This window comes from Ostrea edulis, chromosome 6 (assembly GCF_947568905.1).
Source record: "Ostrea edulis chromosome 6, xbOstEdul1.1, whole genome shotgun sequence".
In the NCBI taxonomy this organism is placed as follows: domain Eukaryota; kingdom Metazoa; phylum Mollusca; class Bivalvia; order Ostreida; family Ostreidae; genus Ostrea; species Ostrea edulis.
In genome coordinates this window covers 34,899,177-34,971,265 of record NC_079169.1, presented here as the reverse complement: position 1 = coordinate 34,971,265, position 72,089 = coordinate 34,899,177, and the positions used below count along the sequence as shown (strand labels likewise).

Genomic DNA, 72,089 nt, shown 5'->3' with positions numbered 1-72,089 from the left:
TGGTGTCATCCCCTTAAGTATGACAGGTACAATTAATCAGTTATGGACTGTTGCAAACATGTTGACTTTATTTAGAGGTCCTCTTGTTAAAGATTGGTGCAAATGAAAAACACTGAAATTGTAAGTGACATGTGTACATATGACAGTGCATGTATAAGAATACTTCAGATACACGTTACAACATGCATTTTCCCTTTTCTAATTCAGAGGAATGGTATTATGTACATCTATTTATACTTAATCATTACAAGAATTATGATGTATTACTTATACAAAATGTATATTAATTTTAACTTTTGACATTTTCCTTTCAATAAATTCATGACAAGTGAGGGTTCTTGCACTTCATTTCCCTTTTATGCCCCTGTACTAGAAGATTAGGGGGCTCATAGTGTTTGGTCTGTCTGTCTGTTTATCTGCAAAAACTTTAACCCTGGCCATAACTTGTAAACTTTCATATTTCACATGTTTATACCTTGTGACCAGACCTTTGTTTGGTACCAATTTTTTTTATGTCATGACCTTGACATGTAGTTTGTCCTACCTTTGAAAAACTTCAACCTTGGCCAAAACTTTTGAATGCTTAGTAAAAGGGCTTTCATATTTCACATGTGTATTCCTTGTGACATGACTTTTTTGGCACTAGAATTATTTTGCTGCCATATGGGGACATCAGTGTTTCACAAAGATATCTAATTTTTATTTTATTTTTAGTGAAGATTATCATTATTATGAAAATATTCAAAGGTTAGTGAGGTTTAAAAGACAAAGCTTTTATTCAAGAAAGTGATCAAAATAGAATGAATCTATCTTGTTTTTCATGTCTTGCCACTCCTCCTCATCAAACTCGATAACCTCCAAGTAAGACAAAGCTTTTATTCAAGAAAGTGATCAAAATAGAATGAATCTATCTTGTTTTTCATGTCTTGCCACTCCTCCTCATCAAACTCGATAACCTCCAAGTGATTTTCATCACAGAGCCACACAAAGAAGTAACACCAGTTTAGACCAGTCACTGCAAGTTGCATCATGACTTGGTAGAAGTAATTATGATTTTTTTTCAGTCTCCACACATCTCCAACTTTAGTCAAGTAGTTGCATTCTGACAAGGGTTTTACAGGGCACTTGATCTCAAGCAAGCCGTAAGGTTGATTCATGGTGGGGTTGTATACCTTCCGATCAGGTGTAGCAGCAAGCCATGGAGCATAAGGGCTAACTACAACTCCACATGGGTATATGTTGACATTGTTATCTAGTAGCTGCAATTTAAATATAAAATTAAATAAGATTTTGAAATATAGCAATTATCTAAAAGGTGCATTGAACTAAATAGAATGTAAAATGCCTTTGATCTTTTGTATACAATAGTGATGGTATGGGGTCTGATATCAAACTTAAACTTACTCTAACAAAGGCGTCAGCAGCAACTGCCTCAAATGACAACCCATGACGCATGCTCTCTGTAACAACTTTTCTTGTTGTCTTCAGTCTTCCAGTTAGAGGTTCATAGGCTGTGAAAAAGATTGAATGGAAAATGTTGGGATGTTTGAATTTATATACATGAAAGGTGAAGATAACGATCAATGACAATGATCATAACTCCTATAACGAATACCAAATAAAGAGTGGTGGGCAAACACAGACCCATGGATATACCAGAGGTGGGATCAGGTGCTTTAAAAGGAGTAAGCATGAAATTGTAAATATTACTTCATAACGTTGCATGATTTATTGTAAATGCCTAACCTGCTCTCCGCTTTACAATATCACCAGCCACTGAAGCAGTAATTCTCTCCCTACGGATTGCGTGCCACTTCGGACTCTCTCCTTGTAGTCGTGTCATCTCCTCAATTTGATGACATTCCTCCTCTGACACAAAAATTGAAGAAAAGCTACCAGTTCTTTTCTCATCCAGAATGATATGAAGTTGTTGTTCCATTAGATTTTCAGCGGGGAGAAGAGGAAATTCACTGGCATCTAAAATATTCAGTACATAATGTGGTGACAATTTCTGTTGCACTGCTAATGGGGATCCTTTTGGAAATTTACCAAATTTTGTCTCTGTATATTCACAGTCACCTTTACCACTCAAATTCACAACTGTAAGCAACAAACAGGTTTTGTCAGCTTCAGAGACTCTAGAACACAGTTCTGAAATTTTTGGAACAACAGAGTTGATGGGATTGTACAGAGTAGATCTCAATCCACGAGGTTGTTGAGGAGATGACTTGGCATTGTATCCATGCACAATCACGTTTTCAGCTGAACTTCCACAAATCTTCTCTCCTCGGGGCACATGCCAAGTCTGGGGAAGGGAATTCTTCAGAACATCAGATGGAATGCATTTCAGGTTTGCAGATTTCATATGTGCCAGAGTGAATAGGAGACCAGTAACATGACCACAGTGTCCCGACTGTCCAATCGTGCAAGAACAACGGCTACTCTCCACACATGGTCCATCTAACAGAACAATCTACAAATGGGACAATGACAACATAAACAAAACACTTCTCTGAAAATAATTTACTAATTCAGTCAATCAAATAATATTATTATAATATGTACACAAGTAAATATTGTAATATGTTTGATATATTTATCAATAATGGAGTGTGTTATATCTGGCAGGTATAATCAGTTTTGACATTTATTTCCCCGAATTTTCATAAGCAAATAAATTTATATTGTGTGTCTACCCCCCCCCCCCCCTTTTGTGGTATCAGTATCAGAATGTTGGCTTGAATTTATTTATAATGGATTACAATTTTGAGATAGTGATACATGCCTGTATAGTACAAAGTGCAATAGGCTATCATATCACAAACAAGTAATTTTCACTTTCATATTTACCTCGATATCATGAGGCGATTCATTCTTGCGCTGGGATCTATGGCATTTCCCCTTCACTACACATCCATTCACAGCATTGTGAGCTAAATTGTTTGAAAATACAAATTTGATGAGTTATTTGATTGATGGTGATTATTCATTAAACATCAGATTTAATGTAAGAATCTGTTTCTTTACGTTCGTCGTGTATTTTTTAAAACCAGCTGATTATCAATTCATAGGAAAAGGCAAACGAAGGGTTTCCACTTACTTGTAATGTTAGTCACATATCTCTCGCAGAAATATTTATATCCTTTGGATATTTCCTTTTCTCCAAGGCTTTGGCTATCTCTTTTGACAAATTTCTCAACGAAGCCGAACGTGAGGTCTGGAACGATACTTAAATCGTGCGTAGCAGACGCTTTTTTCGCCTCCATTTTCTGTTTTTGTTTTCACTCGATACGACCTTAGCCTCGTTTTGAGTTTGATATACATATTCATTAGATCTCATTAAGAAAGGAGTATTGTCCCACGATCGCGTCAATACTAAGATGTATTGTATTGTATTGTTTATTGGCTTTAAGCCTTACGGCTCATCAGCATAATACATATTCAATTACAAAGTATAAACAAAAAAGATGTATACAGTATGAAAAGTGAAAAGATGTAAACATAGGCAGTAATTTCTTCTTCACCAAATATTCGGCTTCTGACGAAAATCACAGGTCTTTCAGATATAACTTAAAAAGCAGGGGTCCCGTATGTCGACAGGCGTTTATTGGTTAAAGAACCCTCACTGCTAGGACAGTCAGCGCTAAGCTTAGGTCTAAATTTGTGATACTTTACTGACAGCTGTACTCAATATCAGTGAAAAATTCTGTACGGGATGTAAAACAAAGAAAACATTAATCTGATCAATAACAATACTGGGCCACTAATCAATCAATTCAATACATGAATGAATATTGTAAACAAGGGTCATTTAACCTACATGTAGTTAATCGTAGGATGTTACAAACATCATTTAACCTACATTTAAGCTACATGTTGTTAGCCGTGGAATGTTACAGGGATCATTTAACCTATATGTAGTTAGTCGTAGGATGTTACAAGCATCATTTAACCTATATGTAGTTAGTCGAAGGATGTTACAAGCATCATTTAACCTATATGTAGTTAGTCGTAGGATGTTACAAGCATCATTTAACCTACATGTAGTTAATCGTAGGATGTTACAAGCATCATTTAACCTATATTTACAGCTGTAGTTAGTCGTAGAATGTTACAACAAGGAGAACTGGACCTCCTTAGACTTCAGATGCTGTCTTAAAATACGGGATTAATTGTGGACCATATTAACATTTAGTTAGTCGTAGAATTACCACTACCACAGTTGCAATAAAATGATAATTTTAGAAAAGTGAGTGGAAAAAAATCACAATGAATTGATACAGTTCTATTTCCCCCTGTTAGTCAGAATGTATAAGGCGTAAAATTTAACCAAAAATTTAGTATAGAGTTTTAACATTAATCACTAATCTGTACCACTAACCACCTTAAAAAAAACTTTAATAGAAGACTTACCTCCTAATTCTATCACCGTTACTGATATATTGTCTCGTGAAGATAGTCGGAAGTTTATCGTCCACCAAGAAAGGATTTTGTAGGTAACTTATTGATTTTGCATTCATTTCAAAATATCATCAATTATGAAAATGATCGTCCACATTTGATGGAGAAATTAAATACATTGTTTACATATTAATTCTGTAGATTTTTGAATTATTTCAAATTTATGTGCTAGGATATTACTGAAATTAAACGAAGAAAATATGTGGTTCCATATTGATACAGAAATAATTTTGATAAATCTCATACCTTCTTTTCAAATTCTGTTCGCTCGTATTCTCATGACATTTTCCAAAATAAGTTACCTGTAAATTCGATACATTATATCTAAGATTGTTTATTATGGGGTAACTTCAATATAGGACAAAGAATTCCCTCCGTGATATTAAAACGGTGTTTGACTAAACTATTAAGGGCCATGTTTCCATTGTATGTCAGATTTATTAAGCTTCTGGTTCGATTTAAATACCCTACATAAATTAATTCAGCAATAAAGTCTCTGGGTCGACCTTAAATCGGCATATACCTGTGTAAATCCTAGTCTGACGATTTCCTTACCTCCTGGTAAGTAAAACAGGTGTATTGATGCATGTTTCGTTAAATATTTTAGGCGTGGGATTTCTTTAGTTACATGTATATATATGTATTTTCAGATAATCATTATAAATTTTATAAATATATATAAATATAATAGAAAATTTCGATTTATAGATATATCAAAACATTTTTCAAAAATAACTTCCGTAATCAGCCATTACAACGAATTGCAGAGCTCTATAATTAGAAATATAACTCGTTAATATGATCAGCAATCAATCAGTGACTTTAAGCCTTGTATCCCATTTGTCCTACTATCTCAGCAAGCGATCTACCAACGCTGTCAACGAGAAGAAAAAAAACCAACAGTGTCTTTTACGTACTGGGATTTAAAAATGTGTGTAAGACGCGGTATTAATGTCACTATATAGCTAACAGAGAATTAAACGACGTTGTGTCGATATTTCATCATAGGCATTCAATAAGACAAACAGCACAAAGATGATCACCCTGGGGTTACCATGGCAATTTACATAGTGTAGATCTAAGTAAGTACACATCATTGTTAGGTTGTTTATCTGTTTATCTATTTATTTGTTTATTTTACACTCATGTGAAAAAATGACTGTATAAATATAAAGCACTGTGTAAAGCCGTTGACAATGTTTATGTCGAGGGCCATTGTTAACCGATCGTTGTAAGATGTATTTAATGTTGACAATATATATGTAGGGTTCATTGTTTACAGGTCGCTGTTATTTGCTTTTGATGTTGACAATATTTCCGTGGACTCAGTGCTGACTGGTCGCCGTTGCATGTACATAAGGTTGGCAATGTAGAGGTTCATTATTTACAGGTCGCTGTTACATTGATTATGCTGTTAAAGTACGAGAAGGATACATATTTTTGATTTTTCTATAAGACTGTGTGCTTTACATATATAGGTATGGAGGGTTGAATTCTAGTTTGACATGATTAATTCAACTTGTTCACAAAACTCATAGATAATGTTACTGAAACCATTTCCTCCTTGTATTAACATGTTTTCATTTGACATCCAAGTAAAGTTTCCGCAATTGTACATTAGAAATTCTGATTTTGAGGCAGAATGTGCACACAGGGAGCAACATTATACATGTAGCAAGTTTTCATTGTTATTTAACAATAATCTGTATATGAATTATGAGTTAAAAAGATATCCTTATATTAAGATACGGCGGACGTATTCATTGCATCCAAGGGTTAAGATTTATCTTCGGTCATTTGGGTCTTGCACAGGCATGTTTCGTTTATATATATATATATATACACACACACACATATACCACCTTACTATGTTGAACTTCTGGATGTTACGAAGTAAAACGAGGATTATGTTGTTTAGTATTGTTTCTTTAATGGAAACCTACAATTATGTCAGGTTTTCACAATACATCAAAGACACATATCTCCTGAGGCATGGATAGACGGAATTGAATACCAACCTCGCTAATCATTTAAGATACATTTTGATTCAAACAAAGATAAAGAGTATTAAAATTTCCGGAGTGAAATAATCTCATCATACGTTTGTTTTTTTGTCTGCTGCTATTAAAAAAATGTTTCTTTTGAAATAAGCGTCAGCTCAGTATCGTATTAACATAGGAAGCGGCTGCTTCTTCTTAAGACACCTTCATTAGAAAGGAAAGTGACAGATCATTTGGATGAAACCATGGCATGGTAGGCGTTGGCACAGTTAAGAAACCTGACTGCAATATGCGATTTTCTAACTAATAGGACCGAAAACAACAAACGAAAGAGATTTATGCCATTAGACACGCCCATCACAATACATACAATATATCATATACCGGTTGACACGCCCATCACAATACACACAATATTTCATATACCGGTAGACACGACAATCACAATACATATAATATATCATATACCGGTAGACACGCCCATCACAATACACACAATATATCATATACCGGTAGACACGACAATCACAATACATATAATATATCATATACCGATAGAGAGGTTCATCTAACTACATACACCACATACAATATATCGGTATTTCAATCAAGACCTAAAAGGGAGAATGACATTCCTTTCAGAATGTTTGTAATCATATGAAATCAAACAAGAAATTAAACAAACGCGAGAAACATCAATCGATCTACACCAGTGGAGTTTAAGGAGAGAACTACAACAGATTCCAAGGAGCACAAGTCTCGTGGATCAAGCACACATTAAATTACCATCACACAAAAAGTAAACAAGAAATGTACAAGTAATTATCAGAGCTGTGTCTCATCTAGTTGTGGAATTCTAGGAGGTCACAGACTGAAAGTCAGGAGTGACAGATGCAGTAATCGCTATGTGACGTCATGTCGTTAGCAACAAAAATGAAGATGAATGGATTATACTGTAAATTGTTCGAAAAAAAAAATTAAGATTGTATTATCACTTGCAAAGAAATTGTGGGGGATCTTGAGTCATGCACAGCAGAATGATGTTGACGATTTTCAGTTTTTACAGATATTGTTCTAATAGTTGACCATGGCCCGAGTACCTCACATTCTGGTGGAGGAAGAAGACCTACTTACATCGAAAGAACATCAAGAAGAACGTCAGTGGAGCCAATTTTTCCAAAAACAGAAATCAGAAACACAGAAGAGGGAATTATCCTCAAGGGAGCGAAGGTGAGTCTAGAAGTATATCCCAAGAAATCAGTTTTATGTGAGACTAGTGAGTTTAGAAGTTTACCCCAGCAAATCAGTTTTATGTGTTAGTGAGTCTAGTCGTATAGTCTAACACAATGATTTAGTGGCATCTGTTACCAGCTCGTGCGTTTTGAAAGCGCATGCGATGAAAAAAGAATGTATGAATAAGATTGGTAAGAAATGTTTAATATACAGTGTATCTCTCGTATTCTTTTGATATAAAGAATAACTGATATCATGGTAAACTTTGCGTCAAAGTATAATCTTGTTGCTTCTTCCAATGTTAACGAAATTTTGGCATACTCATTGGATGAATATCGGGAAATATGTTACTCTTCAGTATTTATGTGACGAAGCTGACCGAGCTTTCCCGCATAGAACAAGAGCTGATATATTTTTCTATATCCATTCAAAATCCATATATTAGAGATTTTTCACATTATATACATGTAAGTTTCTAGAAGTGTACACCTCTTTACATTTCTGATAGTAAGTGAAGTTTGTGTGTCTATCATCACCTATAATTTATAAACGGGTGCGATGTCATGTTTAAGTTCAGGTTGTCCAAGGCTTTTACAGTATGGACTAGTATAGGTCAGCGAACGACAACAGCGAACTTTCTGTAAAAATTTTTTTTTTGATTTGTGAGATTTATTACTGTTCATTATTTTTATTTTTCATGGGAAAAAATATATGAAATACTCAAGAAGTATACATGTCGACAAACAATACATGTATGTATGTCGACAAACACAATATGTTCACCAACAAAACAAGAGAAATAGGTAGAAGGGAAACTGTTCTGGACCCATTTGCATGAATGCTAGCTAAATTGACCTGACAGTTATAGTTGAGAAGATGTTATGGTGTACATGTACACGAGAGTTAATGGTAAATTACATTTGTATCTACACTGTATCAGTTAGAATTAACTTTTGTTCCTCTCGGTAATTCTAGAAATTAAAGCTCAGATGTAGAGGACGTGGGTTATCATATTCATTGCATAATTTAAATGAATGATATTTCTATTTTCCATTTCTCAGAGCAAGATCGGCCAGAAAAATGAAGGAACTTAATCAAAGATGGCGGAATCTGGAATCGAGAAGAATAGAGAGAGCGAACTCCGAGTTAGAGCGACTGTCATCCACGTTATCTGACACTCAGCTGTCAAATGAAAGACAATATCCCGATGGTGATCATTAGGACCAGTTCCTAATGTGCTGTATGATATTTATTTACTTTTTTCGTTTCCCTTGGAACGAAACAACATTTGAGAATATCAATGTGACTGGCTTTGATGTCGAATTCGACTGACTACGTACTGCAACATAATCCAATTCACAGAGAACAAATCCCAGGTTTTCTTTAAAGAACAAATTCCAGGATTTCTTTAAGGGGTGGATGGGGCGATGCTGATTTTTCCAAAAGTTGTGAGCAGTTTTACGCTTTTCATTGGGAAAGAACCTATTATCTAGTTTTCATTACGTTTGTACTATTGGAAGTTCACTGTCCCTACAAGTTATATGATATTGTAATTATCACCGAATAACTAACGTTCAACAAATCACGTATGAGACAAAGGACCATGTAGATCGCATTAGCGTCTTGTACATCAATATACTTCAATTTTATTGAACACAAATGTTTACAACATGATATTAGTTGTTTAACACAATACTGTGAAAAATTTAAAGAGGAAACCATCTTATCCCTTGAAACAGTATCACGTGGTTCCTATTAGACAGAACTTTGTGGTTCCATTACATCGTATCAAATGATTCCAACCTGGGTGGGTTCCTTGATATCATTCAACGTGAACACTCCCTGTGGGTTTATTGTTGAACGTTGGAAACTATACCGCATGGCTTCTTTCTGCTGGAACCTCATGGTAAACTATACCGCATGACTCTTCTGTGCCGGAACCTCATGGATCCCCGGAAAGCGTTTCACGTGACTAATTCTGTCGGATTCTCTTGAAGCAACTAAAACCATATTATACTATGCGTCCCTTTAGTGTCAGAACCCCGTGAAAGATTCCATTACTAACAATTCAATAATCAGGCACTTCCAGTGAAACATGCGTGTGCATGTCATATTGGGTGCTGCTGTCGTTCATATTTCAATGAACAGTGCATCTTATATCTTACCATTTTCAATTTTAAGGCATTAGCTCGTCAAAGATTGCTGTGATGTCTAATTCTATGCCTTACTCCTCCTAGGCACCTGGTCCTAGCTGCAATAATGTAGCCCTCTCCAATTTTTTTGGGAGAGGATTACAACTCCATAGGATCTCCGTAATGGTGCAAATGCGTAAATGATTCACTCCCGCAACATTTTCGATCATTCTAAACATTTGCTGACTTTCTTTACGTAAATAAAATGATCATGATATTCTATGTTTCTTAGTCATTATATAAATTTACAACCTGCAACTTACGATTTGTGAGGCTCTATTCTACCGTTTTCAACAATTTCGATATATTCCAATTTCTCAATTCATATTTGTGTGCCATGTTTGATGTATTGAAGTTTCAACTTCCGATTGTCAAGTTATTTACATATGCCATATAAGGTAGTATTTACATCAATGGACACGTACGGAAGAGAAAGCTATTTCGCCGGTATTAAAAAGTTTTTGATTTGATATCACGTTAAAAAACGAACAGCAGAGTGTAAATTCTTTCTGCAACCATATGATTTTCCTTTCTTTGTCGGAGTGGCTCGAGTAAGTACATTTTTGCGCAGATTGTCAATGTTTAGGTTTTTCAGTAGATCCACCTACGAGATCTCGCGATAACAAGCATGGCGGAGCAGACGAAGAATTGTGCATGCTGTACATGATGTGTAATGAAAAACATCTGTATTAGACATGCCCAAGCACAAAGTTGGTACTCCTTTTGATGTAAACAACATTTGGGACTATTACACGGAGCTTATTATCGGTTATTTATAAAATTAATTTGCACCATTACGGACATCCTATGGAATTGGAGCCCTATCCCAAAAACGTCAGAATAAAAAAATCGGATAGGACTACATTATTGCAGCTACCTGATCCCACCTCTGGTGTGTCCAGGGGTCCGTATTTGTCTAACTATCTATTTTGTATTGCTTATAGGAGTTATGACATTGATCACTGTTCGTCATCTTCACCTTTCATTCATGTAAAATGCGCGTCATTGTTATTAAATTCATGATATTAATTTGCCAAGTGTGAGTTTTGGTTTTTAAAAACAAACATATTCACGCGATATCTATACGTACATGTACATGTAGGCAAAACGGCTGAACTATAGAGAAGAAAAATCAATATATGCTTCCAGGGGTGCATGAGTAGAGTTGCATGGGATACATTGTAAAGTCAGGAATTGTGTGGCATATTTATAATTGTGAATATTCGGATTTAAACGTTTAGATTTATCATGCAGATCCAGATATTTCTAAAATGTTCAATCTTTTTTTAGGACTGTGACCTTGACCTTTTTTCTCCAAAATCAATAGGGGGTCTTCCTAACCTGCTATTTAACAATATAACCAAGTTTCATTTGATTCAGTTTTAAACTTTTCGAGTTACTGTCCAGAAACCATATTTGTCTGAAGTTTTCAATCTATTTTCGGTCACTGTGACCTTGACCTTTTTTCTCCAAAATCAATAGGGGCCTTGCTGTGCTGGTATCCAACAATATATCCAAGTTTAATTTAATTCAAATTAAAAAATTTCGAGTTATCCTCCTGAAACCAAAATTTTTTGGAATTTTAAATCTATTTTCGGTCACTGTGACCTTGACCTTTGACCCATTTTCTCCAAAATCAATAGGGGTCTTCCTTACCTGGTAAATAATAATATTTTTAAGTATCATTTGATTTGGATTTAAACTTTTTGAGTTATCATCCGGAAACCAAATTTTTCTGAAATTTTCATTCTTTTTTCGGTCACTGTGACCTTGACCTTTGACCATTTTTCTCCAAAATTAATAGAGGTCTTTCTTACCTAATACCCAACAATATATCAAAGTTTTATTTGATTAGATTGTACACTTTTCGAGTTATCATCCGGAAACCAATTGTTGACGCCCAACCACCCGCATCACCAAACCAATAGCCGAGTTCAACTTCGTTGCAACTCGGCTAACAATCGAAGGTCGTAAAGATTTGAAATGTATGATCAAAAGGAATATCCTTTATTTTGGCTTAGCAAAATGCACTCATCTGTTCATTAACCGAACAGAGGCAAATTAGATGATCGATGAAATTGTAATTAGGGATGTTAAAAGTTGTAAGAATGCAGAAAGAGCAATCATTTAGATATAGAACTTTCGCGGTACAAAGTTCTTGACTCCGTAATATATATTGATTACAAAAATATCAGAGTCAAGGATTTTGTTGAACTATATGAAAACCTGCACTAAATTTTGTACCAATTGTCCCCAATGTCATCCAGTTGGACAGCAGTCTGTGGGAAATTCCGCAGTACATCCACCACTTTATAGACACAAATAAACCCCCGCTTCAATAATGCAGATAAATCATCTCGCTGAAATTTTTGTAACTTGTCCAACTTAAACGTAGTCAAAATCTTGGCTTCGAAAACATGTTTTTCTCTGCTCCCGAGGACTGGAAATAAGGGGCCTTTTCATTGGTTGAATATCGCAATAAGGAATGGTAAAGCGACCAATCGCATATCGCAGAAGCCGAGACAAACCTTCCAGCGAAAATACTGGCCTTGTGACCCACGGTAGGTAATCGTCTAGAGCGACGATGCCCTGGACTCTGTCATTATGATCCCTTCAAAGTAAAGTCTTTGCAGAGTGTGCCCTCAGTCCACTGCTTCAATGCATCTGGTGCAATGTTATTTAGCTTTGTAATCACAATTGAACAACAAATATGACCACCATAGTATTCATTTAGAGTTTTACCAGGTACATCATCAGGAAATTTCTCGTTTGCTACGTCGGAAAAATTCCGGAGTGTGTGGAAAGGTGAAGATAACGAACAGTGATCAATCTTATAACTCCTATAAGCAATACAAAATAGATAGTTCGGCAAACACGGACCCATGGACACACCAGAGGTGGGATCAGGTGTCTAGTAAGTGCAAGAATCCCCTATCGACCGGTCACACCCGTCGTGAGCCCTATATCCTGCAGTAAACGGAGTTATCCGTAGTACGCAGAACAAGCTCTTGCGTACCGAATCAGTTGAGATAAATAAACACCATATGCAGGTGATAATGGAATATTGCTACATAAATATGGGAAGTTGACGATGGAGAAGCTGAGATAATCCCGTTTGTCATACAGTTCAGTTGTAAGTTTGCCGTTAATGTCTACTTTCAATAAAATATCTAAGTACGAAGCAGAAGTGGACGACTCTGTGGTGTCTTTTATTTCGAGTTCACAGGGATATATCGAATCGATATATGAATGAAAGTTATCATTGTTAATAAACAAAACGTCGTCGATATATTTAGATGTCGAATTGAAAGCCACAGATTTCTTCTTCTTTTTGAATAAATTCTGCTTCATATGAATATAGAAAGAGGTCAGCTAACAAAGGATCACAATTCGTGCCCATGGGAATTCCAACAGACTGTTGGAAGACCTAATTACCAAAGACAACGAAGATATTGTCAATGAGGAACTCTAGCATATTTTTTATTTCAACGTCAGAGTACTTGTGCGTGGAATCAGAGTGGTGTATAATAAAGTAATTTTTTGGGTGAATGATCACTAGATATGAATATTTCCTTTTTGTTGAAGAAGCGTAGTTAAAATTCTTAAAACAGTCCCGCCAAAGATATCATGTCGTTGATCTAACAATAGCATAAAACAAAAACGCTGTCACGCTAACGGAACTACATACAACGCGATATGTGGCTATCAAAACAAAGTACGTCGGACACAACTTTACAGAGCATGTAGTAGCTTATGTAATTAAAAAATAAAGTTTAACCTAACACAACACGTTTTAAACTAGGCTCAAACCGACACAGCGATGCATTCTTAACACATTGTTCCGCTGGCACAAAATGCAAAGTACAAATGCCATATTGTGAATTCACAATTCACGTTGTTAGACCATCCCGCTGTGAGACTCTGTTATGGGAGCTAGCTGTCGCCCGTCAAAGCGTCATTGTACACATGTGCCAGTACAGAATCATTGAATTGCTAAATAAAGCTCAGTGGGCATGACACAGAACATTTCATTAATCGTATCTTTTATGTAATGCACAACTTGCAGTTGAGTACAACAGTTTACACACCACACCGCTGCGCAAATCAACAAAATACAACATTGCGGTAGTACACCTGAACATAACTCGCCGTTGTGGTACAACAAACTTACAAAATGACAAGTTTGGCTGATGATAATTCTTGAATACCTTGCAAGGCGGGCTGGAATCTATCATGAAATTCAAGGCCCAAATTTACCCTCCACTATAAGTTTTCCCACACGTAACCTGACAGGGCACGGCTGCCGCTCTTACCCCCACCCAATCGGTGGCGGAGACCCAACTGAAACGGCTTTGGTGCAAAGCTCTTGCAGTTGAGTCTTTTGGCCCAACGAGCGGCTTATTATGTACATGTGAAATATATGACATTTGATTTGAAAATTCGGCCTTGATTTCTGCGCCTCCCAGGCTTAAGGCCATTTTTGTTTGATGTGTTTGAATCTCGACCTTGACCTCTGCATATCCCAGGGTCAAGGTCATATGTTGAAGTTGTTTTTGAATTTGACCCCTGCATCTCCCAGGGTCAAGGTAATCCCTAATTGATGTTGACATTGATATGATGCTTTTGGGGCTTGCCATTTGTGTGAGGCAGCCCACAATTTGAACTTGATTTGTTTGCTTTTGATACTTTAATCAGCCGTGCCTTTTATCGCCAAATAAAATTTATAAACACGTATTGCTTGCTTCTGTTTGCACTTTCTGAGATAATTTGGCATCTATGTGATACGCATGTTCACATAAGATGCTGTTATCGAAGGCTGCAAACCATTTGAGTTGTCTTTCATTGCTCTACAATTACTTCCCTTGGGCATATATAAATTAAGTGCCCCGGATTAAATCAACCTTTTCCATTTATAACTGCTACACACAGGTTGGTGTTCCCCTATTTCATCAGAATTTGTATTTTATATCTGAATTTTCAAAACCCAAACCCACCCACCCGGAACTGTTCTGTTGTCTTTGCTTTTTCTTCTGAAACCAGGATACTTCTTGTTCTTGCTTTATCTTTCAGGTTACACTCCCAAATAAATGTCGGTGCGGCTGATACAGAAACAATGACTGGTGTGACTTATGAGCTCATTGCCCAACGAGCGGCTTATTATGTACATGTGAAATATATGACATTTGATTTGAAAATTCGGCCTTGATTTCTGCTCCTCCCAGGCTTAAGGCCATGTTTGTTTGATGTGTTTGAATCTCGACCTTGACCTCTGCATATCCCAGGGTCAAGGTCATATGTTGAAGTTGTTTTTGAATTTGACCTTGACCCTGCATCTCCCAGGGTCAAGGTCATCCCTAATTGATGTTGACATTGATATGATGCTTTTGGGGCTTGCCATTTGTGTGAGGCAGCCCACAATTTGAACTTGATTTGTTTGCTTTTGATACTTTAATCAGCTGTGCCCTTTATCGCCAAATAAAATTTATAAACACTTATTGCTTGCTTCTGTTTGCACTTTCTGAGATAACTCGCCGTTGTGGTACAACAAACTTACAAAATGACAAGTTTGGCTGATGATAACTATACACAACACATCACTACCATATATAATGCGATAATCGTCTTCAACTCTAGGGGCCTCCGTGGCCGAGTGGCTAGAGCATCGCGCTCAAAATCACACGGCTCTCACTTCTGTCGGCATGGGTTCGGCTCGCGCCGATAAGTGAGAAAGTTTCCCAGTTTACTTTCGGAAGGTCTGTGGTCTCTTCCCAGGTACACCAGGCGCCACCAGATAACTGAGAAATAGTTGAGTATCAATCAATCAATCTTCACCTCTTGTTCTACTAGCAACCTCTTTCAAGAAAGAGGGGCTATTTCTTAGTAGCAAACCGTCGACCTCTCCTTTTAATAACGAAACGCTGTCCCGCTGATACAAATTTACACAACACAATGTTGCGTATTCACACGACACTTTTTTAAATTGGCATAGTTCAAATCACATGTCGACGGTAAAAACAACAAACTTCATTTAAATCGCTCCTGGACTGACAACATTTAAAGCACACAACATACCGTTGCACGGATAAATATTCGTTATGCGCAGGTGCCGCTGGGCTTGTACAACTTACACCCGGCGAAGGACACAGCTATTAATAACGCTATAAAATATATTTTGCTTCTGAAAATACATTTGGATATGAACTGAGAGGCTTGGTGCCTGCATACATCGTAATTTGCATTATATATGCCGATGTGAAGCGTTGCTGTTCAAACTCTCATGTATTTTTAAATATGAAATTCATTTCTTATAATTCCTTTATGTTTTAATTCTGTCGGGTATTCCCAGCCGTTAAAATATACGTACTATATTTATCAAGATTCATACGCGCATTTCTTTCACAACTACAAATCATTGATGAGGTAATGGCTATTACAGTAGGTAACGATTGATTGATTGTATCTTGCTTAACGTCTCTCTCGAGAATTTTTCACTCATATGGAGACGTCACCAAGACCGGTGGGACTTCAAATTTAGGCCTTTGCTCGGCGCTTACGGCCTTTGAGCAGTGAGGGTTCTTTAGCGTGTCACACCTACTCCGACACGGGGCATCCGTTTTTAAGGTCATCTCCGAGGACCCGTGACATTCACACCTGATGCCGAGCGTTTGGCGATGAAACTGTCACTACCTGTTTTAACGACTTAGGTTTGTCGCGGCCGGGATTTGAACCCCGGCCTTCCGCACGCGGGGCGAACGCTCTAACCTAGATCACCGCGGCGGTCTAGCAGGTAAAGATATCAAAGGCAAAACCATCGGAAATGTAAAAAATAAAGACATACTAACACGGAACCCAAGAATACTACATCGCAAAATCTTTGTTTCCACTTCCCAAAATTATCCGTTTCGGACATTTTAAATCTACATGTAGCTAGCATATCTATACGTGACAATAAACATTTTCCTTCCAATATGGTATGACCTTTTGATATCGATATACGAAAATACCTCATCATAAAATCCATGCAATGCACAATCACTCCTGCGCAAACATAAGCTAAATGATTAAAAGTGATTTATGTAGATGCATGTTACTATATTACGGACGCCTGTTGAGGCCAGTACATAGAAAGAACTTTCTTTTATTAAGGAATGACTTTAATTATGGGGCAAGCTATACGAGTATAACCTGGTTTGGGTCAGTTTACGCTTTATAATCCGCGAAGCGGATTATAAAAAAGCGTAAACTGACCCAAACCAGGTTATACTCGTATAACTTGCCCCAGAATTAAAGTAATTCCTTACAATTTAATGCAAGAGACAAAGATGCTAACCTTCGTTTATCAAAATGTACATAAACTCGGAAAAATACAAGTCAACCAAGCCGCGCAATGATTTACTTAGCAACAGCGACACGAAGCGTCTAGCTGCGAAGCCAAAGGTCGCCATATTTAATCTTAGTTCTACAGAGCCTAGCCATTTATCAAAATATTGCATCGAAAGTGAAGTTTATCATGATAGAAAATATATGTAGACTATCCATGTAATGCGTATTTCGCTGCTCTTTAGAGATAGAGATCGACTTTGAAGTCGCTCATCTCCGACAGATTGAGAAAATACGGGAAATTGCATTGTTTAGGTCTACCCAAAATAAATCTTCAGATATCAGAAAATGCAATAATTTACGGCTTTCAACTCTGTGAAAACTTCTACTAAACGAAAACTTACCCTTGTATGCATTGTTGTCGCTAATAGTAAATCCGACACAAGAAAATATGTGAGCAAGTAACAAATAGCGATCCACATGTCAATGTGCCTGACGTCATGTAATAAAATGTGACGTATGAATTTTTGTTTGCTTTGTTGAAAGACGGATCAAGGAATGAAACAACGCACCCCCTCCTTTTCCCCCAGTGAGAAATGTATTTCAAAATGAACAGGGTAATGCTTACATGGCAAATCATTAATTCGAATATAATATCTTTGTTTTAATCTATTAATATTATTATTCGACCATACATAGATCTACATAGAAAGATGTTTTGCAAAAGTGATTTGCGTACAAGTAGGCCTAGATGCTAATATTGACAACGAGAAAACAACATGTGTATCACACCGAAGTATCTTATTGTTCACGTTGACTTTCTATTCCATAGAAGGCTGAAAACAGTGCTGCGATGTACATTTAGAGAGGGAGGAAAAAAATAGTTCCGACATCTGGTTGTCAAGGGGGTGTGTCCCCATACCAAACCAGGTTATACAAAAATAACTTGCGTTCCTCAATTGGAATTTGACCAATCAGAGACAAGGATACAATAAGAATTAAATTATTTGCGTTTAAACGCAATAATTATCATTCATTGCGTTTAATTGCAAAATATTGCATTTAAACGCAAACAACTTTGCGCTCAAACGCAAAAGCTTGCGATCAAACGCAATGATTATTGTGTCTAAACGCAAAAGATTGCGGGGTTTTTTTTTTTCAAAGTGTAATTTTGGGAATAATCATTGCGCTTAATCGCAAACTTTTGCGTTTTGCAATTAAACACAATAAAATAAGGTTCTTTCTATGTAATAGCCCCAGCAGGCTTCTCTACTATATAAATGTCGAGTTATGTCTTATGTACAGATAGAATTCGAAATATTATGTCTTTTTCAACGACGTTATATAGTAATCAAATTCTTATATAGGTACATTTAATAGTACGTTCAAAAAGTAGGCGGACATATTGTGACACTTTGAAAAAAAAATGGGCGGACATATAGTGCAGGCAGACATATAGGACTCTTTGTAAACAAATTGGTCGAACATATTGTGCAGGCGAACATTGTCATATAAGGACAGTTTGATCCAAAATTGGGCGGATATATTGTGCAGGTGGACATATGACTCAACACGGAAAATTTAATTTACTGTGCCATTTGCCCGACTTGCAAAGAATTTTACATTGGACAGACGAGTAAATTAAATGCTCGGGTTCGTGACCACAAGCAACAAATCAAAGTGTCCGTAATACGCCATGCTGTGAACATTTTTCCGAATGTGGAAATGGAAAATTCGTTTTATTCCCTTTTTATAAACTTCCGAATAACAATGGAAATCTTCCTTTAGCAAAGGAAGATTATTTCATCAAACGTTTTAAACGTAATCGTAAATAGCTTTAAATGCATTTATTCTATGGACATCAATAGTATACACCTATTTACTGGCTATGGGGACAATAGCAAGTTTATTGTCCCTCAAGACAGCAACTATTTCCCGAGGCGCAGCCGAGGGACATAGTTGCTGTCGAGGGGGACAATAAACTTGCTATTGTCCGAATAGTCAGTAAATAGGTGTTTTATTATACCGAAGTAGACTTTACTTGTGCCAGACATACCAAAGTGAAGTAAACTAACATTCGGCATTAGCCTAGATGGAATAGACCGAGGTGATCCGAGTGGTAAACTAATTAGAGTTATCAGACTTTGACGTCACAGAAAAGAAAACGCGGGAAAATATGGCATCCGGTAAATTGTTTCGAGACTATTTCCCTAGGGTGAAATAGTTCAGAAACTATTTCACGGCTAGCGTTATGTAGAAGAAATAGCAAATTTATTAATCCTAACATTTATATAGCAAAAACATTCTGAGGTATAATATCATATATTATAGGGTTATTGAACTTCTATTGGTGAATATTGGCACTCGTTGGCTGTCAAAATGCACGAGCCTGTGAGTGCATTTTGACAGCCAACGAGTGCCAATATTCACCAATATAAGTTCAATAACTCTTTTATTATATAGCTAAAGTATTTAGTTGTTAAATTATAATAGTATCGCATATGAATACTCGACGAAAAACATCCCGCATGCCGGAAGAACTACGTACCTAAAAAAACTCATCGAAAGGACAGAAACCTTCGTCAAAAACCTAAGATGGAGAGCGTTATTCTACTTGAACCCGGAACTGAAGAATTCTACTGACAAGAAAGAAACATTTGGCTTCAAATCACGCAAATCTCCCCCGCAAATCAAAGAGCTGAAAACATTTGAGGAGAAGTTGACCAACCTTATAAAGAACGTCGAATTTGAAAACAAGACAAACGAGTTCCAGCGTAAATTGAATGAAGACAAGCGCAGGATCAAAGAGAACCCCAAACTAATTATTAAAGCCGACAAAACATCTAATTACTACGAGCTCACGAATGAAGAATACTCAACCCTCCGTGACAAAAACGTACATAAAACGTACAAGAAATCTACCGGTGGGAAAATAAACGAGATCAACTCTGAAGGGAAGCACATAGCTGAGCAGCTAGGTATCAGCGACAGAACCGAACGTATAGCCGAAAGAGAATGCTTTATAACACTGAAAGATCACAAAGAGAACTTTGAAAACGACCCGAAATGCCGTCTCATCAACCCGACGAAGTCCGAACTCGGAAAAATCAGTAAATCAAATCTACAACGTATTATACAAACAGTAGCGGCAGCCACTAGACACAAATTATGGCGAAAAACTTTATCCGTAGTGGAATGGTTCGACAGTATACCTGACAAGAGTTCATCTTCATTCATCTGTTTTGATATCGTGGACTTTTATCCCAGCATATCTGAGCAATTACTCCACAATGCTCTCAGTTACGCATCGAAGTTCCATCATATTTCCGATGCGGATAGTCACATCATTATGCACACAAAGAAGTCGTTATTACTATGTCAAAACGAACCGTGGGTCAAGAAAGAAGCCAAAGAAAATCTATTCGATATTACCATGGGCTCATACGATGGCGCTGAGTGTTGTGAATTAGTCGGCATCTACCTGCTGTCAGTGATCAAAGCCGAGTTCGGTAGTCTATTAAACGTAGGACAATACAGAGACGACGGACTAGGCGTTACGAAATGCAGCGCACGAGTCACAGAGAAGATAAAACAACGTCTGTGCAAGATATTTGAGGATCATGGTCTCCGTATCACTATAGATGCCAACAAGAAGGTGGTCAACTATTTGGACGTAACGTTGAACTTACATACAAGTAAACATTCCCCGTATTTGAAACCCGGCAACATTCCGCGTTACGTACACTCCGGCAGTAACCACCCGCCTTCCATACTTAAAGCTATACCATCAGGCATCAATCACCGATTGTCATCAATTTCATCGGACAAAGAGGAATTCGTCAAAGCCGCCGGCATATACCAAAAAGCACTTGATGAAAGCGGCTATAAATACAAGCTAACATACGACGAATCAGCCAAAACTAAACAGAACAGCAGAAGAAATCGTTCCCGTAACATCACATGGTTTAACCCCCCATATGATAGTAACGTAAAAACAAACTTGGGTAAACAGTTTCTCAAAATTATAGATGAGTGTTTCCCGATAGGCCATGTTCTACGCCCGATTATCAACAGAAACACTATTAAAATATCATACAGTTGTATGCCATCCATGCAAAATGTAATTGACTCGCATAACGCTTCAATTAAACAAGTGCGCCAGACCGGAGATACATGTAACAGGTGTAATTGCCGAAACAAAGACCAATGCCCGCTCAACGGTGAATGTCGCGCCCACGGAATTGTGTATTTAGCTAGAGTCAGAGCCGATAATGGACAAGAAGAGAGCTACGTGGGACTAGCAGACACCGAGTTCAAATTAAGATACGCCAACCACACTCATTCATTCCGTAATTCCACGAAAAAGAATACCACCGAGCTCAGCAAATTCATATGGACATTGAAAGACAAAAATATTGACTACAAAATCAAGTGGGAAATTTTAGGAAAAACATCATCATACTCAAACATTTCAAAAAAGTGCAACCTCTGTATTCTAGAGAAATTCTTTATAATATGTCATCCCGAAAAATCTTCATTGAATAAGCGTTCAGAACTTGTCAGCACTTGCCGTCATTCCCATAAATTTCTATTTACTCAATCCTGTGTGTAATCATGCTTAGCAACTATCCAGTATGTTTCTGTGTAACATATTCTCAGCCACGCGGATGTTTTTCGTTAGATGTCATTTTTCTCCCGACGAGTGAGGGGAAACCATCCCCTCACGAAACAGCCTGTAGAGAAATAAATGTTATGTGATTGAACTCCATCTGATCGTCAATTTATGTAGCTCCGTGAGGCCACGTCGAGCACTCTAGAAGATTATATCGGAGATTTATCCCAATATATATATATATATATATATATATATATATATATATTGTATAGGGTATTGTATAGGGTATGTTAAATAGTAACTATCAGGGGCGTAACAAATGATAAATGGAAGTGTAGGTACTAAGATCTTAAGGTTCCCAGCGGGTCCAGGGATTTAAGCATTCTGAAATGCCATAAGATTACTTTTTTCTTCATATTGACTTGGGGGAACGTTTTTTGAATAATCCCGTAGTCAAAAATTCCAAATAAAAATTAAGATTAAAATGAGGATCCAGAATTTTTTAATACGCATGAACAATAATGAAACTTTATTTTTGCCGGGGCTCTGTACCCTGACCTAGATGTTATGGTAAACTCACTTTCATTGAAGAACCAGGGGTTGCGTTGTCCTATTCTGACATCAATATCACTTCTTTATATGGTATCGTGTTTTGTGTGTGTCATTCTTGGGGAATGATTTTTTGAATATTCAGTAGTTTTTTTTTCCAAATCAAAACTGAGTTCATTTTTTGAAATCCTCCTTACTGAATGTTTGTGTACATACACCCCTGCCGCCCCCCCCCCCCCCCCCCCCCCAAGAACCAAAAACAAAACAAGATAAAAAACACACTAAATGTAATTCCGACATCGAAAATTCATATCTAGAAATAAGCGAATTGTAACCTGTGTAATGTAGTAGTCTGTCCGGTTTGAGAATTGTGTAGGTTTTTATGAACTGTAAGAAATACATGTACGTTTGACAATCTCGACCTGCCATAACTTATCATGACCTACTGTCTCTAAACCCACACTTTATCAATGTTGACTAATCAGCAATAAATCACATGATCTCACGTCAAAATACCCATATATTGTTATTGAAATCAAAGTTGCATAGTTCTGTTTTAAATTGTAAAATGAATAAGGATATAAGATTGAAATGGTTACTTCTTGAGGCACGTCATTAGCCTATATAGCAAACTCATCAAATCTCCATATAGATAACCAACTCATGGCACCTTTTATCAAATTTCAGAGATCAGCCTGCTAATATGTAAACAATATTATTATCTATAAAGATACATAAAATGCATCAAAGATGCTTACCCCTGGTGTTTGCGTAACAAATTGCGCAGATCTTATACATTTTGACAAGTTGACTTGCCTAAACTAAAACAAGTGGTTCATGGGCCACATCGCTCACCTGTGTCACCATGATCCTACCGTTGAGCAGATACCGTGATTTTTAAAAGATCAATCGCAATTATCTTTATTCCTAGAAAACTTTTGGCCTCATATTGTGGCCCCAACCTATCCCCATAGGCTCACAATATAGCATGTTTCAAATGTCACAAGATAAAAAACATGGTATGGAATGCAAGTTATCTATATATATATAATATGAAAGCCCTATTTTAAACAATTCAGAATTCGCGAAAGCTATGTCTCATGAATGAATATATAATTGTATCCACGCGAAAATGAGGTATCGCGAAATAAAAGTAATTTACAGTATTTGAGAACGCAGCTCGATATAGCACATAATCAACGTGAAAAACGCAATCATTTGGTGATAGCATTTAGACAATAAAAAGGATATATAACTTTTAAAAATGTTGTATTACGACGAAAATTTTATATGTACAATTTGTAAAGTGCTAATGTATAATAAAACATACGACATACTTATCTCATGTTATTTTGTTTTTTGTTCGGTGTGTTGATTTTACCAAAGGCGGATCCAGGAATTGCGGTTAGGGGGCGCAATTCTTTGAGGCAGGGAGTCTGGGGGCCGCCTTAAGGCCCCAAGTGGGCCCAGGGGGCAAAGCGCCTGGAAGCTCCTGGATTTTACTGATTTTATAGGGCTTGAATTATATCTCCTATGTAGTCATTTTTACTATTTTCTGTCATTTTTGATAGAGGGAAATCAAAGAAATGATGCAAATTTTAAGGGTTTTTTTTTGTTGTTGAAAAAATGAAAGTTCTCCCAATAATCGTAATTCAATTAATCAAAAGATTTTGTCATTTATTGCTCTTAGAGGGGAAGCAATTATTGCTTCTTATATCGTTTACATTTTTCTAAACAAGAGACCACGCTTACCTTAAATTTGACAATTTTAGGGGACGCGCACCGGCTACGCCCACGCCCCCTTAAATCCGCCACTGTTTACGTCCCTTCAAGATTACATCTCTTAACATTGGTATTGTTTGAATATATGATATCTTTTATGAATATTTTATGGTAAATGATTTTTTCAATAGTTTATATATATATATATATATATATATATATATATATATATATATATATATCCTACTCTTTATATCTTCAAACTACAACCGCTGTCGTATTTTGATCATTCTTCTTAAATATTCATGTACCTCCCTCCTCAGATAAAAAACCAAACATCGGATGTATCTCTGACACAGAAATTCACATGCTGGTTTATCAAAGTAGTCTAATTGTGTAACGTTTTACATCACAAATACGCGTGACACAATCGGCGTGCCATAACGTAGTGTGGCCTGTGTATCAATAACTTTAGACTTTATCAGTGTTTACTAAGCAGCGAAAACCCACAAGATTGCTGCACGTCTACCTGTTCGGAAATTATAGTAAGTACTTTGTTTAATCGATCTAATTATGTTGCCGTATAATCGACAAGTATTGGAACCTAAAATAGTTTTACGAAGCGTGTAAGCATTATACTGTATGTACTTAAAGCGATATCGGAGAAACAAGACCCCCACTTAAGTGACGCACGTGCACAACCTGCAACACCAGCAGTGGTCCTGAATAACTTGTGACCTATCAGTCGACAGCTGTACAAACCACTGTCTCATGTGCGTGCACATTAGGGCTGTGTAGTGCACCGAAAATTTCGGTACAACGCGATTCATGCCATTCGATTCGGCACACTTATTACAAATCCTGGAATTCGGTTCGGTTGGGTTTAGATTTTACATACACAAAAAAAAAATAAAAATATATGGCTTCCGAATGATGTGCAGAACCAATGGGATCACGCGGTCGTCCTTATCTGTAACCGGTAAGAAGACTCGGACGTGGATCTGCGCAAGAATTGCATCAAATCGATGCATTTCTTCGCCGGAAGCTCGCCTGTGGATGAGGTAAAAAAGTCAGAACCGAATCCCTGTATAATGTGTTATGTAGATTTTCACCGCAGATTCAGTTTTGGTATCATTAACGTCTTATTCACTCTAACACATAAATATGTGGAAATTGATAGTATCAGAATACCTTAGATATGTATGATATACACATGTATTAGATGCATTTGAAAGCTCGCGTTTCTACAGGGGTTTCAACACTCGCGTTTAAGATCAGCATTTCGCAAATTCTATGGTCGTTTTAACGATCTAGTTTGCCAATACTATTAGTTCAACTGCTGTATGACGTGTTTCATGCCAATTGTTAGGCCGTTCTTGGCACATTGATTTTGACAACGGATTACTGTGTTTATCTGATCAAGATGCATGACTCACGGCGGGTGTGACCTGTCGACCGGTGATGCTTACTCCTCCGAAACACTTGATCCCATCACAAGTAAATCCAGGGGTCCGTGTTTGCCCAACACTCAATTCTAAATATTTCTTTTAGGAGTTTTGAGATTGATCATCATTCGATATCTTCACCTTTTCATTCAAGACATTCTCTAGTGTGCTTTTCCTGGACAATATGAAGTTGAAAAAATTCTCTATTTTTCGTTTTCTTACAAATCATGCTGTTTATAAGAAAGGGAATTCTATTGAAATTTAATTGGCATATGCTTGATAGAGTAAACTTCGTTGATGTACCTGAATACAAGGTACTTCTACATATGGAAACGTTTGATAAATACCGCTTCATGAAATCTCAAAAATACGATTGCTAATAGAAAGATACGTTAGGAGATTCTGTTCGTTATCTTCACCTTTCACTTTATTGTTTAGGGGTCGAATGCGTCTATTTGCGCACATACCTGTATATTTTTGTACATCTTTATACGTGTGCATGTGTATGGGTTGTGTGGTTATGCCTACATATATGCCAGCGTTTCAACTAACGCTGTGTAAAATTAAAAGAAAGCATCGAGTGTCACAAAAAATTAAAACAAGACACATTGATGGTTCATCCAGTTGTTTTGACGAGTCTTGTTTCAAATATTTGGGGCATTCGATTTTATTCAACGATATTTCAAAGAGGAAACATACCGAAATGAACATTCTATCAAATTATCATCACCTTTGCACGTACTTACAGTTTTTTAATCATTGATACTGTGTATGTACAGGTTTGCAATCGCTACTGTTCATTAAAACACGAACATAAACAATACATTTCCTTCCAGACAGAATACATAGCCTAATACAAGATGCCACTGAAGAGGGACAAACTTTTGATAGGCCTTGGGAGCGTTGCTGGACTGTCTCTTGCAGCATGGCAGACGATGTGTCCCTGGTTGAAGTATGACCTACAGTATCTGAAAATTGCTATGAAAGTTGGAAAACAAATTGGAAAGAATATAGCAAACCAGCGATATGTAATTGAGATGTTTGAGGAAAATGTTGCAAAATTTCCTAAACAGACTATGATAATTTTTGAAGACAAGGAGTACACTTTTGAATTTATGAATGAACAAGCCAAAAAGGTCGCCAACATTGCCTATGAATGGAGGTTTAAGGTTGGAGAGAAAGTGGCCTTGTTAATGCAGAATCACCCAGCTTTCATTTGGACATTTTTAGGTAAACTCAGTTTTGTGTCTATAATCAAGCAAATGTTCTACAAAACACAGAAATAGGCAAAGAGAAATATCGTGAGTGAACTGATTAAAGAGAATGTTCTTGCTATTTAGACGTAATTAGAGTCTTCGTTTTGTCTGTTTGTTTGTTTGTGTGCTTTACGTCCCATCGAGAATTAATTTGTTACTCGTATTGAGACGCCGTCAGCTGTAGGCCAAGTACCACAAATATCTATACTCAGTGCTCAGTCTCGTAGCAATGAAGTTTCTTTAACGTGCCAACGCTTGTCTCGATGCGAGACCTCCGTTTTTTACCTCATGTCTGAAAGACACATGATTTTCACTTCTGAATGCCAAACATTTGCAATTGGCAAAGGATCAATCACTGCATATATTTGTGGCTTGGGTTTGCCGCGGCCAGGGCACAAGTGGTGCTAAAACTTACGACCTCCCCTTTACGAAGTGAAAATGTGAAACTTTTTACAATGATGATAGGATAGAAGTGAAAGTTTTAGTAAGAAATAGTTTATGTCCTACAATTCATCGTAATATGACAATGATCAACAACTATAGTGTTTGGTTATTCCAGGTCTTCAGAAAGTCGGACTAAGTGTGGCTTTCTTAAACCATCATAACAGAGGCACATCTCTTCTGCATACTATCAATGTAAGCCGTACTCGAGCTCTGATCATCGGATCAGGTAAGTTATCCACCATGCGAACTGTGCACGCTGCATGCTATCAATGTAAGCCGTGCTCGAGCTCTGATAATCGGATCGGGTAAGTTATCCCACCTTGCGAACTGTACACGCTGTATTCATCATTATGTATTCATCTCCACACCAAATCATTTAATATCTATCATTTTATCAAGTATTTGAATATGGTTACATGTAAATGTTAAAATGTTTTCTTATAATGATAATAAAATTTATAAAGCGCCTTATATAAAACAAATCACTCCAAGGCGCTTTACAAGGGTAAGAAGAGGACTGCAACAATAAAACAATTAAATGACAGTATGAATAATACCTTGTATCTGTAAAATTATCAATAAAACACAATAATCAAGATTGATAGCTCGTTTGTTTTTAATTTCAAGTCGTTGTGGTTGGTTGATAAAGCTGCAATAACTTGTAAATTTGTTTCAGTGGTAGAGCTGTACAATGCAATTGACGAGATACGTACAGAACTAAACATACCGTTATATATCTGTGGGTACTCCAGCACCAGTGTACCGGATGGTTTCATTTCTTGGGATGATCTCATGCTGACGTCACCAGCGGCTGATATCTGTAAATCCCACAGAAGAGACATCACTCTACGCACACCATGCATCACCATCTTTACATCCGGAACTACAGGTAGCGCTGTTCAATATTCTGTATGTACAACAATAGAGGTTACCCTGTCCAATAGTCAACAAATCACTGTTCTTAGTCCAAATCAGCATGTAAAAAACGATCCAACAATTAGTATGAAACCATAGAATATACATGTACCGTCTAAAGACATAATGTATTTGCAAATAAGATCATTATAACGTCCATGAAAAGTGAAGGTAAGGAATAGTGATCAATCTCACAACTCCTATACGGAATACCAAATAGAGAGTTAGGCACCCCTGGATATACCAGAGGTGGAATCAGGTGTCTAGGAGGAGTAAGCACCGCATTCGACCGATCACATCTTCCGTGAGCCATGTATCTTGATCAAGTAAACAGAGTAATCCGTAGTCAAAATCAGTGTGTTAAAACGTCTTAACTATTGGTATGAAACAAAACAGACACCATTTGACCAAACAACACGTTGTATTGGCAAAGTAGATCGTTATAACGACCATATAATATGCGAAATGCTGACTTCAGACGAGACTGATGAAACCCCTGTAACACGCACTTGTTTGTCAGTAACCTGTTTCAATTTAAAAACTAATCACACTCACAACAAGCTCTTTTGTGTCTAATCAGTGGACAGACATAACACCAGATGCAGGTGATAATTGAATATTGCTCCATGAATATGGGAAGATGACGATGGAGAAGCTGAAGCCATCTCGGTTGTCATAATGTTGAGTTGTTAATATGCCGTTCAGTAACACGTATATCTATGTTCAATAAAATATCTTAATACGAAGCAGATGTGTAAGACTGTTGTGTCTTTTATTTCGAGTTCATTGGGATATGTCGAAACGAACAGTGACGAGGAATGTAGAGGAATCAACTGCTCCAATTAAAGTAATACTCCAGAATCTGATGATAAGAGTGAAACGAAACCTAAATTTGAAAACCTATAATATTCCTAGTCCTTTACAATAAAACAAATTGTTAATTCCATATCAAAGGTAAAGATAACGAACAGTGATCAATCTCATAACTCCTATAAGCAATGCAAAATAGAGAGTTGGGCAAACACGGACCCCTGAATATACCAGAGGTGGGATCGGGTGCCCAGGAGGAGTAAGCATCCCCTGTCGACTGGTCACACCCGCCGTGAGCCCTATATCTTGATCAGGTAAATGGAGTTATCCGTAGTCAAAATCAGTGTGCCAAGAACGGTCTAAAAATCGGCATCTGTTTAAAATCAACTTCAGAGTACTTGTGTATAGAATGAGAATGGTGTTTAAGAATATATGTTTTGGAATGAATTAAATATGAATATTTCCTTTTGTCCATTTTTGTTAAAGAAGCAACTGTCTATGATGTCAAAATGTCTAATCTCTGATTTATCTTGAGGAATGGCCGTTTAAAGTGTTGAAAAGTTGTACCTTTTGACGTATATAGGTCACAGATAACACGTGATTGACTCCTCCATCAATCTCTCCAATCATGTTCTGTGGTTTGTGCAAGGTGATAGAGACAATATATTGGTGACATCAAATGTTACTATAAACAGTAAACAATTTGTGTTTTATAACCAATGAAACTGGCTTCCAATACATGTATACAAAAATCCGCTTACACATAGCTGTAACAATGTTATCATTTTTATGTGTTTTTGGTATCGATATCTTACGTAAGCATACCAAATATAGGCGGGTGTTGTAGAAATACTAAAAAGTTTCACTTTATCACCCTAACTTTATCTTCATTAACTATCGCTGATTTTAAAATCTGCCTTTGTCTTGCACATCTTATACGGATATTGCGCTGATGTGACTAAACCCAATCGATTCGCCCATGAGTTAGTTAAAACCAATCAAACATATCACTCAAATTAACAATATCATGTGAATTCGCAGTTTTTATCAAAACAACATCCAGACAAATTCGTCAGAATGTGGTGGGTATGCTTTACATTCTGAATGGTTTACCCTGTTAAGGTATTACTCTACATCGTCAAAATGGCTGATTTCCTTTTAAAAACATGGATAAAAAATCAATATCAGCAATATCTTACTTTTCCTTTTCCATTTAATTACCTAGCCGAGTAGCTCAGTAGGTTAGAATACCGACTGCTGAACTGTATGTCACAGGTTCGAGTCCAGCAGGGGTTTTAAATTTTTATCCAGATTAGCTTATACTAAAACTGTAGTTTTTGACAAAATAAAATAAATTTGAAAATTTTCAACTTCAAAATATTGTTGTACATATCCACCACTTTTCATCTACATCAAATTTCTCTGGTGTAGCATACCTCCTTAACTGTTAAAGCTACAACAGATGAATAATGACACATAACTTTAATAAGGGAGAAGGCATTCATTTTGGGAAACTTATAAAAACTTCACTTCTCCAGAACCACAATGATACATTTTGACTACGTTCAAACTATCAATTGTGTGTTATTGATAAGTTCTTAATGATAGCTTATACATTGAGGTGGCTTATGGGATGTCTGTTATTTTACGACGCTTCAAGAATTTGTCACTAAATTATTGTGACGGGAACTATTCGGGATTTAAATTAAGTAAGTGACTGGAAGGAGTACTTTGGAAACATGCGTAACAATTTCTAAAATTTTGATATACATGTAGAGGAATGACTTAAGATTTTTTCTCAACTGAATGTATTTGTTTTCAGGCTTACCAAAACCAGTTAACTTCAATCACGAAAAAGCTATTACGATTTCTGGGATGTTGCTTGCTACTGAAGGTACATCGAATGATAGATTGTACACTACAACTCCTCTTTATCACGTGCTGGCCTGTATAGCTTTATTTAGCGTCCTAGAATCAGGTGAGTACACTTTAGTTCATTCATTGAGCATATGAACACTCTCCTTTGTCATACAGTGCTTCTCCTTTTGCGTTCTAACTTGTGATCAATGTTATTTCTGCAGGTGCTACACTGGTTCTCAAAGTTCAGTTTTCTGCTTCCCAGTTTTTTGATGACTGTAGAAAACACAAAGTCACAGTAGCCCAATATGTTGGAGAGCTACCCAGATATTTACTGCATCTTCCTGAGGTACATTTGTTTTAGAATAAAGTGCATACTTTAGAAACACCTTTTACAACATATTCTTAGCAAACATTATTAATTTCACACCCTCAATTAGCTGGGAGCTGAGAATATCACGATAATGATAGGGGAAGACAACGAACATTGATCAATCTCATAACTCCTATAAGCAATACAAAATAAAGAGTTTTGCAAACACGAACTTCTGGATACACCAGAGGTGGGATCAGGTGCATAATTTGAGTAAGCATCCCCTGTCGACTGGTCACATCCGCCTTGATCCCTATATCTTGATCTGGTAGATGGAGAGAACCGTAGTCAAGAATGACCATGATTGGCGTCATAACAGAAACACGTCAGAAGGATTTGACCCAATGATAGGTTGTATTGGCAAATGAAATCGCCACAACGACCATAAAATTTGCGAAATGTCGACCCTATACGAAACTGTTGAAACCCCTGCAACATCAACTATAATGGAATATTGCTACATAGATATGGGAAGATGACGATGGAGAAGCTGAGGTCACCCTTATTAGTTTGCTGTTGACATATATGTTCAATAAAATAACTAAGCATGAAGCAAACGTGGAAGACTTTGCGGTGTTTTTTATTTCAGGTTCACTGTGATTCGGAATGTAAATGAGTATTGTTAATAGATAAAACGTCCTCATTATATCTAAATGTTGTCACAGCAAGATATTATGTCTTCTCATGTACGTGCCCTTGATAAAACTCTACTTCGCGAGAGTATTAAAACAGGCCAGCCAATAAAGGAGCACAATTCGTGTCCATGGGAATTCCAAGAGATCGCTGGAAGACCTGATCATCAATGACTACGAAGATATTGTCAATGAGGAACTCCAGCATCCTTTAATATCAAATATCGAGTATCTACTTATGACTATTTATGATGCTTTTTTCTGCATTATTTATCGCGTTATTCAGAACACAAAAAATACGTGATACTTAACCAAAAATGTAATCAATTTCTAGACTAGTATGGGGAATATATATACACAATGGTATTTGTTGATTATTCAGATGGCATTATGCGTTCATTATCTACGTACCCCTTTACGCAAACAACATACAGATATTCACTACACGGCTTTCACCTAAATGCATGCTATTTGTCATGTGTCAGATATACTGTTTAAAGAGATGTTGTCTCATAGAATCAGAGTGAAAATAAAACGAAGCCAAACATGCCTGTCGTAGAGTTATTCTCACTGAAAGTAGACGTGTTTGATTTTATAATACTTTTAATTATAGTCTGAGGTGTAGTTACAGGGTGTTGATATTTCTTGTTTGTTTTCTTTAAATTAATTTTGTATTTTATTCTGTACACTAAAGCCTAGATGATTATAATCAAAATAATCATGTGATTATTGGAAGTGCATGGTTTTGTACTTTATTCTTTACTTTATATAGCCCATTTTATGGTAATGACAATAATCAAGTGCCATCATCTAGCATATCGTATAGGGTTTTATGTGTTTATTTGTTCTGGAATTTTTTTGCCTCTTGTATTTTAAATTTTGTATTTCGTTTTTGTAATTAGAGCCCTGGTGACGGTAATCATAATATTCGAGTGATGATTGGAAGTGGTTTAAGAGCCGACATATGGGAGAAATTTCAAAAGAGGTTCAGAATTCCCAAGATTGTGGAGGCGTTTTCTGCTACGGAGGGGACGAGTAATTTTTTTAATCCCATTGGAAGAATTGGGTCGTGTGGCAGACTGTCTCCATTCCTGGTATGATCCATACCTATGCGATCAAGTCATATGTAGATTAAAACGTTTTACAAATCTAGGTCTGATTGCTAAGATATTTACGGTCTTTATGGCTAACCGATCGTCTATAAGTTGTTGAATGTAAAAGTCTAGTCCCCAAAGACACAGAATCATACATGTATGTCTGATGGATGTCATCAATATTTATGATGGAAGTTTACTTTTGGCAGAATAGAATAAGTCCAGTCAAGTCCTTCATAGTGCGATATGATCCAAAAACATATTCTCCATTGAGGAATCGGGAAGGGCGATGCATTCCTTGTAATATAGGTATTTTGTGACATTTTATTAGTCGTAAAATAAGATTTTAGTAATGATTATTTTAATGGTATATGTAAAATATGTAACAATATTTACACGAAACTGAAAAAATACAACAATGAGAACATACTTCATGAAATCATAATTCAAGCAACCCATGAAATTTTCAAAACTTAAAAGACAGAAAAATTAAATGGTACTGATGTGAATATCATGAATGATTCAATAGGTGAGCCTGGTCTCCTGATTGGAGGGATTCCGAACAAAACAGTGATTGATGACGGATTTTACGCCGGCGACAAGACCGCAAGCGAGAGGAAATGTGTCAGGAATGCGTTTGAAGAGGGAGATGTGTTCTTTAATTTTGGGGATTTGCTGTATCTAGACAAAGATTATTTCATGTATTTCAAGGATCGAGTGGGAGACACCTTCAGGTTAGTGTAGGTTTAAAGATCAAACACTTGGAATATATTCTTCGAAAGGGTTTGATATTTTCTCTAATTTTTTATCTAAATGTTTCTCTGTATTTTGAATAAAATTGTGTTCATTTCACTCGATATTTTCATCTGGTGTCTGTGTTGATATTGCACTCAATCTTTAAATCAGTTTTGTTTGTTTACACTTCACTTGCTATCTTACTTTGCTGTGTTTGTTTACACTTCATTAGATATCTTTCTTTGTTTTGTTTGTTTACACTTCACTTGATATCTTACTTTGTTTGTTCACACTTCATTTGATATCTTACTTTGTTTGTTTACACTTCACTTCATATCTTACTTTGCTCAGTTTGTTTACGTTTCACTCCATTTTGTGATTAGGTGGAAAGGTGAAAATGTGTCAACAAATGAAGTAGCCAATGTTTTAACAGAACTACCATTCATACAAGACGCTAATGTGTACGGAGTAGAAATCCCAGGCAAGTAAATCCGAAAATAATTAGATCCTATCCTTGTAATAAATATCCTTCCAAATAGTAAATAGTAGTTTTTGAAGGTGAACGTGATCTTTTCTGAAAATGAACTGGTTATCAGGCAAACGGGGGAATCCGTAGTCAAAATCAGCATATAAGAAAAGAGCGACGTAATAATTGGTATGATAAAAGCCAGAAAACATTTGACACAATGACATGCTGTTTTGGCAAACTCGATCGTTATAATGACGATGTAATTTTCAAACTGCTGACTTTAAAACTTTTAAAATCCCTGTAACATTATCTTATTTTTCAATAGGTTGTATCGATTTAAAAACTGGTCATACACAGAACATGCTCCTGTGTATCAAATCATTTGAGAGACATAAACACTATAAAATCATGTAGGTATAACGGATTGATTGATTGAATATTGTTTAAAGTCCCTCTCGAGAATATATCACACATATGAAGACGTCACCACTGCCGGTGAAGGGCTGCAAAATTTAGGCCTATGCTCGGCGCTTACGGCCTTTGAGCAGGAAGGGATCTTTATCGTGCCACACCTGCTGTGTCACGGGACCTCGGTTTTTGCGGTCTTATCCGAAGGACCGTCCCATTTAGTCACCTTCTACGACAAGCAAGGGGTACTGAGAACCTATTCTAACCCGGTTCACCACGGGGTAGGTATAATTGAAATTTGCTACATAAGTATATGAAGCTACATGGAAATTTGCGACATAAGTATATGATGCTGTATGTAACAATGGGGAACATGATGTTATCTTGTTTACAAAAAATCACATTATTAGTTTGCTTTTCATCACTTGATATAAGATGAATTCCAAACAAAAATCCAAGCTGTTTTTGAAAAATAAAGTATCTTGCTCAGATGATAAAATGTGTTCCAAACAAAATTGAATGATTCCAAGTTTGTATGATGTAGATGCTGATGGCCGGGCTGGGATGGCAGGCATATTACTGAAGGAAGGGAGAAAATTCAAAGCCGATATGTTATCTGAAATATATCAACACTGTAAGAAAAACCTACCAAATTACGCCCAGCCACTTTTTCTCCGACTTATCAAGGAAATGCCGCTGACCACAACCCACAAACAGAAGAAGGGGGAGTATGTAAAAGAAGGATTTAATCCTTCCATCATACGAGATCCATTGTTTCGCATTTCACCGGAAACTAAAACATATGTTCCCCTCACCATGGATAACATTGGTACGTTTTTGTCCAAATCGCGATTATGATGTAACGGATAGTCTTGGAATCTGGTAGGCAATATACATTGTGTTGGTGGTTTCCTATGCTGTTCAATTTGACCAGCGTTATTCTACAAAAAACATTAGTACTTTTAACATTATTCAAGAAGGTGAAATGATACTTATATAAGCATAGAACTAGATCAACCTGTTAAGTGTTGCTATATGTAAATAATATTACCTAAATCGTCGAGCGGTCTAGCGTGCTGGACGCTCGCTGCTAGGATATTTAGTTCCGCAGATCGTGAGTTCAACCCTGGGCAGGAGCGGAAGTGGGAATCCATATAATTATGAATTTCTCTATGCTTTATGATAAAATATTTCTTTACTTAGGACAGTTATTATTTATTAAAGAGTTCATTGATATATATATATATATATATATATATATATATATATATATACTTATTCAGGCAAACGGTTATAAAGACCATGCTGACTTTAAACGGGAGTGTTGAAAATTATGTAACATGAACTTCTTTGTTAGTAACCTGTCTCGAACGGAAAACTGATCATATGCAGAAGAAGCTCTTGCGTATCGAATCAGTTGAGAGACATAAACACCATATAATAACTATAATGAAAATTATATAATATCTTATATCAAAAAAATTACTCTAAGGCGCTTTGCAAGGGTAAGAAGAGGAATGCAAAAATAAAACACAATGAAATGAAATTAAATGACAGTATGACATAAGATCTTATATATCTGTACGATTATCAAAATAAGACTATAATTAAGATAGCTAAAGGTTGTGTTGGTGTTTGACAGTTAAAATCAGTCATAAATTATACATATTAGAATCTAAAAAGCTAATCGATGAAAACGAGTTTTAAGACTCTTTTTGAAACTTTCAAGAGACGTTGAGTTCTTGATGTCATCTGGATGGTCATTCTAGAGATGTGCTGCTCCCCAACTGAGTTGACGTTGTCTGTACATGTATTTTGGTCTGATCTTTGGCACCACAAGTAGCGACGTCGATTCTGACCGTAATGGTCGACTTGGCTTGTATACATTTAAAAGACTTGCGATGTATGGCGGAACAGATCCATGGAAGGGACGATATGTACACGTCAAATTCTTGAATTAGGGTCAATAGAGGAGAAGCCAATGGAGTTCCACCAGAATCGGAAATGTGTGTTCCCGTTTCGGCGACCTCGTATTTAAACGAGCAGCAGTTGTCTGCACCAGCCAGTCAAATGTTTTTCCCAACTGCAAAATATATACAGTTTCCATAATCAAATTTAGATGTTACAGAAGCCTTTACCGGAGTTTTATAAGCTTCATTTGTTAAGTATCGTCTTATCCGCCCGATATCAAAACTCTGATGGTGACAATTTGACGACTGACAACAATTGTTTTTCCATTGTAAGATGGTAATCGAAAAATATGCCTACATTTTTAACGCATGTTGTACTCTTGATAATATGGTCCCCCAACTTGAGATGTAGCGTAGGGGCGCAGTCTAAAATAACATCGTGATGCAATTTTATCTACAAGCCGTTAACCTTATAATTGGCTTTTTAGTTGTTAAATCTAATCTGTTTATGAAATGGTTAAGAAACTGTTTTGAAACCTTCTCGCTTGAGGTCTCATATGACGTCACAGATAATGGTGCATTCAATATCGAAAAAAAGTATGCATATCGTAAGATTTGACTTTCATCACTTTCAAACTCGAAAACTACGTAAAATATTTCAATTAAAACACATTTAGAGTAGATTTAGGCATGAAAAGAATTAAATTTGCTGCATAAAGAACAAGAGGCCCATTGTCCACATCGTTCACCTAAATCACCTTGGCCCGTATTTAAAGATTTTCCATATATATTCGCATGTAAAACTCTGATCTCTATTATGGCCCCAATCTACCACAGGGACCATGGTTTTTACAAACTTGAATCTGCATTATGATAAGAAGCTGTCAGGTAAATGTAATCATCTCTGGCCCAATGGTTCTGGGGAAGAAATTTTTAAAAATGTTTCCCAGTATATTTGTATGTAAAACTTTGACCCCCTATTGTGGCCCCACCTTACCCCTATGACCATGATTAAAAACACTTATTTCTGCATTATGTCAGAAAGCTTTCATGTAAATGTTAAAGGGGAAGGCAACCCAATTTTTTTCTACATGATAAATGATAGGATTAATTATATAATAAATATTTGTCATACTATTCTGTTGATAGACGGCCTAGAAAAGCTTCAGTACTAATTTTAAAACGTTAAGAATTGAAATTCCCGCCATCTATAGAGGCTGTCATGATATGGAACTCTTTTGTATTCAAAACCACAAAAATCAATAATTTTGACGTCACACTGTTTGTTCCAGTTTTGATGAGATTCTAAGATCATCAAAGATGTGCATGTGGTAGATTTTACGAATAAATAGGTTGATGCCTTCCTGTAAAGCAGATAAATACACTAATGCGAAGGGGGAATGTAAAAAAAAAAAAGGGTTTTTTTTCTCAAAATTCCTGACCCAACCAAATATCTGAAAATAAAAAGACTAGTATGTGAACTGTGGATCCATTATTTGCGTAATGACAAGTCAAGGATCGAGACATTTGCATGAAGAAACGTGTACCGTCTGCCTGTTCTGCGACTCCAATGAACGTCTTCTTTTCTTAATTTCCTCTTGCGGAAGAATGGGCTCAAATTTATACGGCTCCAAACTTAACGGTTCGTGACTTGTCATGTTTACAGTGCCGGTATTATAGAGCCAGACTTTCCCCCAGAGCCAGCCTTCCCCCCTGCGGAATCTGGCTCTAGAGTGAGCCTTCTCCCGGTAGGTCTCGCTCTAGAGTGAGCCTCCCCCCAGCATACTTACTCTAGAATAAACCTTACTCCCAGGGGAAAGACTCACCCTAGAGCCATAAAACCCTCTTGAAGTCTCGCTCTAGAGGGACGCCCCCGCTTTCATCCCCTCCTGCGCAAACTATGAAATAAATTTTAGTTTATCTGACAGGGATTACTTACCTACCTATACCTACCTACCTTTACCTACCTACCAACCAACCAACCTACCTACCTACCTACCTACATCTCTACTTACCTACCAACCTACCTGAAGTTGTACAAGTTTAATAGCATAACCGATATTTGTAAGCAGATGAGAAGAAACATAAATTTGAAATTTCCTCATTTCATTTTTCAATCTTCTAAAACTAACCAAGGCATAGGTATTGTGTGGGATAAAGTTCAAGGTATATGGGTCAAACAAAATGACTTACCGTATTGATTCCAATGTGTCTTATCCACCGTTTTCTTCTCTTGAGTTTAATGAACGACTTAAGCTAAATCATTTAATGCCCTTCTGAAAAAGGTCTTGGTATCTAAACAATTTCCATAAAGTGATAGTAGTTTACCAGGAATAAATGAAGGGGGAAGTCCTGCTATGGGGGGAAGTCTGACTCTATAACTAGTGATAGAGTAGGTCTTCCCATGGGGAATTCTGGCTCTAGAGTGAGACTTCCCCGGGGGTTCTCCTGCTCTAGAGGAAGCCTTCCCCCAGGGGGAATTCACTGGGACATATGGAATCGACATAAGAGTACATATTTGCATTACCGTTGAATGAAAGATGAATATGACGAACAGTGATCAATTTCAAAACTCGTATTAGTAATACAAAATAGAGAGTTGGGCAAACACGGACCCCTGGAAATACCAAAGGTGGTATCAAGTGCTAGGAGTAAGCCTTCCCTGTCGACCGGTCACACCCGCCGTGAGTCCTATATCTTGATCAGGTAAATGGCGTTATCTGTAGTAAAAATCAGTTGGAAACACATCAGACAGTATTTGACCCAATAAAAGGTCGTATTGGAAACCAAAAAAAAAATTGCGAAATGCGTGCTGACTTTAAAAGAGGCTGTTGAAATCCCTGCAACATCAACTTGTTTAACAAATAGCCTGCCTCGATTTAAAAACCGATTATATGCAGGATAAGCTTTTGTGTATTGAATCAGCTGAGAGATATAAAGGCCATGTGCAGTTAATAATGGAATATTGCTGCATAAATATGGAAAGTTGACGATGGAGAAACTGAAATCCCGTTTGACATATCTTTCATACACCATGAATTAAAACTTTATTCATGCAACAAATCAGAGATTTAATTCATGTGGTGTAGTACAATGTATGTAGAAATTTCCGTATTCGCAGATCTGTGTAGAGAGCTCTATCATAGTCTCTGATATTAATAGAAGCAAGCATCAACTGTAACCTATATTGTTATATATATATATAAATTTATATATAATTATATATACGTACGTACACACACACACACACACACACACACACACACACACACACACACACACACACACACATATATATATATATATATATATATATATATATATATGCATATGTTATTTTGTGAATCTATTAAACGAATCGAATTGTTACACATTGAGTTGCTGTGACTTTTTATTATCAATAACAGTATCATAATATCCAATATATTTCTTACCGACTTGGGAATCACAAATTGTCATATGTGGAGCACCAACTCCTCCAACATTTCCAAATCTCATTGTCTCAAACATGCACACCTCTGTGAAATGTAGGTTGTCACGATTCTTCATGGAAGGATGCGTCATGCCTAAAACGGACATGAAAGGTGAAGACAACGAACAGTGATCAATCTCATAACTCCTATAAGCAATACAAAATAGATAGTTGCGCAAACACGGACCCCTGGACACACCAGAGGTGGGATCAGTTGCCTACGAGGAGTAAGCATCTCCTGTTGACCGGTCACACCCACTGTGAGCCCTATATCTTGATCAGGTAAACGGAGTTATCCGCAATCAAAATCAGTGTACATGTGCCAAGAACGGTCTAACAATCAGTATGAAACATGTCAGACAGTATTTGACCCAATGATAGGTTGTATTGACGAACTAGATCGTTATAACGACCATAGAATTTGCGAAATGCTGACTTCGATCGAGACTGCTGAAACACCTGTACCATCAACTTGTTAGTCAGTAGCTTGCCTGGATTTAAAAACTGACTATACGCAGAACAAGCTCTTGCGTATCGAATCAGTTGAGAGATCACACCATATGCAGGTGATAATGGAATATTGCTACATAAATATGGGAAGTTGACGATGGAGAAACTGAAATCACCCCGTTTGTCATACAGTTGAGTTGTTTGTTTGCCGTTAATGTCTACTTTCAATAAAATATCTAACTATGAAGCAGAAGTGGACGACTCTGTGGTGTCTTTTATTTCGAGCTCACATGGATGTATCGAATCGACATATGAATGAAAGTTATTATTGTTAATAGACAAAACGTCGTCGATATATCTAAATGTCGAAGTGAAGGCCACAGCAAGGTATTTTTTTTTTCACGCGTATAAGTTTTTGAATAAATTCTGCTTCATATGAATATAGAAACAGGTCAGCTAAGAAAGGAACACAATTCGTGCCCATGGTAATTCCAAAAGACTGTTGGAAGACCTGATCACGACTTGCAAAGATAACTCGATTACATCTGCAAGATGAATACTTCTGATACAATGTAAAACTTATACGGTACCAATTTTGATGCACCAGATGCGCATTTCGACAAATAATGTCTCTTCAGTGATGCTCAACCGAAATGTTTGAAATCCGAAATAACTATGAAGTTTTAGAGCTAAATATAGCCAAAAACAGCGTGCCAAAAAAAGTGGAGCCAAAGTCGTCCAAGGATAAGAACTATGCATGAGGGAGATCATCCTTAATTTGGAAATGAATTTCTAAATTTTATAACAGCAATTAAATATACATCCATATTTTCAAGCTAGTAACGAAGTACTTGGCTACTGGGCTGTAGAGACCTTCGGGGACTAACATTCCACCAGCAGGGGCCTCGACCCAGGGGTCATAATGTAAAACTTATACGGTACCAATTTTGATGCACCAGATGCGCATTTCGACAAATAATGTCTCTTCAGTGATGCTCAACCGAAATGTTTGAAATCCGAAATAACTATGAAGTTTTAGAGCTAAATATAGTCAAAAACAGCGTGCCAAAAAAGTGGAGCAAAACAATCTAATGCCTCGTTCACACGAAGAATTTGATTCGCATTAAACGTAAGTTAATGCGAATTAAATCTGAACCGCGTTCACACGGAGATTTTAAAATGCGCATTACTTTACTTCAAATTAAAATTTACGTCGCGATTTAATACGAATTAACAAATTTGGGTCACATGCATCATACCCGTGGTCAGCTATATATATTAATGTTAGATTTGTGCGAAAAACTAATCAAAATGATAATAATAACTAAAACCATGTACAAACAGCATGTCATTAGATAATGTCAGACGTAAATCTGTGCTAAATTTACATAGACATAATGAGCAATACATATGGAAGGAATTGTTTTTAAATAAGACAAAAAATGTTTTACATTAGTGATAATATGATTTTCTTTTTTATATTTTTTAAAACAAATATGCTGCTCATTGTTAAAGGCTTTTTATACCATACGACGTCATAGTAGACTTATAATACGTATTAGTAATTAAAATTTACGTCACATCAATATTCAGTGGAATGGTGAAAGAGACGTTCCGATGTTTTTTAAACTGGGCTCATGAAGAAGCAATATATTGTCTAGAATGAATGTTGGTCGTCAGAGGAAATAACAAGTTATTTCTTGGGAACATATAAAAACAAACACGACAAAACTCCTCGTGTGTAGATCAGTTACACAGGCCTGGTGTTTTGAACAATAAATTCTGTATCTACCCAATATTCATAAAAATATAGATCTATAAAGATAATAATATAGTCAATCCTTTAATTCATTTCCTGCACCCTTTAATATTCATTAAAATATCTATAAAATTAATTTTCAATAACATAGTCTATTCTATTATTTCGCGCACCCTTTAATAGAGATGCATACGAATTTAATGCGCATTAGTTTACTTCGCATTAAATATTACCGCCGTGTGAACGCTGTTTAATTCGAATTAATTTAATGCGCATTATTTTACTTCGCATCAAATTTAATGCGAAGAAAAATTTAATGTGCATCCGTGTGAACGAGGCATAATTTTGACATCATTCGACTTAGAATTCAGAATACACATACGCCATTCTTACCAACAATTATGTCAATTTCCTCCTGACACTTGGATTGGATTTCCGGATGCTTGGTCATGAAGTATACAAACCAGTCCATGGTAAATCTGGTACCCCGGCTATATTGTGTGTTTTGTTTGTTTGTTTGTTTTTTAAAGAAAATTCGGACCCCTGAGATAACCAAAACCGGCATCTGATGTCGAGGCTGAGAAAGCATCATTGTAGCAAAAGCAAAATTATTTGTGTGTGTGTTCGTGAAACATTGGTAAACAATCAATAATCTGTCCTAATTCTCCTCGCAGCAATATCATTTTACTTAAGACAAAGCATACAAAACCATAATAACTGTAATTCATTTATCATAGCAATTTATGCTATATCTACTATTGATAACTGCAGAGTTCCTTTAATCCATTTAGTATAGTACTGTCTGATATACACACATCAAAATGCTCTTATTTAAGTCTTTGTAGATAATGTATTCGATTATACATTTGTTTGTCTTTTGCGCCTTTTGTGGTGTGTAATTTATTAGAATGCATTCTTACTGCTTGACTCCTAATCTTCAAATAGTTTTTTGTCTCAAATTAGAAAAAAAACCAGATCATAACCTGGTTCAAAAGTGTTCACATGTTGTTTGAATTTTGCTCGAATTATATCCAACATTCCAGTCATATTGCTGGTCATTCTCTTCCATTTACTCAAACTATACCAATTATCTGTTAACTTGAAATATCTAAATATTCAGTTCGCTTCAATTCAGAAGTTTGTTTTTGGTATCAAAACAAATTATTCACATTTCTATTTTTATCAAAACATAGGTAATTTTATTGTCATTGGAAAGCAGTCACTATCACATATACTTGTGTAGTTCACTTTGTATCATAAAAAGTTAATGTACTGTATAAAGGGCTATTTTCGCCACGTGTTTGTTTCGCCATTCTATCCATGCAAACAGTTTTACCCCATTTTGAAATCGCACTGACACCATTGTGTTGTAAGTTCTGAACATAGGCCTAAATTTTGCAACCCTTAACCGGCAATGGTGACGTCTCCATATGAGTGAAAAATTCTCGAGTAGGACGTTAAACAATATACAATCAATCAATATAATCTCAAATAGTTAAGTTGAAAATTTTCACAAATTAAAAGCAATTGAATGCGAGATTAAATTTGCGAAGAAGAAAAAAACATGAATGCAGTTGACTATACAAAATAATGTTTGTCATCTATTCATGATTTACTTTGCAGGTACCAAGGAGAGTGAGAGAATGAGCAACATCTATTGTCAAGCCAAATGAAAAAGAGAGACCCAAGCAATCGACGTTGTTTCAAACATCCCAAATTGAGGCTTTCCATAGTACAATTAGTCACTTCGCTCCAAAGATAACTTTTTCTTATCATGGGATGTATTGTAGGTATGGTTGTCTAAGTACTTCTAGTCATGCACGTAGCAACTAAAGTATATTGCTAAGATTTGAAGTATTAATTTATGCTGGAAAATTTGCCTGTGTACTTATAGAAGATATGCAGAACATTTATTATAAATGTACTATCACAGCACTTATTTTACCCTTTTTTATTGGGAAAGGTTGATGGTTGCTGTTCTACATTTTAATGAGAATTCCTCAAAGCCACATGCCATAACAAAGGAAGGGACCAACAATATCAAATCAGCTTCCCGAAGTTCAAGCGTGGGGAATGCAGTGTTCGTAGGAAGCCTGTTGATCCTACATTTAGTAGGAATGTACTTCTAAAGATAACCCACTATCATAATTCATACCACAATTAAATGATATGGCATTTTTACTCCATGTTTTTGTATTTGTTACTTTTCTTTCAAACAAGTTTAAAATAGCAAAAACAAAGTTAATCAGAAATTTTATTTTTTTTAATTGCATGAACTGTCACAAATAGGCGTTACACAATCGGCGTGCCATAACGTATCATGACCTATATATCAATAACCCCGTACTTTATCAATGTTTACGTAAAGCAGCAAAAACTCAAAAGATTGCTGCACGTCTACCTGTTCAGAAACTATAGTAAGTACTTTGTTTAATCAATCTAATTATGTTGCCGTATAATCGGCAAGTATTGGAACCTATGATATTTTTACGAAGCGTGTAAGCATTATACCGGTATGTACTCAAAGCGATATAAGAGAAACAAGAAACCCCCACTAGAGTGACGCACGTGCCCAGCCTGCAACACCAGCAGTGGTCCTGAATAACTTGTGACCTATCAGTCGACAGTTGTACAAACCACTGTCTCGGGGTTCTTGCACATCATTTTGAACTTTTCTATACAACATTTGATTTTATGTTCCTCACCTGTCTACACGGTAAAACAGGTAGACATCTTTCCTAAGGAATGTCCTAAGACACGCTCTATATCACCTAAGATATAACTCAGGAAAAGCAGTTATGGGCATTCTAAGATCAACCTAGGACACGTCTAATGATGCATCTCGACGATATCTTAGGAACATCTTAAGCTAGGACATCCTAAGTACTCTTTTTTCATTTACCTTTCTTATACACATGATTTTCCGAGTAGAGTGAACAATTAAAACCCAGACACATACGGCTAGAGAAAATAAATACATTATTTATTCATAGAAATATTCTTAGTATAGATACAGTACATTCAATTATGTTATAAACTAAAAAATTATAATTAACTACTTAAATGAAATAAAATGAAAAACAAATAATAATAAACGGACATTATAATACTCGAACCCATATATTTGTGTTACATTTACTAATATATTACGTTTTCTATGATGAATGCAATGCGAAACCAATGAACCGCGCAGTACCTTTGTACGATAGTTTGAAAAATTGAACCAACATACATGTACTCATGCAAATGTCATGAACAATCGATTTCCCGATACAAGTCAAACTGGTATGAATTCAATTTGTGAGTAATTGTGCAGGTTGTTAATGTCTCTAAATATCCTTTCTGTATGGTTTTCGCATCAATATCATGGCTAATGGGTTATACTGCCCTAAAGTTAGGACATACTTACAACGAGGCCTCAATTTAGGAAAGCTTCGAGAAACTGACTTAAGGTGGAATGATACACCTGGTGATTTTTCCTGTATCAACTCTTCCTATATTTATAGAAACATCTGTAATAACCCCAGATCACAAGTATTTGTCGTTTATTTTTCACAATTCTTTATTCATTTTTTTAATGAAAATTGAATATCATCAATTTTCAATTGCATATTCCAGAACTCCCCATTTTGTCGTTTGAGATATTCCTGTTTACGATGTTTGAATTAAAATACAAGAAAACAATATTTCTAGTCACCATGTTTTTAGGTTATTTCTGGAAAAAAGGTTGTTTTTTAAAACATCAAAATTCAATTTCTTGAAAACTGGTGGTTAAATCTTTACCAACTTCTGTAAATAGAAAATACACATGTATATTAATGATATGAATATATGAAATTGAAAAATGTTTCTATACAGCCATATTTAAAAAACTTGGCTTTGAAATTCCGGATGGTAGAATTATTTTTCCTAAAATAGCAAGATCCAAACAACCTGGTAATTTTTGTAAGAAAATTATACATTTGGCATATATTTTCGTCCAAAAGCCATAAAATCTTTCTCAGATAAGTAAGAAATGATACAAGAAGAAAAATATAAAAAATGTACATTGCGATTGTAAAAATAAACTTTTTGTGCAGATTTTGTTTTTGAATAAGTGCACACTTGAATTAATTTATGCATACATTTGCATATGAGTAAAACGGTAAAATAAAATGCATGTGCTGTTATGGAGTATACTATTGTCAACATAACAGGCTACAACAGTAGGATAAATATTTTTAAAAGAATTTGAGGAAATAGAAAGATAGACGCAGGCAACAGAGATTTAATACAAAATCTGTGAATGTCAAACTAAAATAAATTAAAACAAAAATTACATATTGAATTAAAATAGATGAATGTTAACACAAACAAATAAATACTACACACAACGATACACACAGACACAAGACACTACATACAGCAAAACACACACATATACATTGTATACTACACAGTGAAAACTCACAGACACAAAACACTACATACAGCAAAACACACAAATATATACTACACATATAGCAATGCACACAGATATTTAGATTTAATTTAACACTTTAATGGTGTTTCTGTCATACATCTTACAACATCTTCAAGTTAATAATAGGATAAAGATACTTACTTTGATTTGTTACCTAGGGAAAATAAAAATAGAAATAACATCCAATTTACTTGAGCAATAAAAGCTCAGGTATGAAATATTTGAACTTGCAAAATGTTTTAGCTATGAAATGACAGATAATTTGGCAACAATAGACTTCTTTTCGGTCACTGATATTTTCATGTGAATCGTTTTCTCTGAATTACAATATATGAGATGTTTGTTAATGTACTGACATATTATGTTTACTCGCTTTTTTCATCTTCAGACTGCATCACTACTGCATGCTTCATTAGCAACTGCTTCAAATGCAACTCATATGTTTTCTTTTCACTCCCTTCTCTTTAAAGTAGAATCTTTAAGGTAGAATTTAATTGAGAAACTCAACAGGATTGGGCAACAGACATAGCCAATGGAGAATGGAATATGCTAGGAATGTTTGAAGCAGCTAGTATATCATTTACAATGTACACTCTCTCCGATACCGCAGAAAATCATACATTGAATTGGTGATTAAATATTTAATGTATACATTACATACCTACATGTACATTTCAGTTATACTCTTCAATGTATTTCTTGTAAATCTCATAAACAAAATGATTTTAAAATAAAATTTCAATTAGATGTTAACAACCCCATTACCTAGTACAGATGGTTCTTCTGCCAAAATGTCAAGTTCAACAAAGTACACCCTTCCGCATACTGTTACTCTGTACATAGCTCTTTAAAGTCGCCATACACATCTTCAACTACATCAGACTGATTCATCCTCATCACTGGACGGAACAGACTCACAATCTGACACAGAAGTAAATGTGTTCCTTTTAAAGAAGAAATGTGACAGTCTACTTAACGGAAACCTTTAGTGACTGCAATATTCTATTTTACAGTATTTTGTATTTCCTGTAACTATTTACCTAATGTAGATGTTATGCCATTAAACGTGAATAAAAATGGTCAGGACCAGTGAAACAGGGTGTATTTACATGTAGCACCCTAATCTGTCATGACATTCTTTCTTCCCTTTTAAAACATAAGCAGAATTAAAATTCGTATTCATGCATGTACAGAATATATATCTTTCAAAATCAAACACACTGTTTCATATGCAAGTACTTTCAATACTAAGGAAAAGGTGACATGGAGCATTATCTGTAATCCTTTCCTTACACGTGATACATGTATGGATTTTTAAAACATCCAGTTAATTCGGTAATGATATTGATGATGAATTGATGATAATCTTTCGTTCATTCTATATGTAATAAAAGGTTTGCTTGAAATACACGGCATTATAAAATCATGTGAACTTACCTTCGTTTCTTGACCGGTCGCGGCAGCTCAGCGGTAGAGCGCTCGCTTCGTAAATTAGAGGTCATAAGTGCGAGCCCTGCTGATGTCATGGCCTCGTCACACATAACATGTAAACTTTTGGTAGTTGGCTTTATCAGGTTGGGAACACTTCCCCTACAGCGAGATATTCTCGCGAAAACGCGAGTATCCCTCGCTAACGAGAGTAAATATATTCTGTACAACTGAGAAAAACACCCACGGAGTATATCTCTTCGGGTTTTACGTGAAAAGAAGAAAAAGTGCTAAAATGCCTGATACTTCTGCAAATAATTATATCAATCAAAACAAAAACACGAACGATGTGTATTGGATTTCAGACTGCTCCCCTCTTACGCAGCATTTTTGATATGCAATTTCTTGACTGTGTTGTCAATTTTATAGAGACAATTCGCGTCATGTTGAATGTGTGTCGCACTTATTCAGCATTGCATGGAATTTGCCATTATTTTCAATTAAGACACCAAAACACCTGTTTATGGTAATGTTTACTTTCTCGCTATAGAGGGATAATCGCGATTTAGCGAGAAGATATCGCTATTGGGGAAGTGATGCCAACCTGTTTATTACTCCTTCACAAAATACTCGGCATTTAGAAGCGAGAGTCACGGGTCTTTAGGATATGATCTTAAAAGCGGAGGTCTCGTGTCACGGCAGACATTGGCACGATAAGGAAACTTAGCACTAGGCCTATGATACTTCAGGTTTTCCCTGCGCTTCTAACGGTATCGCATGGTTTATGAACAAGTTATTTTAGCGCTCGTATCTCCGTAAAATATTTCCCCTTCAATAAAGCGTTGAAAAGAACTTCAACTAAATTTACCTTTATGAAAAGAAGAGTTCTGTTTGCGGGTTCCTAAGCTATCTGTTACACGAGTAAATCACTAAGTTTTTACCGGAAGACAATGGAGTTTCACCGGAATTACCGCCATTATGACGATGGCTAACTCACCCTTACGACTATAAGACGTACCCTAAGACATACTTAGAACACGTTCAGGTTGAGATTCCACTCTATTGATCTGCAAAATATAATAAATATTGAAAATAAAAACGTCTCCTTGAAGTACAGAATTTTTCATCTTACTGTGCTTCTCTTCATCGCTTCTGTAATGCTTTGTTCCAGAGAAGAACACACAAGATCCATTCTCATTCGGTAATTTTCTAATAATGGATTTGGCTGCTTTTAATAAGATGCTTGAGGTATGAAATAAAGTAATTAGTGAAGCATCAACCAATCACCTAAATTTCAGGCCTCTGAGTAGCAAAGGAAAGAAAGTCTCATACGACCTTCTGTACAGAATATAAACATGGTCTATTCAAACGTTACACCTACAAGTAGATCTCCGTTAACATTCCTACGCTCCTTATATATCTAGCGCTCTTACACTCATGTTGTCAGATAAGTTTCATATTCATTGTTAGGCCGTTCTTGGCACACTGATTTTGCTACGGATTACTCCGTTTACCTGATCAATACATAGGACTCATAGCGGGTTTGACCGGTCGACAGGGGATGCTTACTCATCCTAGGCACCTGATCCAACCTCTGGTATGTCCTAGGGTCCCCGTTTACCCAATTCTTTATTTTGTATTCGTCATAGGAGTTTTGAGATTGAATACTGTTCGGTATCTCCACCTTTCATCCAAACGCCAATTTTGAATGAGCTTGTTCCAAGTTAATTAACAATCCTAAGCAAATTCTATTAATCTACTTGTACTTTAAAAATATATCATTACCCTTAAATATTTTTATCTAAATCAAATGAATTCCAATATCTCTTGAAAATGCTAATACCACAAGAATTGTTTTGATATGACGTAAGAAAATAAAATTCTGATTTATTTTCCAGAAAACGAATATACTGCTTATAGTGTTGCAAACAATTTTTTTCTTTAATCAGATATTATTTTTTCAAATCTGTCACAGTTCAAGGAATTCAACAGTATCTTTATTATGACAGCTTTCCCGAAACTTTCCTTGTCTTAGATGTGTCCCATTTTCGTTTTGTAGTTTGTTTTACATTCCATTCTGTATTGTTAACCTTGTGTGTTGACTTTTGTTTCGTTTTCATCTGTAAAAGTTAAGAAAGCAAACAATGAATCACAAAGTCAGCTAAAAGATTTAACAAAAGTTATTTACAATTATTCAAAGACAAACTTACTAACTTGTAGTATGTTTAAACAACATCAGAAATCAGTATCCGATGTTGGTTTTCTGACGAGCTGAATTCACACACAAAACTGTAGCAAATTGGCTGTCAAGTCCAATCAAACTATTCCCTAGATTTTGCTTAATATACCCCCATCGAGTGTCCAACACCACAAATGTACAGTGTACATGTATGTATTCACACTAAAATGAAGTTTCCAGACTTTTCTTTTTTACGACTCAAATAGATAAAGTAATGACAAAACAATTGTTACATGTGTATCATCTTTATTATATTGAATAGACAAAGATCGCTTTAAACACAGAAAGTCTAGAAACCTATATAGGTCACAAGTGTCAATGAAGTACAAATGTATTTCACAAATATATATAAATTTTTGTTGAATTACATATCGTTAAGATAGATTTTATTTTCGTATTCAATGCATTCTGTGATGTTTCACCTGAATAAAGTGAAATTGAAGGAAATCTTTCATGTTTACAAATCATGCCGTTTATAAAAAAGAGAATGTCGTTGATTTTGAATCAATATATGGATTAAAGTAGATATTCTTTTAAAATAGACCAAACTTTGTCGATGTACTTGAATGCAAGATATTTCATTTTCTATCAAAATGTGCTTGAAGCTGATGGAGTAGTACACTTTATTATGAGTCGAAAGTCGTGTATATTTGTGTCCATATATGTATATTTTTCTACGCATGTTTATGATATTTATGAGATGTATACACCTATGCCAGCTTTTCAACTATATAACGATGTGTATCGAGTGTGTCGACGATTCAAACTAACATTTGCGGATAGTTGATCCAGTTGTTTTGGCGAGTCTTGTTTCAGATTGTTGGAGCATTCAATTTTCTTCAATAATACTTCCAAGAGGAAGTATCCTGGAATGTACATACAGATCTTGTTAGAGATGTTACACTCTCATGTAACAGATCAGGGTATGTTCCTGTAATGTGACTAATCCATCTAGCTATCCAGGGCTCCGTGTTTGCCATTCTCTTAATTCTATATTCTTTATAGGAATTTGTTTAGATCAATGTTTGTTATTTTCACCTTTTCACGTACTTACAGTTTTCACTTTTCTTTTAAATTGTTGCGAACATGGACGTACATATTTGGAATCGCTACTGTTCATTACAACACGAAAATAAACAATATATTTCTTTTTAGACAAAATACACGGCTAACAGAAGATGCCACTTGAGAGGGACAAACTTTTGATAGGCCTCGGGGGAGTTGCTGGATTGTCTTTCGCAGCATGGCAGACGATGTGTCCCTGGTTGACGTATGACCTACAATATCTGAAAATTGCTATGAGTATTGGAAAAGAAATTAAGAAGAATATAGCAAACCAGCGATATGTAATTGAGATGTTTGAGGAAAATGTTGCAAAAATTCCTAAACAGACAATGATAATTTTTGAAGACAAGGAGTACACTTTTGAATTTATGAATGAACAAGCCAAAAAAGTCGCCAACATTGCATATGAATGGAGGTTTAAGATTGGAGAGAAAGTGGCCTTGTTGATGCAGAATCACCCAGCTTTCATTTGGACATTTTTGGGTAAACTTATTTTTAATGACTATATTCTACAGTTAAAACAACTGTTCTCAATAACAAACAAACAAGCAAACAAAACCATGGTGAGTGAAGTATAGTGGCTGTTCTTGCAATTTAGATGTAATTAAAGTCTTTGTTTGCTTATTTCTTTGTTTTTACGTCCCGTTTAGAATTGATATTTATTAGAGACTTCACTAGATGTAGGTAAAGTAAAGACATATCTTCAGCGGTCAGTCTTGTAGCAAAGGAGTTTCTTTAATGTGCCAAATTTTGCCTCGATACGGGACCTCCGTTTGTAACCTCCTATCCGAAAGACCCACGATTCTCACTTCTAATTGCAAAAGGTTCTGTGAAGGAACAATCATATATCTATGTATTAGTGATCAAACTCACGACTTCCCTTTTAACAAGCGAATAAATGAAACTTCTTATAATGATAATAGAATAAAAGTGAAAGTTTCAGTAAATATACTGTCTACGTCCTACAATTAGACTTAATATGACAGTGATAAACAACTACATGTATAGTGTTTCTTTGTTTCAGGTCTTCAGAAAGTGGGACTAAGCGTGGCTTTCTTAAACCATCATAACAGAGGCACATCTCTTCTGCACACCATCAATGTAAGCCGTACTCGAGCTCTGATTATCGGACCGGGTAAGTTACCACACCATGTGAACTGTGCATGCTACATACTAACAATGTAAGCCGTACTCGAACTCTGATCATCGGACCGGGTACGTTATCCCACGATGCGAACTGCACACGCTGTATTTAGCATTACATATCCGTATCCACACTAAATTATTAGATATTCATCATTTGATCAGGTTTTTCAATATGGTTACACACAGAACTTGAAAATAAATAAATCGTTGAAAATAAACAAAACGTTGAAAATAAATAAAACGTAACTAGATCTCTTTAAATCAATTCTAAATAATCAAATCTTCTGAATTGAAACGTTATGATTAGTTGATAAAGCTGCACTACATTTGTTTCAGAGGAAGAACTGTACAATGCAATTGACGCGGTGCGCACAGAACTAAACACACCCTTATATATCTGTGGGTACTCCAGCACTAATGTACCAAATGGTTTCATTTCTTGGGATGATCTCATGCTGACGTCACCAGCGGCCGATATCTGTAAAACCCACAGAAGAGACATCACTCTACGCACACCATGCATCACCATCTTTACATCCGGAACTACAGGTAGCGCTATTCAATATTTCTGTATATACTGAAGTATTATATTACGCTGTTCATAACTCAAAAGTTCAATATCCGTAGCAAAATCAGTTTACAAGTCCTTTTGTCTAAATCAGTATGTAAAGAATGGCCTAACAATTCGCATGGAACGCATCATACAACATTCGACCTAGCAACAGGTTGTATTTGCAAATAAGATCGTTATAACGACCCTAGAATTTGCGAAATCCTGTCTTTAAACGAAATTCTTGCTTCTTCAACAAAAATGGAAAATGGAATTATCCATATCTAGTGATCAGTCATCCAAAAGCTGACTTTGTTAAACACCACTCTGATTCCACGCACAAGTACTCTGAAGTTGAGATACAAAATATGCTGGAGTTCCTCATTGACAATATCTTCGTGGTCTTTGGTGATCAGGTCTTCCAACAGTCTGTTGGAATTCCCATGGGCACGAATTGTGCTCCTTTGTTAGCTCACCTGTTTCTATGTTCATATGAGGCAGAATTTATTCAAAAACTTCTACGTGAGAAGAAAAAATCTCTTGCTGTGGCCTTCAATTCGACATTTAGATATATCGACGACGTTTTGTATATAAACAATAATAATTTTCATTCATATGTCGATTCGATATATCCCTGTGAGCTCGAAATAAAAGACACCAACACAGAGTCGTCCACTTCTGCTTCATACTTAGATATTTTATTGAAAGTAGACATTAATGGCAAACTGACAACTGAACTGGATTATTTCAGCTTCTCCATCGTCAACTGCCTATATTTATGCAGCAATATTCCATTATCACCTGCATTTGGTGTTTATATCTCTCAACTGATTCGATATGCAAGAGCTTGTTCTGCTTATGGTCAGTTTTTAATTCGAAGCAGGCTAAATTGATGGTGCAGGAGTTCCCACAGTCTCGTTTAAAGTCAGCATTTCGCAAATTCTGTGGTCGTTATAACGATCTAGTTTGCCAATACCACCTATCATGGGGGCAAATTCTCTCTGGCGTGTTACATATCGATTGTTAGGCCGTTCTTAGCACACTGATTTTGACTACGGATAACTCCGGTTACCTGAGCAAGATGTAGGGCTCACGGCGAGTGTGACCGGTCGACAGCGGATGCTTACTCCTCCTGAGCACCTGATCCCACTTCTGGTTTGTCCATGGGTCCGTGTTTGCCTAACTCTCTATTGTGTGTTGCTTATAGTTTTGAGATTGATCACTGTTCTTTATATTCACCTTTCATTCAAAACTGATATGTAAGTTGCCCCTATACAGCGGTTTGAGTATTTTCTGCTGGGGTTGGCCTTCTTGTGCATTTTTTGCACCATGTTATCCAATGTGTTTTACCAGTCGGTATGCCCTTCGGTCGAGACCGCAAAAACCGAGGCCCCGTGTCACAGCAGATGTGGCACGATAAAAATCCCTTTCTGATGAAAGGCCGAAAGCACCGAGAATAGGTCTAACTTTTACAGCCCTTTACCTGCAATGGTGACGTTTTCGTATGAATTTTTTTTCGAGTGGGACGTTAAGCAATATACAACCAATCACACGTTTTCTTCCTCCGTAAATGCCTTCCGTGGTTTATGCTATAGCCACTTGTTTCCGGATGTAATATGGACTAGTATTTCTCAAAATTATAAACAGGTCATCTTGTACTTGCCAAGCTGCTCATACATGTACTTTCGCGGTGAATTTTCATCGGTTTCGGCCGTATCTCTTTTGTGCGTTTTTGTAAGCCTCGGTGTATTTTGCTTTACATGGCGCTTTCCCTGTAATACAATATATCCAAACAACATAACAGCTTTGATATAACAAATATCCGAAATAAAAACTAATCTTTATATTCTCACGTCCCCGATAACAAAAAAAAACCCCACCCCCCCAAAAAAAAACACCCAACAAACCAGCAGTTCGAAGAACATTTTGTTGGACAAAACTGCTATCGAATACATTTTACCCCGTCTTCCTCTTTGTAGTTTCTTTTGCCTTTTCCTTCGCGTTTAACTTTTACTAAAGATACTTTGATAGCTTTCTTAGCCCCTTTGAAGTATTGATCATTAATGACATCAATACTTATTATTTTGATAAAGTGTGTTTGTAGTCCGATTCGGATTGAAATAAGAGAAGTCTTCAAATAAAACTGCCCATCTTTCTTCTTCATATTGGCGTAATATTTCATGAAAAAGTCATTTAATCTTTCGTTCGATTCTTTTACCCAAATATACCAATATTATGCCAAACGATCTTTCTTTTAGATCATGTGGGTCATATGTTCTTGCTTTTTCTGTCCTCTAACAATTGCTCTATATCAGCATCGGTAGTGTTATCAAATTTTGCCATGACTGCCTTGAATAAACCTTTTTTTCTAGTGACGTTAAGTTTTTGGAAGTAGCGACGTTTGTATTACTTGACAAACAATCAATCTGCTTATCAGAATTAAAAACAGTAAAAATGTGGGAAAACTCTTTGCGTGTCAATAGTTAAAATTAAATGACCGCTAATATTTTTTGGAGGAGCTAATATCAATTTTGTCGACTGTTTCTCTATATGGAAAATATAGAGAAAAAGTGAAGATACACTATTATTTATTGAATATACCAAATTAAAATGTCGTTTTTTCCTTCTCATGCAGAAGCTTTTGGGGATACCAACATAATGTTGGATGACCTCATACCCGACGACAACGTAAATATTGTCAATAAGGAATTTCGGCATCTTTCAAATGAAAGGTGCAGATAACGAACAGCGAACAATCTCACAACTCCTCTAAGGAATACAAAATAGAGAGTTGGGCAGACACAGCTCCTTGGATATACCAGGGGTGGGATCAGTTGCCCAGGAGGAGTAAGCATTTACTGTCGACTGGTCACACCCACCGTGAGTCATATATTTGTTCAGGTAAACGGAATAATCCGTAGTCAAAATCAGTGTGCCAAGAACGGTCTAGCAATCTGTAGGAAACACGTCAGAGAGCATTTGACCCAATGATAGGTTGTATTGTCAAACTAGATTATTATAACGACCACATAATTACTAAGTAATTACGAAGGAGATAATGAGGACTCTATGGTGTCTTTTACTTCGATATCACAGGGATATATCGATTCGACATATGAATGAAAATGATTATATCGATGACGTTTATCTATTGAAAATAATCATTTTTATCCATATGTCAATTCGATATATCCCACCTACCATATCTGGTATGCCCAGGGGTTCGTGTTTACCCAACTCTTTATTTTGTATTCCTTATAGAAGTTATGAGATTGGTTCTATGGTTGTTATAACGATCTAGTTCGTCAGTACAACCTATCATTGGGTCATATGCTGTCTGACGTGTTTCGTAGCGATTGTTAGGCCGTTCGTGGCACATTGATTTTGACTACGGATAACCTCGTTTACCTGATCAGGATATAGGGCTCACGGCGGGTATGACCGGTCGACAATGGATGCTTATTCCTCCTAGGCACCTGATACCACCTCTGGTGTGTCCAGGGGTCCGTGTTTGCCCAACAATCTATTTTGTATTGCTTATAGGAGTTATGAGATTGATCACTGTTCGTTACCTTCACCTTTCATTGATCAATCAACGTTATTTTCATCTTTCATGTATACATGCATAGATACATAGTTTGATTCCTTTACACATGTACCAATGCTACATGTAGTACATTTAAACCAATTGTAACATTAAAAAATTCAAAAACATGCTGACACGTTTTTGAATATTTTCTCAAATTAATATATATTGTGTCTCACGTTGATTTCGTAATATTCTTAAAAGTTATTATATTCTATCAGTTAATATCAAAATCGTAAATTTCCCATTCCTCCATGGAATTAACCAGAACAACATTTGAAAGTGAAAAATAAAATGAATGGAATTCCACGTCCATTATTTATCCAAACAGTTGTCGTTTTAAGGTAACTCCATACATAAAATGTATATTTATTTCAATTTATTAGAATTACAAGTACTAAAGTATCAAATAAAATACGTAGGTCGTCACACTTCCTAAGACGCGAGACATGCATATACAAAATCATATATCAATGTCAGAAAAATGCAATTTTCCTTCAACAACATTATCAAAATTTCACAAAAACTGGTTATGACGACACATCAACTCCAAGACTGATTTGGCAGTTTTTGTCAAGGCTTTATATATATAGAGCAAATTCTTGACAATAACAACGGTTCCACGAGTTATGACAAATGAGTATACAAGGTGAATCAATGACAAATATAAACACCAATAATGTACAACGACAATGAGCTACACCGACTTTGTCAACAGTGTATGGCATAGCAATATCAATGAAAATGAGAAAATGACAGAAGCCCAATTATTGGCCCCAGACCCTGGAAAACAACAGAAATCTAGGGCAGGCTTCAAAGTTCAAAATTCGGCCATATGTCGACGAGTACCTGCAGTGAAGCAAGGTGCGCGTAGACATCAGCCACATGCTGCAAATTTTGGCCCCTGCCATGACAAACTGCCCAATATAAATCAACTGACCTCAATTAACTGCTCGAGGCGGAAAGTGCTGAACCCCCTCTCTAATAATAGTGAAAAGGCCCCCCTGAATGGTATTCAGGAATATAGTTTGACCAATGTCAGTTGAGTGTACCCCGTCTCGAAACAAGACCGGGGAACATGATTTGAGATCAGGGTACGAAATATAACCCCCACCCCGTTGAATGATAAATGCACTCATTGCACTATTTATTCTCTTGCGGGACATTTCTGCTGAATTTAATGAGAACATATGACGATAATAAGTACGAGGCAAGATTTCAGACCAAATGAATCTGCAATTTGGCAATAATTGATAAAGTGTATGCATAGTTTGCTTCATAAATCTTTGCAATTGTCTAAGTGACATGGTCCCGATGCTGTTACCACCGCAATGTAACATCAAAACATCGGGAGGACCAAATTGAACAACAAGCCTTTGGATCTTAGATTCCATATGCTCCCAGGTCATGCCCCTCTGACCAAACCATCTAATGGCAATGTTCTTGGATAGTAGGTTGAGGTGCTGATTACCAAAATAGGGTTTAGTGTAGTTGCATGCATGATATATCAAAGATGATCCAATTATCCATACGGCTGTGTGGATACCTGCAAACTTAACATACTGTTAGTGACCAGTATAATGTTGCAAGCACCAAGCCTATAATGACAATTCATACACGAATATACGATTTAACTGCATTAGACTTCCATCTACCCTTGATTTTTATATGTTCTTCTGGGACCCCCAAGAGATGCATATGGGTTGTATACCCTATTCTGAATGAATGGGATTTAAATGTAGATGTGTAAACTTCAATGAACCGTAATGCTTTGTGCAAGATTGAAGTAAACTGATAAGAAGTGAGTGGCTTACCGTTTAGGTGGAGTAATAAAGGGCCAGGTGATGTTGGTCTAGAGTGCAGATAATGTTGTAACGATTGAAATAGGGTAGAGGTTTCATGATTGAGATCTATCTGAACAATGGAACCCACTTCATACTGATCAGTCTTCGAACCCCTAATACGCAGTTTAATTTGGTTCTTATAGAACCCAAGATCATGAATGGAAATTACGTATGAAGTGTTTGTAGAGACTGTTAGCTCGCTAACTCTTAAGTAATGCAAAGAAGGCCAAATGAAAGGCAACAGTAAACAAAGTTGCCTCGTAATAATTTTTACAGACTGAAGGAAGTGCCAATGTAACACGATTTAATAGGGGCAACGAAATAGGTGCCCTTATGTCCTTTAACGGGTTTAAACGATGCATGCCTTCTAACATCTTCTTAACGATGGAAACTTTAGTTGTGTCTTGCTTACCTTGAATTTCGCAAATGGTAACTTAGCCCGCTTATGTAGCATTTTGCTGTGGAAAATGATAAGTTCTTTGCTGATAGATAAGCTAAGTAATAAACAATTTGGTCCACGGAAGGTGGCCAAAAGGATGGAAGGTTGTACTTGGACCGAAATTCTGTAAATGAGTCTAGAGCCCTGCTATACGTAGCCGCGGTGTTTTTGGAAACTGCTGCTGTTAAAAGTGCATCTATTCGATACTCAAGACTTGCCATATTGCTGGAGGTATCCGTGACGGATATTTCTCTGCCTGTGGGGCAAGGGATTTGAAGCGGTCCTACTGAAAGCGAGAAATAGCATCAGCAATCGACATCCAGGAATATGAACCGCTTTTATTTGTATACTGTGTCTTAAACAGAGCAGGACTAATGGGCGTACTAACTGCATGACCCTTTGCGATTTGCTCGATTGTGAATTCAAGATGTGGACCAAAGCCAAATTGTCTGTATGTAGTAACAATTTCTTAGACTCAAAGCTACCCACCCATACCCAGAATGCACACAGAATAGGAACTAACTCGAGGAAGGTTATGTCTCGGAGAACCTGAGAATTCCAGGTACTAGGCCACTTAATAACAAGCCAACTGTTGTTGTAAAATGCACCGCCTCTGCAAGAAGCGCAGCTATCCGTAAATAGGTTTAACGCAGTATTTGATGACCATAGGAGATCAGGAAATGGAGCACGGCCATTGAAGTTTTCCAGGAAGTCTAACCAAACCCTTGCATCTTGTTTCATGCCTATTGTGACACGAAGTCGAAAGTGTGGTTTACGGATACCGATGGTAGAATTATAAAATCGACGGTTGAATGCCCGACTACCTGGGACTGCCTTTGCAAAAAAATTTAAAGAACCACACAAAGACGGCATTTGTATAAGTGTGACCTTCTTGGACGACGATAAAGAGACCAATGCTTGTTTGAGATCAATGCACTTCTGTTCAGGGATGAAGATTGTTTGGCTAATTGTGTCAATACCCAAACCTAGAAATATAAGTTTGGTAGTTGGACCCTCAGTTTTTTGTCATTGATGGGAACCCCAATTGCTCGACAAGTTTGTCTGAAAACTCTAGAGAGGTTATAACAATGATCAGACAATGGCTTACCAACAAACAAGAAATCGTCGAGATAATGAATAATATTACTGTTGTGTGATTGAGTAGTTACTATCCAATGTAGTAATGAGGAAAACTTCTCAAAAGTTGCGCAAGCAATAGAGCAACCGAATGGCATGCATTTATCAATGAAGAATTGATCACCTACACAAATACCCAACAAAGAAAAATCAGCAGGATGTACTGGTAACAACCTAAACGCACTAGATAAGTCCATTTTGCACAATAATGCCCCCTGCCCTGCCCTTTGAATCATTTGGATAGCCTGATCAAATGATGCGTAAGCAACTGAACACAATTTCGGGTCGATAAACTCATTTACACTATTTCCAATTGGAGCAGATAAGTTGGTGATTAGTCGCCAACTGCCATCTTTTTAGGCAAAACCCCAACTGGGTTGCACCTTAACTTTGACAAAGGGCGATGGTGAAAAGGACCAGCCATACGACCTAAACTAATTTCTTTATGAATTATCTGGAGTAATTCAACCTGATGCTGAGTTGCAGATTTTTGCCGAAACCAAGAGTCTTAATCCAGTGTAATTTAAAATGAAACCGTGCCTAAAACCATTCACAACGTGCTGGACTAACTGAGTATCAGGATGATCACGAAGGTAATTTTTCAAAATGGAATGATTAATGGGTGTTCAACCTAGGTCCCATATTTCTTTGACGTTGTTGGGAATTGGATTGTGCTCGGGGGTTGAAGGGACGAAAATTGTGCTGACTTAACGGTTGCCTGGGTTGCGGGTTGGATGTTGGGTTTGGGATGTTAGCCTGAGGAGATGGGTTACTTTGATTGACCCAACAATGTAGTCTAGGATGGGACTTATTACAATGCATGCATAAATGGAGGTAATTACAGGGCTGGCGAAGGCATGAACCCTTAAAGTTAAAGTCGAAACATTTATGGGTCGGTTGAGTGGGGGTGATTGGCTTTGGTTAGAAATAAACAAGAGCCATAGCTCAGCATCAACGGAACCCCAGGAAATGTTAGGATTCTTTGACAGGCGTAGTCTGAATTGCCTATCATATTCGATCCACCCACTAACTGATCTGTTTGCTGCCAGTCTAACTATGTGTATATACTTGAGGATGCCCTGGAGATCAACAGGGTGCCTCGTTAAGTATATACTTGCGAAGATTAAAAATGTATATGTCCAAGTATGTATTGATGTAATTCTTTTAGGTGGATTTTTTGGTTGGATGACAAGCTGGCCATTGACAACTGAAACCCGTTGTTCATTGGAAATTTCAAATTCAAACTGTATTAACTTAGATAATTCAATGTAATCTCGGTTCCAAATGTTTTCCTTGATTGTTTGTTCAATGTGAACGGCCAACTCGTCGCCAACACTAACTAGTGGTGCTAAGACAGGCTCATGATAAGAGTGCATGGTATTGGTAACATTTTCACCTGAAGTTTGTTCTCCCCTGTTTTCATTAATTGGGAAGTTAGCCATAACCTGTTGATGAGGGTCCACAACTGGCGGAGTGTTTAGAGGGATGAATGGCAGGCTAGGCTGAGTAGTGAGGTCAGTGGCCATGGGAGTTGTGACCGTTGTAGGTCTGGCAGAGGCGTGAGCCCTCGTCGTCCTGGCTGCGGCTCATCTTGTCCCAGCCGCTAGACCAATATATGGAGCGTTCCTGGTCCTCCGTTTAACTCGCAGCATGATGTAACTACAGTAAACTTTTATAAATTATATATACATGTATCTGTTTATATCTATAATTATATCTAACCCCAGTAAATGTAAAGGAAATTGTAATTAATACTATATTAATTGATAATTAATAGCTAAATTGTAAATGAAATTGAATTCGCACGTTTCTACAAAATGGCGACGCCATGCGGCATGACCGAAACTCAGAGTCAGACGCAGGCTTAAGCAAACATCAGGAATTCAATGCGGCATCATCGAACTAAAAAGGAAAAGTAGGGACCTACCGTACTGTCCAGTTTTACCTACAGTATAGCTACAAGTGAGGCCGTGGTTGGTGTGGTAAAGAATACGCCTTAGAGATTGCCTGCAGATTCGGAATGTTAAACACGTCTTAATCGCAGCAGCTACAAGTTGGAAAAGGAAGCATCCTCATTACGCATGCTCTTATAAGCATGTACTGAAAACGTGCATGTCACTCTCATTACATGATTGAAGTCAGCATTTCGCAAATTCTATGGTCGTTATAACGATCTAGTTCGTCAATACAACCTCGCATTGGGTCATATGCTGTCTGACGTGTTTCATACCGATTGTTAAGCCGTTCTTGGCACACTGATTTGACTGCGGATAACTCCGTTTACCTGATCAGGATATGGGGCTCACGGCGGGTGTGACCGGTCAACAGGGGATGCTTGCTCCTCCTAGGCACCTGATCCCACTTCTGGTGTGTTCAGGGGTCCGTGTTTGCCCAACTATCTATTTTGTATTGCTTGTAGGAGTTATGAGATTGATCACTGTTCGTTATCTTCACCTTGCATGAGAATTATCTTTCTTTGTATATGTTGATGATGAGTTGCTGGTCGGCATTAAAGGAGTGAACTCTAAGGGGTTAACTCTGATTAAAACGAAATAGTATTCATAATAATGTCATGAAACTGTCTCATCACACAACTATTCAAAATTTCTGTAAAAATAAAGAAAATCTATCGCATGATAAAGGATTAAATGAAAACAATTTTATTGTCATTGGATTCATTATTTTGAAACATATTGATTATTTATACATGTATGTACATCTAACTTAGAATTTTGAAATAGTTTATACTTAACAAGATTTTTTTCTACTTTAACTATTGGAAAAGACTCCAACAAAATTTATGTTCCTTTCATGAATAAATCTAAATGAATCATTGATTTTGCAAAATCTTATGACGTCACAGGAGGGTTGAACTATTTTAATTTAATGGTGTACGATGCTGGAGAGCCTTTTTATAATACCAAGGGTACACATTAACCCCCCCCCCCATCCCCTTGCATTTTGCATCTTTTAAACCACTATTTCTTTAATTTGATATGCAAAAGGACAAAAAAGCTGAAAATGAGTCTCTTTGTGAAGTAAAATTTTTAAAAATCCATTGACTAGTAAGCTAATACCCTTTCATACATGTAATGATTAATTTTGATTTATACTGCATATGTTAAACATTTTGATTTTGTCTTAAATTTGGGACATGTTTGAGATGTCTCATTGTGTGATGACGTGTGCCAATTGTGTCTATAATTGTCCTTGAATTCGCTTCCTCCTATGCTGCATTCAGTGCCCTCAACTTCATCTTTAAACCAAATATAGTTAGACAAAGAACACAAGGAATGGTATGCATAGCCGTATTGGAGACAAAATCCTTAGGGTGTATATGGACATATCGTATGTGATGTGCGCTGATTTGGTTAACAACGTGAAATAAAAGCTTTTCGGCACTGATCACATTCAATGGTTGGTTCAGTAAATCATAGTATATAGACATACCGCGTGTAAATGAATTATGTATGTAACGCACGTCTTGCTTGCAGAGTTTCATTCAATAAACTACTTTACTTATGGTACATATACATGTAAAACAACAAATATAAGTACTACTAGAATCAGTATATTCGTACGTACCTCGACTATCTATATTGCCCCTTCGGTAGCCTACACGCCGGTCAAAACCTATTCTACACCCTGTATGTTGGGGCATTCTCAGTATACTTTGGAAACATGCATAACTATTTCTAAAAATTGATATGATTAATAGATTAAACAAAATTTACCTGGAAGCTGATGTTTGGTTGGAATTCAACATCACCAGTGGAAAAATGGATGAGTCACATGAGATAGCGCTAGCTTATCAGACCTCAGTGTTTAAATCCATTTTAATTGCCGAAGAAAGTCCAAATTGTAAGGAGAGCAAATATAAAATATAAATTCTAGAAATAAGTAAGGAAGGGGGTATGTAATTCCTCCATATTTTTTCCAGTGATGAAGTAGAATTCCATCATGACCAAATTTATGCACTTTTTTCTTCTTCTTGAGTTCCGTCGGGATCCTGGTTAGAATATGTCGTCAGTACCGGTTGCTTGTCTTAAGAAGCGGCTAAATGGGGCAGTCGTTCGGATGAGACCGCAAAATCCGAGGCCCTGTTTCACAGCTGGTGTGGCACGATAAAGACCCCTCCCTGCTCAAAGGCCATAATTGCCGAGCACAGGCCTAAATTTTGCAGCCTTCCACCGGCAACAGTGACGTCTCCATATGAGTGACATTCTCTAGAGGGACAATATGCAAGCCACAATAAATCTTGGCTCTTATGATAACACGTTGCTTTGAAAAAGCCTTGTTGGTAATATTTGCCAATTGTTCGGCCACAGCAAGCCCCATATCATCATGATCCTGAAGTAAAGAATCTATTTTTTCCAGCATGGAACCATTATATGACCCAGGGATGTCTTTACTTTCTGATGTTTGTAAGTTTTTGCCAGTAGCTGAATTTAGAAGACTTCTGACATCATAAGTGTTATCATACTCATCCGATTCACATGTCTCCCTATCCTCTATTTCAGCAAAAGAACACCTGGAGGTAGAATGTTGGTCAGTAACCTTTCGTTGTGTGTCTCCTTCTGCTAATGCAGTAAATACATTGTCCATTTTATTGATATCAATGGCAACATATTCCATTGGTTTGATTTTGACAATGTTTAATAATTAGAAGCCCAGTAGGACATCCTCGTCATGACTAGTAGCCGTGATACTAATTCACAGAGAAAATCACAGATAAAGATAACTCTAGATGGTAAAGATAACACATCCACACTGAAGCTGAAAGCGCACGGCAGTCTGATAGCTAGCGCTCTCTCATGTGGTTCCGGAATGACCTTGACAGTGATGAAGTAGAATAGTAGAGGAAAGAAACGTGAAGATAACGAACATTGTTCAATCTTATTAAAGGTGAAGATAACCAACAGTGATCAATCTCATAACTCCTATAAGCAATACAAAATAGAGAGTTGGACAAACACGGATCCCAGAGGTGGGATCAGGTGCTATGATCATACTAAGTTTTATTCCTCTGAATCTATTTGTTTTCAGGTTTACCAAAACCAGTTAACGTTAGTCAAGAAAAAGTTATTTCGGTTTCTGCATTGTTGCATGCTATTGAAGGAACATTGAACGATAGAGTGTATACTACAACTCCCCTGTATCACATGTTGGCCTGTGTAGCTTTATTTAGCGTCATAGAAACAGGTGAGTACACTTCATTTCGTTCATGCAGCACCCGAACACTCATTTGTTCTATAATCTATATCTTTTTGCGTTCTAACTTGTGATCAATGTTTTTTGCAGGTGCTACCTTGGTTCTCAAAGTTCAGTTTTCTGCTTCCCAGTTTTTTGATGACTGTAGAAAACACAAAGTCACAGTAGCCCAATATATTGGAGAGCTACCCCGATATTTACTTCATCTTCCTGAGGTACAGTGAATACTTTATAAACACCTTTTACAACATTTTCTGTTAATTTTACGCCTTCAATTAGCCGGGAGAGGAAAATTTCACGATAATGAAAGGTGAAGATAACGAACAGTGATCAATCTCGCAACTCCTATAAGCAGTACAAAATAGAGAGTTGGGCAAACACGGACCCCTGGACACACCAGAAGTACAGTTGTTTAGGTGCATACTTTATAAACACCTTTTACCACATATTCTTACCAAGAAATTGTTAATTTTACACCCTCAATTAGCCAAGTCAGAAAAGGATATCACAATAATTCGATGTATCTTACAATAAGGTAATAAAGAGAAAAGAATACAATGTAATTTGAAAAAGAAATATTCTGACAAATTGCATTTGATATAGAATATACTCTGTAAATATTTATGGATATTTACAATCTTTACTTATACATTATCTATCTATCCTATTATTCAGAACACAAAAAGACACTAAGACCCAGATGACGATAATCAGAATGATCACGTGATAATTGGAAGTGATTCTATACTTTATTCTGAACAGTAGGGCAGTGTGAAATAATAACAAAGGAATGATTGGAAGGGGTTTTATTTTATTTTATTTTTTATTGTTACACGAACTGATACCATTGAGCATATCTTATGTAGTTTCATTTGTTTGTTATTGGGATTTGGGTTGTGTGTGGGTTTTTTTTTTGTTTTTTTTTTGTTGTTGTCTTTTTCGTTGTTATATTTTTTAAAATTTCATTTGGTACACTAGAGCCCAGATGACGGTAATCATCATATTCGAGTGATGATTGGAAATGGTATCAGAGTCGATATTTAGGAGAGGTTTCAAAAGAGGTTCAGAATTCCCAAGATTGTGGAAACATTTTCTGCTACGGAAGGGCCGATTAGCTTTTTTAATCCCATCGAAAGAATTGGATCGTGTGGCAGGCTGTCTCCAGTCCTGGTATGATCCATACATATGTGATCAAGTCATGCAGTATAACCGGTATTTTCTGTGGGTGGAAATTTTTGCCATCTATTTCCCATGAGGTATCCAATTATATTCTGCATTTTAATTTGCTGCAGTTGCATTATACTTACATGTACCCATACATCGATATATACATAATGTATTTTGCGATTGTATTTTATGTGGATTTTTCATATCCGCAAAAAAATGGACTACCACAAAAAATACCCGCTATACGGTATGTCAATTTAAAAGTTTTACAAAATCTAGGTATGATTGCTAAACTATTCACGATCGTCATCACCATCATAGCTTATCGATCGTATATTAACTGTTGTAAGTATATGACTCGTTTATTATTGTGTAGAATAAATGATGATAATGATATCTATGGTGTAAGTTTACTTTTGGCCGAATAGGATAAATCCAGTCAAATCCTTCATAGTGCGTTATGATCCAAAAACATATTCTCCATTGAGGAATCGGGAAGGGCGATGCATTCCTTGTAATATAGGTATTTCTGTGACATTTCACTGATAATAAAATAACTTACTAATGGTTATTACATGTAAAGTGTGTAACGCTATTTACGCGACATTGAAAAAAATACAACAATGAAATGAGCATGTTAGTATTGGACTTTGATTTGAAATCGTCTCCCTCAAAGTCGAACATACACGTACTTCATGTAATCATAATTTAAGCAAAACATGGGATTTTCGAAATTCATAAAGAAGACTAATTAAATAGTGATGACATGAATGTTGTGAGTGATGCAATAGGTGAGCCTGGTCTCCTCATTGGAGGGATTCCGAACAAAACAGTGATTGATGACGGGTTTTATGCCGGCGACAAGACCGCAAGCGAGAGGAAATGTGTCAGGAATGCGTTTGAAGAGGGAGATGTGTTCTTTAATTTTGGGGATTTGCTGTATCTAGACAAAGATTATTTCTTGTATTTCAAGGATCGAGTGGGAGACACCTTCAGGTTAGTTTAGGTTTAAAGATAATATATTGGAACATATTCTTCGAAAGAGTTTTTGATCTTTTCTCTAAATTTTTATCTAGATGTTTCTTTGTATCTTAAATAAAATTGTTTTCATTTCACTCAATGTTTTCATCTGGTGTGTGTGTTGATATTTCACTCTATATTTAAACCAGTTGTTTTTTGTTTATATTCCATTTGATATCTTGATCTGCTGTGTTTGTTTACACTTCACTTGATATCTTACTTTGTTTTGTTTGTTTACACTTCATTTGATATCTTACTTTGTTTGTTCATACTTCATTTGATATCTTACTTTGTTGTTTCTTTACACTTCACTTGATATTTTACTTTGTTGTTTGTTTACACTTCACTTGATATCTTATTTTGTTTTGTTTGTTCACACTTCATTTGATATCTTACTTTGTTTTGTTTGTTTACACTTCATTTGATATCTTACTTTGTTTTGTTTGTTTACACTTCACTTGATATCTTACTTTGCTGTTTGTTTACACTTCACTTGATATCTTACTTAGCTGTGTTTGTTTACACTTCACTTGATATCTTAGTTTGCGTTGTTAGTTTACACTTCACTTGATATCTTACTTTGTTTGTTTACACTTCACTTGATATCTTACTTTGCTGTTTGTTTACACTTCACTTGATATCTTACTTTCCTGTGTTTGTTTACACTTCACTTGATATCTTACTTTGTTTTGTTTGTTCACACTTCATTTGATATCTTACTTTGTTTTGTTTGTTTACACTTCACTTGATATCTTACTTTGCTGTTTGTTTACACTTCACTTGATATCTTACTTAGCTGTGTTTGTTTACACTTCACTTGATATCTTAGTTTGCGTTGTTAGTTTACACTTCACTTGATATCTTACTTTGTTTGTTTACACTTCACTTGATATCTTACTTTGCTGTTTGTTTACACTTCACTTGATATCTTACTTTCCTGTGTTTGTTTACACTTCACTTGATATCTTACTTTGTTTTGTTTGTTCACACTTCATTTGATATCTTACTTTGTTTGTTCACACTTCATTTGATATCTTAATTTGTTGTTTCTTTACACTTCACTTGATATCTTACTTTGTTGTTTGTTTACACTTCACTTGATATCTTACTTTGTTTGTTCACACTTCACTTGATATCCTACATTGCTTTGTTTGTTTACACTTCACTTGATATCTTAATTTGCTGCGTTTGTTTACGTTTCACTCTATTTTATGATTAGGTGGAAAGGTGAAAATGTGTCCACAAATGAAGTAGCCAATGTTTTAACAGAACTGCCATTCATACAAGACGCTAATATGTACGGAGTAGAAATCCCAGGCAAGTAAATTCGCAAATTAATAGATCCTATTCTTGTAATAATATCCTTCCTAATAGTAAATGGTAGTTCGTGGTGATGAACATGATCTTTTCTGAAAATGACCAAATTATCATGTAAACGGAAGAATCCGTAGTCAAAATAAGTATATATGAAAAGAGCAACCTAACATTTGGTATGATACACGTCAAACAGCATTTGACCTAATCAGAGGCTGTATTAGCAAACTAGATCGTTATAACGACGGTATCATTTGCAAAATATTGACTTTAGACAAGATTGTTGAAATCCCTGTAACATGATCTTATTTTTCAGTAGGTTGCCTCGATTTTAAAACTGATCATACAGAGAACATAAATCATGTGTACCATTCAATACCACCAAATCACAAAATCGAGGAATAACGGAATATTGCTAAACAAGTATGAAACTAACGATGTAGAGACTGATGTCATCTCGTTTGCCATAACATTGTTCTTAGTTTGCTTTTCGTCACCTGATAAACACGTTTTAAGATGAATTCCACACAAGCATCCAATCTGTTATTGAAAAATAAAGTATCTTGCTCAGATGATAAAAGGTGTTCCAAACAAAATTGAAAGATTACACGTTTGTATGATGTAGATGCTGATGGCCGGGCTGGGATGGCAGGCATATTACTGAAGGAAGGGAGAAAATTCAATGCTGACATGTTATCTGAGATATATCAACACTGTAAGAAAAACCTACCAAATTACGCCCAACCACTTTTTCTTCGACTTATCAAGGAAATGCCGCTGACCACAACCCACAAACAGAAGAAGGGGGAGTATGTAAACGAAGGATTTGATCCTTCCATCATACGAGATCCATTGTTTCGCATTTCACCAGAAACTAAAACATATGTTCCCCTCACCATGAATGACATTGGTACGTTTTTGTCCAAATCGCGATTATAATGTAACGGTTAGGCTCGGAGTCTGGTAAGTAATATACAGATTATAATGTAACGGTTAGGCGCGGAATCTGGTAGGCAATATACAGATTATAATGTAACGGTTAGGCTCGGAATATGGTAGGCAATATACAGATTATAATGTAACGGTTAGGCTCGAGTTTGGTAGGCAATATACAGATTATAATCTAACGGTTAGGCTCGGAATCTGGTAGGCAATATACAGATTATAATGTAATGGTTAGGCTCGGAGTCTGGTAGGCAATATACAGATTATAATGTAATGGTTAGGCTCGGAGTCTGGTAGGCAATATACAGATTATAATGTCACGGTTAGGCGTGGAATCTGGTAGGCAATATACAGATTATAATGTAACGGTTAGGCTCGGGGTCTGATAGGCAATATACAGATTATAATGTCACGGTTAGGCTCGGAATATGGTAGGCAATATACAGATTATAATGTAACGGTTAGGCTCGGAGTCTGGTAGGCAATATACAGATGATAATGTAACGGTTAGGCTCGGAATCTGGTAGGCAATATACAGATTATAATGTAACGGTTAGGCTCGGAGTCTGGTAGGCAATATACAGATTATAATGTAACGGTTAAGCTCGGAATCTGGTAGGCAATATACAGATTATAATGTAACGGTTAGGCTCGGAGTCTGGTAGGCAATATACAGATTATAATGTAATGGTTAGGCTCGGAGTCTGGTAGGCAATATACAGATTATAATGTCACGGTTAGGCTCGGAATATGGTAGGTAATATACAGATTATAATGTAACGGTTAGGCTCGGAGTCTGGTAGGCAATATACAGATTATAATGTAACGGTTAGGCTCGGAGTCTGGTAGGCAATATACAGATTATAATGTAACGGTTAGGCTCGGAATATGGTAGGCAATATACAGATTATAATGTAACGGTTAGGCTTGGAGTCTGGTAGGCAATATACAGATTATAATGTCACGGTTAGGCTCGGAATATGGTAGGCAATATACAGATTATAATGTAACAGTTAGGCTCGGAGTCTGGTAGGCAATATACAGATTATAATGTAACGGTTAAGCTCGGAGTCTGGTAGGCAATATACAGATTATGATGTAACGGTTAGGCTCGGAATCTGGTAGGAAACGGACAGTGTGTTGGTGTTTTGTTTTTACTCTCGAATTTACCAGCAATATTTAAGTGAAATTGAAACGATACCTACATGTATTGTAAAACTTATACGGTGCATATATGACTTGATCAACCTGTTAGGTTTTGCCATATGCGAGTTAAACAAGATATTTTGTTGTTCATGGGGGGTTGTGTTGAACGTGAGAGAATATCGTATATACAGACGACACAATCGACATTAAGAGGCGGGGATTTAATCAGCCAATATGGGCAACCTATGATAATTATTAAAGGCTGAAATTATATATATTCAATGTGTATTTCAGTGACAATATCTGATTTGTCAGTAGATGTAATTTCTGATTTGTCCAGATTGGGAACAAGTTGTATATTTGCTCATTTATGCCAATCAAAATAAGTAAAAAATAAAAATAAAATAAAAATACTTAAACCGCTGCTACTGGAATTACTGTTTTGGATGTTGAAGATCCACCTGGATGTATTGATAAGATTTAAATATCCAGTCCTTGGAGTGAATGGTAAGGCAACTACGCCAATTTTGTAAACAGTTTTACACAAATATTGAGAGCCGATTGATATCATCCAATGCTTCACTAGAGGACATAGGAAGTCGTTTGGCTGCTTTGAACAGGGTTTCCTAGATCAATAGTATTGTGTTTTTATAATTGTAATTTGTGTAGTATCATGTAATTCCGAACAGATTGTATCAGATATATGAACTTAGAAGCATTCACGATGGGATCAAATACCTAGAAGCACCCCCTTCTTTTTCATAGCTACAAACATATTTTAAAGCATAGAGGTTAACAATCACTGATGTTATCTGAATATGACCTCCAATACAACTGAAGCTTTCATATGCCCTAATATGAATTTCCGTCTAAGTGAAACATAGACTTATTTATCCAGTATGCTATGATATAATGTTTATCATATAGCAGTCTTTTTCCGCGGGTCTAAAATTTGGCGATTTGATGTCTCAAAGGTATGCTAATAATTTTAGCGGAATAAATTTTGGCGGACGGGGAAGAGTTATCTCTCTTGCAAATACTGAAGTCGCAATTGGGTGCATATTGGACGAGTGAAATTTTGGCGGAAAGCTATTGAACCACTAAAATAAGCAATATGTATCACCCCGCAGAAAAAACCGCTATACGGTGTTATATCACAATGAATGCGAGTACATTAAAGAAATGGCACAAATATGGTAGTGAAAATGTGAAGATAACGAACAGTGATTAATCTCGCAATCCATATAAAGAATGCAAAATCAAGAGTAG

At 36.4% G+C, this 72,089-nt stretch overlaps 3 protein-coding genes, 1 long non-coding RNA gene and 1 pseudogene across 11 annotated transcripts in view; 3 read left to right on the top strand and 2 right to left on the bottom strand.

Annotated features, from left to right (window-relative positions):
• Window positions 1-4,745, bottom strand: part of LOC125648189 (uncharacterized) — an 18,747-nt gene extending 14,002 nt beyond the window's left edge. The window contains exon 1 of the mRNA XM_048875152.2: window positions 4,708-4,745. The gene's annotated coding sequence lies outside the window, so the exon portion shown is untranslated. The remainder of the gene's footprint in view (window positions 1-4,707) is intronic.
• LOC125650092 (uncharacterized) lies at window positions 753-3,266 on the bottom strand. Its single transcript, XM_056141877.1, has 5 exons — window positions 3,101-3,266; window positions 2,851-2,933; window positions 1,747-2,473; window positions 1,405-1,511; window positions 753-1,259 (listed from the first exon to the last, which is right to left on the bottom strand). Exons 1-5 carry the CDS (start codon window positions 3,264-3,266, stop codon window positions 876-878), a joined length of 1,467 nt encoding a protein of 488 aa, XP_055997852.1. The 3' UTR covers window positions 753-875.
• A 212-nt stretch (window positions 4,746-4,957) lies between the features above and the next one.
• Window positions 4,958-10,918, top strand: LOC125647687 (uncharacterized). 6 transcript variants are annotated; one of them, XR_007360065.2, is made up of 5 exons: window positions 4,958-5,022; window positions 5,470-5,543; window positions 5,744-5,821; window positions 7,528-7,691; window positions 8,756-10,918. It is a non-coding gene; the product is annotated as an uncharacterized LOC125647687 (long non-coding RNA). The 6 variants fall into 6 exon arrangements; XR_007360064.2 differs by lacking the exon at window positions 5,744-5,821 and having other exon boundaries at window positions 4,964-5,022; XR_007360066.2 differs by lacking the exon at window positions 5,470-5,543 and having other exon boundaries at window positions 4,999-5,022.
• A 13,603-nt stretch (window positions 10,919-24,521) lies between these two features.
• On the top strand, window positions 24,522-35,733 carry LOC125683340 (long-chain fatty acid transport protein 6-like). Of its 3 annotated transcripts, none has more exons than XM_048924394.2 (11): window positions 24,522-24,637; window positions 26,374-26,767; window positions 27,353-27,463; window positions 27,914-28,126; window positions 30,785-30,940; window positions 31,044-31,168; window positions 32,727-32,918; window positions 33,128-33,227; window positions 33,448-33,652; window positions 34,037-34,134; window positions 35,075-35,733. In XM_048924394.2, exons 2-11 carry the CDS (start codon window positions 26,398-26,400, stop codon window positions 35,386-35,388), a joined length of 1,884 nt encoding a protein of 627 aa, XP_048780351.2. In that variant the 5' UTR covers window positions 24,522-24,637; window positions 26,374-26,397; the 3' UTR covers window positions 35,389-35,733. The 3 variants fall into 3 exon arrangements, with proteins under 3 accessions (XP_048780351.2, XP_048780355.2, XP_048780353.2); XM_048924396.2 differs by lacking the exon at window positions 24,522-24,637 and adding an exon at window positions 25,092-25,153; XM_048924398.2 differs by lacking the exon at window positions 32,727-32,918 and having other exon boundaries at window positions 24,525-24,637.
• Window positions 35,734-44,452: 8,719 nt separating this feature from the next.
• On the top strand, window positions 44,453-71,244 carry LOC130046737 (long-chain fatty acid transport protein 2-like; annotated as a pseudogene).
• Window positions 71,245-72,089: the final 845 nt, after the last annotated feature.

Coding starts and splice junctions, on each gene's coding strand:
- LOC125650092 (XM_056141877.1), bottom strand. CDS start 3,266: ATGGAGGCGAAAAAAGCGTCTGCTACGCACGATTTAAGTATCGTTCCA. Junction 1,512..1,746: donor TATTGTAAAGCGGAGAGCAG/GTTAGGCATTTA, acceptor TCTTTTTCACAG/CCTATGAACCTCTAACTGGA. Junction 1,260..1,404: donor CTGCTGACGCCTTTGTTAGA/GTAAGTTTAAGT, acceptor TTTAAATTGCAG/CTACTAGATAACAATGTCAA.
- LOC125683340 (XM_048924394.2), top strand. CDS start 26,398: ATGCCACTGAAGAGGGACAAACTTTTGATAGGCCTTGGGAGCGTTGCT. Junction 28,127..30,784: donor CTTTACATCCGGAACTACAG/GTAGCGCTGTTC, acceptor ATTTGTTTTCAG/GCTTACCAAAACCAGTTAAC. Junction 31,169..32,726: donor ATTTACTGCATCTTCCTGAG/GTACATTTGTTT, acceptor TTTTGTAATTAG/AGCCCTGGTGACGGTAATCA.